This window comes from Nipponia nippon, unplaced genomic scaffold (assembly GCF_047370975.1).
Source record: "Nipponia nippon isolate SJK-2023a ecotype South Korea unplaced genomic scaffold, ASM4737097v1 scaffold_4, whole genome shotgun sequence".
Taxonomy (NCBI): Eukaryota; Metazoa; Chordata; class Aves; order Pelecaniformes; family Threskiornithidae; genus Nipponia; species Nipponia nippon.
Window position 1 is genome coordinate 60,843,477 of NW_028262358.1, and position 72,089 is coordinate 60,915,565.

Below are 72,089 nucleotides of genomic sequence, written 5' to 3' on the forward strand. Positions count from 1 at the left end.
CTATTAAAAGAAATATTGTTGGCTTTCTGACATTTTTTTTTTCAATAGTGTTCCCAAAATAATACAATTTTGTGGTTGGGTGTCATAGTAATATCTCAAAACCAAAAACCAAAAATGGTATTCATCTTACTGAGCAAAAAATATCATATTTGGTTGGGCTCTTAGTTTATTATGACCAACTATCAAATAAAGGATTTCAGCCTCTATATATTTGCATACTTACAGTTCAGAATGACTACTAAATTTTAGCATTTATGATTCTGGAAAATACAAATCTCTGTTTTCAAACTTAGGTAGATTATTTAGTCAAAATCCTTTTGCTTAAATAAAATGTCATCTGGGACAAGGGCTTAAATTATGGTTTGGATAACTAAGTATCCTACACCCCCATAGAGAAAATGATCCAAAAATGTTTCATTGTTAAAAAAAAAATATATATATACACAATATAATATGATACGGTGGATGTTTGAAAGCTCAAAAGAAGGTAAATTCATGTTTAGATGCATGTTACCCACAGCTCAGATTTTCTGATGTTCTAGTGTTTGTGTCTAGCCCCAAAATCTTTGGAAAATGAGTCTTTTGCAGATGAAGTAGTATTAAATTAATACAATCCTACGAATCCTTAGAAGTCTTATTACCACTGTAATTTGCTTTGCATAGGTTTACAAACTACAAAATAATTTTAAAGTAAAATGCAAATGCTAATACTTTTTACTCTTTACTACTCTGTTGCTTATTGATTAGATTTACAGGCAAATACCGATACCTGCAAATCTCTAAAGGGAAATTCACTCATCTTCAATGTTCTTCCTTTAAAAATACTGTCCACAGAGCTTGTGAGAGATTATAAAGTTAGTAAAGTAGGCAAACTGTATCTTTTCTCAACGCAACATACTCAAGTGAGTGCTGTGCTATGCAAAAGGAAAAGATTTCTATATTGTCCTGGACCCCTTGTGTTGGAAGCAACGAAGCTGTTCTGAGGAACAGGAAGTTAAGGAGATAATAGATTATTAAATAGCAGCTTTATAATAAATATCTTTTAAATACTTTTTCTCATTTTCTAGTTTACATTAATACTCTGTTAGCAGAGTGTTTTTACAGAAGAAAATCAGGAGTGTTTGTTAGTAAATTGGTAAATCTACACTCACCCACTGTTCCCTTTCATTACTTTATCATCTTCTTTCTTTATTCCTGCTATCTATGTTCCTCTCCTGAATAAAACAATAACAACAAAAATATCTGTACAGATGAAATAGAAAAGATGAAAGCTATGGTGATCTTTGTCCCTGAAACTGTGTGGCTACAGATGCACGCAATTACACCTACAAGGATTTCTCCCAGCTTGGCTTATCATAGTGGTTGCTTGCATTCTAGGTCCACTTCAGTCCTAGGAATAACTTCTTAATTGCATAATGGCTATTTCCAGAGGCTATTTTGCTCCTCTGAAGTCCTGTAGAAATTCTGACTTAGGGAAGAAATTATTTATATTTAAATTTTACAAAATATCTCAATTACCCCAAAACAATTAAGTGCAATCAAACATGCCCCTGTAACAACCTTAGGTACTTCTAAGCACGATTTAGCCTTGTGTTCTGCTTTGTATTTACAAATGATAAAGGAGTAGAGTTGATACATGATGCAGCAAGTAAAGGACCACATAGGTATCAATATCTCTCTTTTAAAACCATAATTAAAGGAGTAAGAGGAAACAATCCCAGGCTAGTCTTAATGTGGTACAGTTTAAAAGAAATAGATCTTAACTATGATGTTTTCTCCGGGTAGTGAAATCAGTTTGAGATGAGGAATGTGCAATACATATGTGGTCCTGTTTATGTTAGAATTGAAAGCACTGGGACGCACTTTCACGCATGATCATGTGTTCAGTGTTTATTTTCTGTACTGAATGTGTTTAATATGTACCACTACAAAAGTTAACATGTAAATTTTTTATGCGTTTTAGTTTGAAATATTATTACACTATTCAGGAGAGGAGTGCAAGAATGTATAGATGGATGGCATACATATTCTTAATAAGGGTTTTTTGCTTATTCCCAACAGATATTTTGCTGTTTTAGTTAGTATCAAGGTTGGGCAAAACAGTTTTGAATAACGGAAGAAATAAGTAAAACATTTTCTCTTGAGGTTTATCTGAATAAAAACATCGAAATTATTTTTACATGTCATGTGTCTCTACTCTTTCTAGATGAAAAGGAGTTGAAGATTGAAATGAAGACCATAATAGTAAGTGTTTAAGAGGGAACATCGTTTGCAGTGGTATCCTATATGACTTCAACATCTTTCTTCCTTCCACCACTGGACTTAGAATTAAGCTTGCTTGTATTCCTAAAGAACTGTTTGAGTTATGACATCCTTTAACCTTCAGAAAACCCACTATCATGGTTCTCCTTTAATTCTCCAAATTATTCTCTTTTAATGTACAACATACAAAGTATACAAATGAAATAAGTGAAGTATGCCTCTTCATAGCCTACAGACTTAGAATTAAGCTTGCTTGTATTCCTAAAGAACTGTTCGAGTTATGACATCCTTTAACCTTCAGAAAACCCACTATCATGGTTCTCCCTTAATTCTCCAAATTATTCTCTTTTAATGTACAACATACAAAGTATACAAATGAAATAAGTGAAGTATGCCTCTTCATAGCCTACAGAGCCTTGTCATGGTCTGTGCAAATGTTGTAAACAGTGCTGTAGTTGCTGATGCTTTTGGATATTCAACTCTGGTAATCTTAGTCTAAAGCACACTTCCAAAATGCATAGAGAGCAAAACGGATCTCCTCCAGACCTTGACCAGGACAGCAAATTTCCTAGTCCAGCCAAACTGAAAAGCAATTTTAATCTAATAGCATATTATCTTAGTGACAGCTTTTTTCCCCATGCAAAGTTTCAGGCTTTTGCGATCAGCTGGGTCAGTGCCCATATTGTGAAAGAACTGGTTACAAAAGTGATTTTAATAGTGACTGTATATCCCTGCCCTTGACAGCAAACCCAAGAAACTGTTTCCTCACAGGATTTCTAATACAGTTTCTTTGTGGACAGAGACAAAGCTTGGGAATTTTAAGACAGCAGAAAAAACAGAACTGGATTTAAAATGGGAAACTGTATTCAGAATAGAAACACTTGGAAGTACAAGTTTAGAGCCATCTCTAGTGTTCTAGCTACAATTTTTATTTTACTTGAATACAAAAATGCACTCTTTATGTTTACAGTGCATGCACATACATTTCTATGCTACAAATATTTGACTCAAATAGCATGCGAGTTACAGGAATATGAGTCATTTACCATACAGTATCATTTTGGAGTTTAGAGTCAATTATTTGGGAAGACTAGATAAAGCCAGCACTGTAAAGCCAGCAGTCAGTAGATTACTTTGAAGCATGCACCATTATATCGATAGCTTGTCACGGATGTTAAATAATCAAATGTGGAGATATATTAAGTAGTTTGGGAAATAGTAGATATCTTTAAACTAGCAGACCTATGCTGCTTCACAGAGACTGAGATTTTATTTAAAGAAAAGCACCTTAAATGAAACAGTGTTTGAGGTGTTGAACTTAAAAGCATCATGGGAACTGAAATATTCTATTCTATTCTAAATATGTGTTAGACAAAGCAGCTCAGAGGTTTCATGAACCCTGCACACCAAAAGGCTTTATAAAGAGTTTGCATTTTCTTTTTTTGTTCTGATGAAATTTGGAAGGAGACACCAGAATTTTAACACCTCCTATTTCAAGGATAAAGTCTTTCTGACTATAGGTATTTCCTAGATTGCAAAGAATAGAAGTAACAGGTGTTTTGAGTCAAGAAAATCACTGTGGCTCAATTTACTATGGTATCTTGACAAAGAATAATAGGACTTTATTCAGTTCACTAAGTATTATTTACTGTAGGAGGAACTACAGCTGAAAAGACGGAATCAAAGACTTTAAGACAGTGATCATCTTAAACTTTCTTTAGCTAAAAAAGAATACTAATCTTATATGAATGTGTGGGGGAAATATGCATTAAGAAGTCACTTTGTAGAGAAGTTAAAGCAATTGCAAAATATCAGTTCCAGGAATTGCTCAGAAAATTGTGCAAGAAATCCTCTATGCTGGTAAATCCAGTGGTGGGAGGATGACGGCTCAGGGATTATTTTTTTTAAAATGAAAAGCAGTTTTCTCTGCTAGGAAACTGCCCTAACCACAAAGAGAAAGATTCACTCTGAAAATATGAACTTGATTCTGTTACATGACTAGTTTCATGATGGAGGGAGTATCTCTTAAAGCCCTGGCTGCTGAAATCAGGAGATTAGAGAAACACCTCAGCTTTCATTTAAAAAATGAGTATACGTTGATCTCTCCTACTTGCAAGGGAAGCCAGAACAATGTTCAAGTTCAAAAATAAGAATGGAAGTTTAGCATTTACTATTTCAAACCTCATTAATTTAAAGATCAACGTCCTGGCTTCAAGAGGTCCAGGCTCAGGGTTTGGAAGTGTTAGGAATTGGTAACATTGTATGCTTCCACCCATGATAAACTCACAGGCAGTCAGGAAGATGCTTCAGCATGTTAAAATGTATATCAGATTGGGACAGTGAAATGGGGACAATTTCACTGGGCCAAGGAAATGTTGCTCTGTATCAAAAGTGAGGAAGCTAGTAACTTCTCTCCCACACACATGATCCAGCAAATGACTTCTGTGTCCCATCTAATGGTTCTCTTTCAAAGGGGCAGGAGAGCATCAGATTTCAAACACCAGGCAAGGGAAGAAACGGGCCATTAAATATCATGGCAGAAACCTGAAGTCAGTTCAGTGGAAACAGGGTTTTATTATGCCAAGAAATCCTAGAAGAAGGACCTACCTTAGGACTTGTCCATGTAAACATGCAGACTCAAACTCATCACAAAACAGTTTATTGATACAGGTAAAGTAGAGCACAAATGTGGCTTATACAGCTTTCAGTTCTGATGTCCCTCTGCTATGGCAGTTTAAAATAGTATTATGTTAAACAAAATTCCTTCTGTTTAGTAAAGGGAACAGCTGATATGGGGAGAAGTAATAATATTCTGTATCTTGGCCTTACTGTGGTGTGCTTTTTAATAGAGAATGCAAATGCGGTTGATGAACTATGCAGAGAGAAGTTAGAATCATTAGCAAAATGTAAAGGTGTGTTGAATACAATTCAGCAGAGATCTAGCCTTGGTCTTGTCCTATGCAAATTCCATAAATAATCTTTATGATGGAACAGAAGATATAGTTCTTCATATTAAGTCAGTACGAAAACTGAAAGGATTAGATTAGATACATGTATTCTTGGCAAATAAGACAAATGGCCCAGAAAAACAAACAAACAAACAACAACAATAAAACTCAGAAAAATTGGGACAAATGCAAAGGATTTGAGGAGGAAAAAACTAAAGACTGTTTAAGTACAGAATGAGAAACAAACTAAAATCTGATCATAAAAGAGGAGTCAATAAACGTGCCAGTCTGACAAAAGGCTATATGGCAGGAATTAAGCCTGCAAGACACATGACACAGTTCTTTGTCTTATGCAGTACTGGCAGTACCCCAACAAGTGTATTTCATACAGATTTGAACATCACACCTCTGGAAAAAGTAAGATCACTTGAAGAGCTGCTGGAGGAGAGCAGTGAGAATGATCTGAGGTCTCTAATAAGGTTGTTCTAGGATGAGAGAACAGAAGACTCTGAACAATGTGGTCTGAACAAGGGAACAGAGGAGAGGGGGGCACAAAAGCAGGCTTTGAGAATGTAAAAGACTGATACAAAGAGTAAAGAAAAGAACCAAACCTGATTTGCATATCCTCCTGAATGACATAAGGATAACTGATCCTGCTATGGTTTATATGACCCAGATCCCTGAAGCCATGCTTTTTCAAGACAATGTTTTTTTTATCTTCCAAGGTGTGCTCCTACTATCAAGTTGATCAGGGAGGAAAGTGATGAAAGTGGCAAGCATCCATTCAGATGGAATTTTGCAAAAAAGAAAGGAAAAAGGAAAACGTTTAACATGCTAAAGAAAAAACACAAAACTCTTCACAAAATTTGCTGAGAATGATTAACAATTTCGGTTGAATGAATAAAAAACCTACATATAAGACCTTAACACAATTTTGCTCCATGTTTTCTTCATCCTAAAGTGAAATAGTGGCAAGAGGATTCATTTCTATTCTGATACACTTCTCTATATCAGAGTGATTTAAAGGGAAATGGTATAGTACCCAGACATTTCAAAGTCCAGAATATTTATAATCAAGCATCTTTCATTGCTAACCATAAATAATTTATCACACTGATTCTGTGAGGTAGTTTTTAAATGTTTCAGTATTTCAAAATGTGAATCATACGTATTACATAATTAAAATAATTAGGTCCTATCCAGTAAACAATTGAAGAAAATTTGTTTCAAGTCTCTTTCCACTCTCTTCCCCTAACAAGTATGATAGGTGGGCTTTGGCTCATGGTTTCTTTCTATGTTGATTTAATTAAGGCTTTTTAATGATCAGAAGCTAGAAAGAGTTTTAAACTTAGTAGTAATGCTTTCTGTTTGTTATGCTATAAGAAATCATATTAGGTGGAATCACTTCTTTATATATGCTCCAAAATAATTCAAGTAGTAATTTGTAACTTGTAGAGGAGAAGGGAAAACTGCTTAGTGAGGAAGAAATTCCTTAGGAAAAAACTTCTGATTTTTAGATGGATTTTCATTCATATGAGTTGAGAGATACCTTCTCCTTGTATGAGAAGTAGGTTTCCCTTTCAGTCCTCTGATTTTGTTTGAACCATGTGGTCCTAGACATTCATATGGACAGCGTGGTAATTACAAGAGAGAAGTGAGGAATGACTGGTGTACCATGGTTCAAATATGACAAACTTCTCTGAGGAGTACAGACAGCTAAATGTTACTATAGATGGTGGTTGGTTGGGAAGATTATCATCTCCATGTATGATGCTCACCTTAAGGTAATTATACAATGTATAAAGATTAAGGAATGCAACTAGAAATCAAGCAAGGGACCTTACTGTAAGCCATATTCAGGAATTGTGCATATAGTCTGTGCATAAAGAAGTAATATCTTTCTAAAACTGGAACTTCTTCCCGGAATGTGTGTGCATGAAAACCCTTTGGGGCAAGGAGGGCCCATGGTTAGAGCTCTTCCCCTAGGGGAAACTGGCAGAACTGAGTTTACACAACTGAGTATTTATGTGTCCAAAGTGGACCAGCCTGAAAAGAAAATAAGAGAAAAATACTAAAATAACCTATGCCCAGTGGTCTGAGAACTTTCTGCACTTAGAACAGGTACACATCTATGCCTTACTCTTCAAGTCAATCTCAGAAGAGATAACTGAGTTACATTCTTCAAACACCAACACAATACAGAGGAAAAAAATGTACCAAAAGTTTTCTTTTTTTTCCCCTAAATGTAAAGTATACTCCATAAAAGCTTTATTAAGCTTTATAAGTGAGCTAGCCAGAGAATATGCACTTTATGAATCCCACTAGATTTTGAGTAAGTATGTGTCAAGCTGGCAGGTGACATCAGGAACTAGGCAGCAATGGAACAGGAATGCTGGGACTTCCTTACCCATTTCTGACTCCTACTTACTCAGATAAGTGAGATTTTTATGGGTGCTCTGGCAGTCAAGACCAGGGTCCTCCAAATACTGGAGTGAAACCCTCTGAGTCTAACCAGTGAATCTAACCCAGGTGCCTCGGTAAGAATGTGCAAGCACCCCATGACTGAACATGGAAGAGAAACTGGGCTTCCCCAGCCCAGCTTAAATATTTTGTTGCACTTCTTCGGTTGAGGTTAAAAGCTGCAATGCTAGGGAAGAGAGTTAAATGGCAAATTCCACCATTCTCTCATTCCTTGTGTGACCACCTTGTCAGCCTAAGGTGGTTGAGATGCTTTGGCTGACACTCACAGAATGGTATTATTTCAATGCCAGGGGCAATGCTTTTTCTCAGTTAGCAATAAATCTCTGCCTTTGGAATTCAAAGAAAGTTGTCTATTTCCAAGGGGAGTTATGATGGAGATCGTGATTTTAGTATATTCCTATTTCACTAATTTGGATTAGTTTATGGTCAGTATATGGCACAAATATATGAGGAAGATAGTAGTGATAGTATAAGTTAGAATGCCATGGTTTGTGAGCGGCATATTTAATACATGTAGTCTCTTTTTTTCTGCATTTAAGCATCTACCCACAAACACAGTTGATAACAAACACACACAGCTACTCCTGTCTTCATGTGTGAATCAACAACTTGGCTAAATGCACACTTGGATTAATTTTTACCTGTACTTATACATACTGTAGTACACGTGAGGTCTGTTTAATAGCTACAATTGAAAATCTGTTTGTCCTATCATTTACAGGTTTTATTTCAACGCAGTTTATTTATTCAACAGCATATTTAAAATTCAAACTACTCATCTAGGAATGATTCTTAGGATTTTAATTATTGTATATTGGTATAATTAAGGTAATTGATTCATTGAATGTTCAGATAAGCAAAGTGGCTTAACAAGAAAGGATCCCATTTAAAGGAAACAGAAAGTTTGAGACAATGAATATAAGAGAATATAGCTATATTATCAGGATGCTATGAAATATATTTATTTATATGATTAAGTTTTGGATCTTGATAAAGAATTTTTCAACTCTATTTCCTCTTAATGAAGTATTCATTAAACACGGCTTGCATTTGTCTCTCTCTGTACATGAATATAGACAAAAGAATGGATAGAAATGAGAAAAGCATGTATATACCAAATATAAGGCAAACCAGTTGTCTCTCACAGGAACCCAGACAGTCACTATGGTGCTTCCTGACAGAGCAAAGCAGCAGGAGACAGCTAATGAGGCAAGTCATCCGTTATCATTGCAGTGCTTAGCCTGATTTAGTTATCTGAATCAAAATGACAGATTCAGGAGGAAGGCTCCTGGGAACTTGACTGAAAATGTTATGTTGATGTTACCATGCATTGATCAATCTAGTGGAGTGCCTCTTTGTCTCCATGCCAACAACGAATAGAAACAAAAAAGCAGGGGTTAAGGGGCATGCTTTTGGAAAACTGATATTGGGGAAGATATTTTCTTTATAAACAGGTTTTGTTAAACACTGAAATAAGCTTCATGCCTAGGACGACTCTTGGCTCTTCAAAATATAGGAGGTTTTATAATGTAATTTCAGCTTGTCAGGAACAATTTTCTTCCTTCCTTTTAGGATTACTTAGAAGTTTAGCTTTAGCAGCTACAGTCCATGTCACTGGTTTCTTATTAACTTTATTCTAACATGAAGAGGAAGAAATAGACTTTAACCATTCCAATACCAACAAAATGCCACTCAGTAATTAAAAAAAAAAAAGTGTGGTTATATTTTTATAGAATATTCATCTTATTAGATGGGCAAAGTTAATCTTCATAGCATTAAACATTTTTAGGAAAGATGTAATCTAGAAGAGAAAAGGTAGATATTGTCTGAAAAATGTAGAAGCAAATGGTGACTAATTTTGACCAGGAGTTGAAGGTAGAGCTTGGGTTTTTGAATGAGAGGTCTAGACTGTGCTTTTTTGCAAAATGAGTAAATGATCATTAAAAAAGAAAACACAGAAGAAAAAAAACAGTCCTTGAGAAGAAAACTGAGTTGTTAAAAAATACAGCAGTTCATTGTTGAAGTTTTCAGTATTTTTTTATACAAGTCTGGAAAACACGTTAGAAAAAAAAGAGACAATTTTAGCTCATTTAACCGTGAGCACTGCTTACATCAAGTCACAAGGGCTGGATACCTCTTTAATGTAAGTAAACCTCTTCTCAAACTGGTGAAGAGTTCTGTGTTCAATATCTAAATGTTCTCTTTCAGAGGAAATGTTAATGGCTTGGGGTGTTTAGCTGGGACTTACCAGCTGTTTTAGAAATAGATTTTAAGGTTTTTGCTGTTTCCCAGGAACTGTACCCACTCACTCATCTCTGAGGCCCAGAGTGTCCCAGGCTAAAACAAGTTCGCTGAGACAAAATGAAAAGTCCATGTGTTCTGAAATGGATATCTATATCCATTCCACCCTGTTCCTGAATCTCTGGAAATCCATGGTTTTGCTGAAAACTGGCTGAAACCTAGAATTCATATTCCAGGGGAAAATAATAACATGGCAAATTCTGAAATGGGATGGAAAAAATATGCCCTGGCCCATTGCTGAGTGGGAAACCCAAGCTTCTACTTTGGGAGGGGCCAAGGCAATGTCTTTAGTAGACTCAAAGTGGTTACTGATCTCCAAAGGATCCATCGTTCCCATTTTCTAACCATTCAACAAGTAGATGGTGCTGAAATTGGAACCTGAAAATTCCAGTACCCCAGGCAATGAGAAATCACAAATCAGGAAGACTATATGGTAATTTTGCTCCTTATATTTGAAATAAGAATTTATAATAATAGCAACAATGACCATGAAACTTAAGCAACTACAGCCAAAAGGCACAGACACTGTGACATAAGGTGGGGGTATTTAATAAAGGCAGTATTGGACACCTCTAAGTAGGGATGCAGAGAGAAAAGAATTGGGAGAAGGTAAGACTTTTGTCCCAATTTTAGAAGACTCAAGGTTGCTGGGTCATCATGCAAACTTTCATGCAGATCACTTTCCTGTTGGAAGGAAAAGACACTTTATATTTAATATTGCTGTATGCAAAGTTGACTCTCTTACAGTACCACATCTTAAAGCCTTTGTTCCTCTTGTCAGCAGAGTATGCACATTCTTCAGTAACATAGTCTGACAACAGGAGATGGTCAGCATTCTGAAATTTGTGTATGGATGTTTCCAAGAGTGGATTTTTGAATGAAAAGATTTGCTATTAGATTTTAAACAGATCATCATCTTGTTTTGCAGCCCCTGTAGGATGACTTAACATAGTATTCTTGCTTTAGAAATATGGGAGCTAAGAGATTTTGGTAGAAGACAGAAGATTGGGCTTCATTGCCACTTGCTCTATAGTTTTTTTGTCTGACTTTGGACAAACCGTGTAATTTCTTTGTGCCTCTATTCTCCATCTCCTTCATAGTACTACTATTCCTCATCCTCTGTCTGTCTTTAAAATTTAGACTATAAACTATCTCAGTTCATAGCAATCTAATCTGATGAGACTATTTAAAATACTGCATATACCTCATAATATGGACATACGCTGCTTTGTATGGGAGCTCATAACAATTTTCCTCATGTGACAGCAAACTAATATAGACTAATCTTGTACCTGGAAAAAAAAAAAGACAAAAAAAGAGATTAATTGGTATATAACTCAAGGTCTCTTCAGACTTCCAGCTTTATGTTCAAAGTCAGTGAAGTAGATCTAACACCCTTTCTCAGTATTTAAATGTACTGACCTTTCCAGAAATCTGGAATTCTCCCCTCTACCAGAAATCACAAAACAAATAAGATTTTAAATATTCTTTTACAGAATAAAACAAAAAGATTAATTTTACAAATGGTGTTTATGACTGACTGTCCCATGGTCTCAACTGAAAAATATGTGCAGAAGTAGGTTATGCCATCCTGGTATGTCATATTTGCATTAGTTTTTTTGTTCTTCTCATAACTCAACTACAGAACCCGTGTGGAGCTTTTAGCAAGCTAACCTTGATGCATTTTCATATATTTCTTACAATTTGTAAGGTTCTGCCACTATCGTTGCAGGAGGCTGTAAGGATCTTATGATACTTGAAAAATGTAGGATTTTTATGAATATGTAACAATTAAACGAATATAAATTTATATATAAAATTCTGTTATTTGTTAATTTTTGTTAAACATCCTCATCTTCCCTGGGAGCACAATACATATTTCCATCAGTACTGCCATCCAAGTGCTCTGTCACAAATATGGAAAAGCTGTTTTCATGAATAAGCTAACAAAACCATTGTTTCCATTTTGGACTACTGGGAACCTTGCCCACATTGGCTGCTCTAGTAGGCATCTCTAATAGACATCCTTAAAAAAAATGCAGGAAAGAAGTAGCTCGAAGAACTCCTCAGGAGATCACTGCCTTGGGTTAGATTATAGAGGCTAAATAGTCACCCTTGTAAGATAAGATTTAAGAACAGTTAAGGATTAAAGACTAAATATAGTTGTAATTAAGAACTTAAATCTTTTTTGTGGTTTCCCCAACTTTACAGATGGATATTTGTTATTTCACCCTTAAATTAGTCTAATGATGAACCTGTGCCCAAGTAACCTTGTATCCCTTAGAAACACCATGCTTTTGGGCTCAACCAATACATTATAAAGGAGTGGCTTGAAAACTGTTATGGTATCTTCCACTCAAGCAGAATGTGTGTACCATATCAGTTTACCAAGCAATTCACTATGACCTACATGCAACCAGAGGCAAGTAATGTAAGTTTTAGTCTGTGTGAGACACTTCTATTAACATAATAAACTTCTTTACCAAGCATCTCTGTGACAGAGACAGAGCTGGATATCTGAGAATCACCATGCTCCTAACGGAGTGGCATTATGCATAATGCTCCAATGGAACACATAGTACAGGTTATGTTTGCATAAAAGGAAAAAACAAAAGCTAAAACTTCACAGAAACCCAAGGAGTTTGACCATGTAAAAAAGGCTCAAAACAGTGATCAAGGCTTATGGATTGGAAGAGACTTTTTCCCGTGAAAGAAGCAGCTTATCTTAACTTCTTTAAATCCTCTTGTTATTCAAGAGAACAGGATGCTGGGTTGGTTTTTTTTTAAGCAAAAATTACAATAATGAAATACCTGGCTCCACCATTAACTACTCCACCTAATTAAATCCATCTACATAACTAAACTTTGGCTAGCTGACTGGATCAAATGGCATGATTAATGTATATCTCATTCTGTGATGTGAAAACAGGTTTCAGAGATACAATAACCTGCCTGAAGATGGCAGAGCAAAAAATAAATTTGAATGTCTGAGTACTGATCCAGTACTATTCCCACTGGATCATGCTTTTGTACATAGTAAGACACTATTTTTAATAGAAAAATCTCTGTAACGGGTTAGTTAAGAAAAATAACACATTGAAGAATTATTTTGTCCACTTACCAGATAAAATAAACACATTTGTGTTTATAAAAAAGAGGAGTGTTATTTTTGAAGAGCACAAGAGGATTTAACTACTGTTTTAGCATGAGTTGGGTTATTGCTGGAATTAGTAATGCAGTCTACAGACGCAGATTACTCAGTCTTGCATAAGCTGATTAAAACTATTGTTTTAATAGTCTAAGCCATTGTAAACATCATGGATGGGATGGAGACCTGTCAAACGGACAGTTTATTACCAGGAGGAATGTGAGTGAAAATATATTACATGATCATATATGGCTGTAGAAATTGTTATATTTTAGTTTTTTGAATTAAACAGCAAATGAGATACAGAGAAGAATTTATTTCTGTCCATGAAGGTGATAACACAACTTTACTTCCTCTCTTGGTAAGACATTTCACTATATTTTATGCCAATGCTAATGCCAGCCTATCAAATCCTTAATACTTTAATGGAACAGTACCTATACCTATGACTAAAGAATTATAGAAACACCATTAAGGAAATTCAGTAATGATGTGAGTTTTACATAAAGTGGGCTGAGTGTATAAAAAGCAGAGTGAGAAACATGGTCCATAAAGAAAGCAAAGCGGATGTAACAGGAATTCTGATGAAACACAAGATTCAAGATTGCACATATTAAAACTACTTGTGGCCTAGTTTTCATACTCTTTAATTTCTTCTTTTGATTAGTTTTCTTGCTATACTATTTTGTTTCTTCAGAGATCTCACTTAAGTTATGCAAATGGAGTGACCTAAAGTCCCTTAAGAAACAAGCCTAATCCCATTTACAGTAATATCACAAAGGAAAATAGTCTGTTCAATGGTGAACTTGAAATCAGCATTAGTCCTTAAAACCAGTTACTTTTTTTGTTCCCGTGTAAAAGGTGTAAGATACGCTTTATAACTTGCATTTAAATTAGGGATCATATACATACGCTAAGCTTCCTGTTGCATTCAAAAATGAAAGACAGAGCAGTTTGAGTATTATCAAAGGAGATAGCTTCTGCTGCAAACCGATCCCAGAGAAAAGCTGAATCTAAAATGAATTGTATCAGAGCCAACACTTTATTTTATAATTCCTGAAAGTACATAACCACTTACTTCTTATCTCCTCACTGGGGAAAAAACAGTTAACTATATCCCTTCCTCGTCTAAAGATATTTCCAGATTGTCTGCTAAATTGATTGTTATTGCATTCCACTTATCTCTGTTGCTGAGTCAGCAGTTTATTGACAATTCCAGCCACCTGCAATGCAAAGAGAGTTTGGTTCATATTGCTTAGTACATTGTAGTCAAATTTGGCTTTGGAAGTCTTGTTTTCGTGTTAGGCAGTACTATATATTAAAAATGGCCTGAAATTAATCAGTTTGTTTCCTTCTAGGAATTTCCATGTAATATGGATTAAATATAAGTATTTAGACAGAAAAGCACGCTGGATTAATGACAGCTGAAAAGTGAAAGACATTTCTTCTTCAAGTCTCTTAGTATGGGAAACGGCAGTGTTCTGTGTGCATTACATACTCTCCCTGAAACTCGAGAGGAGTTCAGAGACTCCAGAAACACTCTGTAATGGTCTTACAGAGCAAATCACAAGGAGTTTTCTTCTCTGTGTTTCTCTGTGATTTGATGTAGTTCAGGTGTGTCTATGGCAGTGGAATAGAGAGCAGACTTTCAAATTGCACTTATTGTTAGCTAGTACAAAGCAGGACAGAGGACCAGATTCCAGTAGTAAAAAGCTTTGCAGTGTCTTGCGCAAAACAACCAGTACAACAAAAGCATCAGGACATTGCCCTTCTGCTTCTTTGTGGTAAAAAAAAAAAAAAAAAAAAAAAAAAAATTGTTTAGGACACTTTAAGCTTTGGTAACATTTTCGTTCTTATCTCCAAATAGTCCAGTCAACCTCCTCTACTGCAATTTGGTTCTTTAGTATTGCAGGAATTGTTTTTCTTCCTGGTTTTCTTCATATTCTTACATTCAATTTACAGAATTCACTCATTCCCAGATAATTAATGAAGCATAAAAGAAGTCCTAGAAACTGAACACTACATGAGGCGTTGGAACGGTCAAGCAGTAGCAGTTTAGAAAATCTGTTGGTTCATGATACAGCCCTCAAAAGGAAAGTATCCCATCTATAAGAACAGCAAATTTACTTCAAGATACATCAAGTCAAAGTTGGCTGTGCTTCCAAATGCACAGAGTATTATTTATATACAGTCACCTCTGTATCATTTTCTTTGAGTTCATCTTTTTGGTGTTGCTTCACTATGTCCAGGACATCAGTTAAAGGTAGGCATGGGTGATCTGGTGAGTAGGTACTGGAGAAAATTTGGAGATTGTTTTGCCTATTTTATTTTATCCTATTCGATTTTAAGTTATTTTATTTTATCCTATTCTATTTTAAGTTATTTTATTTTTATCTTATTTTTATTTTGTTTTATTTTATTTTATTTTTCTAAAAAAATCTACAACAGCTTCAGGAATACCTAAATCATTTGTGAATTTAATGCAACTTCAGCCAATAGTTTTAACAAAAGGAAGCTGGAAAAAAATTCAAAAAATATTATCATTTTATGCTATATGCTTTCTGTGCAACCAATGTTTCTTATTTCTGACTCGGAACCGTCAACATCTATTTTGTAAGTATTCCATGCCCTCAAATTTTAATTTTTCATTAAAAAACCAATATAACAACGAAAACAATGCAATTTTTTTTCCCCAGGGATAATTTTTTTTAGGTTAATACAGCTTATATTTTTTCAAGTTCTTTTTCTAGTTCCGTCAACAAACAGAAATCCATCCACTCTTTGCACAGTTTTGGCTTCGTGTTCACCTGTTATCCTTGGAACTTGCTTGTTTCCTTTGTCTATATTAATACAGTGATAAAGATTCAGCAGTGCAAAATATTCACTGATTACAATTTGTGTGATGTCATAGTTTTCAAATTAAGGTAGCATTTTTTCACATTTATAATTGAGGGTAGTGTTTGTCCTGCAGATCTTTATTACCCTAATATGAGAGAAGGCAAGAACATAGTTTGCCTCAGAATGCAGTCAGCACGAGCACAAATAGCAATTACAGAAATAAATCTTTTTATTTGTAAACTAAAAAAGTAAAGGCTGAAATCATGAGAATTTAAACTATTTTTAAGTCATTTTACACACTGTCTTTTCTACATATCTTCACTTCTTCCTTTTAGCCAAAGGCAAAGAAGAAAAAGGGAATGAGTAAACAGCCTGAATCTGTTTTGTAAGAGATCATGTCAGTTGTTATTAACTGTTATATTATGTTTCATTGGGCTGGTTGAAGGCAAACAGAAGGTCAAAATATTTGTTTTTCTTATTTGGCTTCCTTACCTTTGAAAGAAGACTCAGTTAAAATATGACTTCAGTAATTTTAAATGCCTTTTATTAGAATCACTCACCATTTCATGCAATATTTTTAGAAAGTGGAAAGCTTTTGAGAGGATCATATGGATGCAATACCTTTGAGGGGCGTAAATGCCTATACAGTGGTATGAAAATGTCATGCCTGTAAGAACTAACATGAAGAACATGAGCTCATTGTAACTTCACCCTGTAAGCATAAGAAGATGGTTATGAATTGAATCAGTAAACATTAGGAAGATATCTCATTCATAGGTGTTATTTTCCATTAGCGGACCTAAAAAAACTTTTCTTTTTTTTTTTTTTCTTTTTACGGATGGAACACAAGTTATCCAAGGTAAAGGGTAGGTAATGTCAGAGCCAGTAAAAGAAACTGACTTGCCTGACAACCAGCTCAAGGCTCTTTCCACCACGCAATGTATTCCTTAAGTTATTTTGCAATCTTACTTTTAACTGTACTGACAAATGCAGCTCATCCCCTCTAATTTTTCAGGTACAGTCACAGACTTCTGCATTTTTTCCCATGCTGAAGACCAATCTGATATTTATGTATGTTACCACACATAATAATTCTGAAAACTGTTTTCAGTAGTTTCAGGAGTTCAGTCTATTCAATCCTACACTAGCAAGTACCTCACACGGATGGAGTTTTTGCCCCATTGTTGTACCCAAGAATGCTATTGCATTAAGTAAATGCTTGTCTTCATCCATTTGGTGATGTATGATATTATGGGCCCTGGCAACAGACATGATTTCCTACAGCAGTTATGGCACAAATACAGAAGCTCAGCACTACATAGATTTGAAGAAAACTGCCCTTCCCCACTGTTGAATAAGAAGATGCATGAAAACAGCTTGATGATGTAGAGTATTCAATAAAATATAAGCTTTCACAGTATGGCATGATAGACAAGCAAAAGACCCTGCTAAAAGTGAGGGCTCTGAAATTCCATGTTCCAAAATAACCTGGATTTGCTAACATACAGGTAAGACCCTTTCATCCCACCTTGTTTTGAGGAAGGACAGATCAGTGCTTTGCTCTTACCCATGTGTGAGTAGGTTCTTTGAAAATGCTGTTTGGTGAAGAGAAGTGGCTGACTGGGTGAATCTATTATTTGAAGTGATTTTTTAAGAACTCAGAACTTGTTTGTAGACACTTTTCTCAATTTCAATAAAAACAAAAGTTAATCACAGCAATATTTTTGACAGGGTTCCTGTCAAATAAAATATGAAATATTACATCAAGAAAACCATGCTCACTTGGAAGATCCTACACAGAGATCTCTGAGTCATCACCTTCCAAGTGCCCCTAATAGTTCAACTGCTGAAAGAAACTTCTCCGGTAATCGCTTTCAGAAAATCAGCAATTGCTTGTAGTTCCCACACAGTAATATTTCAGATTACTACTGAGATAGATGAATAAAGTGGGGCAGTCCATTACTAAATAATGCATGAGTCATACTTAGTATACAGCAGATCAGGTGCTGAGAATTGCGTTAATCTTAAAAGCTATTCAACACTGGAAAATCTGTGCCACATTTACACATGTTGTAGAACTCCCCCTGGGATTCCAAATTTCTTTCTAGAATTTTAAAAACAGATCTTTAAGATGTCATTAATTAATCTCCAAGGCCTGGGAACACAGGAAAAGAAAACTTCTAATTTTTTGAGGCAGTCTACATTTATTAAGTACTACTAGTCATAACTATGTGCTAGATACTTTCACCTGGTACAAATAGCTGTTGGAAGGCAAAGGGGCATATATGAGTCAATAAATTGTTATAATTATGGCAGTTTTTCTTGGAATTATCCATCTGTACAATTATTGTATGAATGGCCCTTCAAATAGTTGGGAGTTGAATAGGTATTCCAGTAAGTTATTCTGACAGCGAAGTGGCACAAGACACTAGTAATGAAAAAACAGATAGCAGAGACTCTAGAAAACACCACTTGAGTTGTAAGATGTTTCTGATATGCCAGTAATGAGACAAATCAAAGAAGCCAGACATATATAAAAAAACTTTCAGGTAGATAAGGAGGAAAAGGTACAAAATACAATAACTGGTAGTGAGGACTGTCTCTCTGACAGGGCAGGGCCTGTTCAAAAAAGCATGGTTTGGGTTGGGAGGAATGTGGAGGTTTTATTCTGCAGGAAATTTTAAAATATTCAGACCTGTTTTCTTCCAACCTGGACAAAAAGGCACATGTTTTTACTGAAGACAATCTCCAAAAATGATGATTTGGAGACATGGAAACCATTTGCAGGATAAAAGATAAAATGGTTTCACTGCAGTATTATGAAAGAATGTCTAAAATATCTGGTTTATTGTAGTAGAACTATTATGAAAATGAACCGCCAAAACCATATTAAATATTGGTAAATGCATTATATCAGGTATTCTATAATTCAGCAACTAACATTTTAGTATCTTAGACCAATCAAAGCAATATAAATAATGACATGGCAATATTTCATTTACACTGTTTCCACTTAGCCCTGCTAAACCTATTCCATGGTTTTGTGCTTCTTGAATTAGAGAGGATTCATGGCAGGCTAATTTTGTGTAGCAGAGGAAGTTTATGTATGTTTAAGGTACTTTGTACAGGATGCAAAGCTTGTTCATCATGCAAGAAAGATCAGACTGTTTAAGAGGAAGCTTGTTTTGCGTATGATGTTTTATTTGCTGAGTAAAATGAGATTAGGATGGAGGACTGGTTGAGGAAAGGGAACAAAAGGGATGGCTCCATGGTTAAAGGGATTGAATATCATCCTGCAAAATTATTCTTATCTTTGATAAAGAATTCCTGCATGAATTTAAGCGACCTCTCATGAGTAGTCATTAACTGTGCATTCATCATATTCTGGGTTTGACGTGAGACTATGGGGTCTGGTCTGCAGAAGTGGTCGGCTTTCATGGATCTGACATAAAAGTGCTTTGAACCTTTAAAATGCTCTGTGGTGCATGCTGGAAAATCAGATTCTATGACCTCAACTTGGACTTTTAAAATCCATGAGTGCACTTGACCTCTTTGTCTCTCTCTAGTATCTATAAAATAGGGAATTACACCATCTCTTCATGTCACTAGAGTGTTATGAAGATTAAATAATTTTTGTGAAGCACTCTGGTACTACTATTTGGGCATCATAGAGAAGCCCATGAGAAAATTAATCATCCTGTCTTCAGAATAAGTATGCACTACATAAATCCTAAGGCTACACATCATGACAATGAGAATAAAATTTACTGAACAGCTAGTTTTCTAATTTCTCTGTTCTTGTTCTTTCTTCAGTCATTCTGCTTTTTTTCTTTCCCACAACCCCTCCTCTCTTACACTTGCCAGAGTCTTCTCGTAATAACTATCTTTCTCGAGCTCTCCAAAATTCAGCCCTCTATTCCCTCCCTGATACACTGTTGCATTCTCTTCTTCCCTTATTGCCTGTGTCAAGCACCCTCCCAAAAGTAAACAACAAAAAACTTCTGAATATTGATTCATTGATGTCTTATTCTACCTTTTACATTTAATTTCTTTTGCATAGGCTACCATTTCTTTAATTGGCTGCAGAGGAGAAGAAATCATTATTTTTCATGTGTGTGTAACCTGGTGCGATGAATTCTGATCTTGATCACAGCTTTTTGGCGCTGTTATAAAATAAATATAAAATACTATTACTGACATAGCTGCCTCATATTTTAGTATTGGAATCTTACAGCACATGCAGCTTAGTTTAACTGTGGCCTCACTGATTTCCTGGCATATGAGAATTAAGAGAAAAAAAGAGTGAGAACTCTGTTGTGTATTTTTTTATTTTCCAGTAAGTTTAATAAATTCACTTTTTAACAGATGTCTAGAAGACCAATTTGTAGATTTTCTTGTTAATTTACATAATTTGTTTACAAATATATAACACACTAAATATTTCAGGAACCATCTGCCTGTATTGTTCCTCTTTATAAATTCTGTACAAGTACTTTCCTTGCCATTTTTATTGAGAGACAGTCCTGCAGCCCAAAATGCATCCTGAAATATCAATCTGACACACTAGCTTTGGTTAATGACTTGTCTTAGATAGAAAACGTTAGCTACTCCATACTAAAATGGATTTTTAAGCTTGTAGGGTTAGAAATACAGATTACGTAGCTCTCTGAATTTAACAGAGTTAGCAAAGTACATGAACTGAGAATCAGGTTTGTAAAAAAGGTTTACAATAGCTTTGATGAGTGGTTTTTATATTTCCCAAGGAAATAATTATTTTATAACACAGCTACAACTTTCTATCTTTCATCAACACAGATTTGAACGTTCCAGAAAACTTCAGAAATAAAATTAACTGGAAGATAAAACAGGGAGGAAAGACCATCAAAACTAGGATTGATGATTTATGCATGTTTAACCTTTGACAATTCAGTATGCCCTGATTTTAAAAGTGAAACAACATCTTTAATGGAAATATATTTTATTAGATTAGCTGATTTGTAAAAGTTTTTAATACAAAATCCGACAAGAATGTTAAAAGCAAAAAAAGCTTTTTACCTGTGTTGGAACTAACTATAAGGAAACCTATATATATATCAGTTCGGGAATTGGATTTTAGTGTGATGGGAGTGTTTAAAAGACTGATAAATCAGACCAGTTTCAAATTTCAAGACAACTCTTTACTGGATTGATACTTGCTAACAATGCATGTTGTGTTGTCAATGGCTACTTCTTAATCACTAGCAATCATTATCACTACATATGCAAAACAACAAGTCCTTAACAAGATTAACCTAAACCAGCTATGAGTGTGCAGTATCCAGGAATTGATGTGGCTTTAGTTGGCACTGAAGGCTGTGCTCTGTCACTGATGTCAAGGTCAGTCAAGGCTATTCCCAAGGAAAGACAGATGCAGGGTGGGCTCTCTTGTTTCTTCCCCATCTTTCTTCTTGCTGGTATTTCATGCTCTTCTGTCCCTTTCCCCAAAAGAAAAGAGGAATTCCCATCTGTTCTTGACACCTTATTTTTGGGATCAGGACTCAGGCTCACTTAGCTTATTTTGCAGAATTCTGGTTTTAACAGACACCCTTTCTGTCTGTTTTACATCCTTAGCTCTCCTCTGGCAGATTGTACTGCTTGCATATGTTTTCCTCCTCCCTGCTTGTGCAACTATACTAGAGACCTCTGTTTGCCCCTTGGGGGCTATGGCTATTATTTTAATATTTAAGCTTAGCTGTCTTACAAAATGTTATTAGTCATGTTACAATGTTACAAAATGCTTGGACATTTTGCCAGTCATAGTATTTTAAATTTCCTTTTGTTTGGGTTCAAAGCAAGTGAATATTAATCATGTCTTCCTTAGTGTGTATGGACCTTTATGGGTCCAATTGACCTCTGCTTTGTTTACACCTAAGGAGTGAATGTGTCTTTCATTAAACCAGCTAGTCATTTTTCATGCTTTGTCCACTAATTTTATTATTACTTCATATTTTCATGGCCAAAATGTAGTATATTCAAGCAAGCATGACCACATGAGCACACTAAAATATTTCTTGGCCTTACTTATAGCGGGATTCCCACCCATTTGGCTTCTGACCCTAACACTTCCACTGAAAACATGTACCTCAGGGCTGTCAGGAAATTCCTGAGCCACTGCTCGTTCCCTTACTATGATAAAGAACTATGTTCAGAAATCTTCAGTACTTGATCTTAAACATAATTAGATTTCTGGAAGGTCCTGCAGGAAGATTGTTCCAAAACTTCAGTCTTCTGAAAGCCTCTAATATTCAGACTAAATATATCCATTGACAATCTACATACGTATGTTCTTGTGGAGTAATAACTTTGCACAGCTTTTCTAGCTTTGCATCATTTATGTTAGTTTCCTAGCTGTTGTAACCCCGTGTAGTAGAAGTTTCCTCTTTTCTGACCACACCCATATTATACATTGGGTGGGAAATATATCTTGCAGTGGTTCTCAGGAGAGCCATGCAGTTGTCCTGTTCTACAGGACCTGACATCAACAGCGTGCTGGTGAGGCACTGGATGTAGCAGAGCCACCTCAGACCTGTTGGTTCTGAGTCATTTATGAACAGTGGCACTAGCAGTCTCCAGTCCTTGTTAGAAATGTCTCACCTAGTATAACCTAGAGGTAGAGCTGTGACAGGAAATTGCCACTAGAATGGTTTTCTGATGGGAAATGCCTTTTTCTCAAAATCAAATTTTTCCACAGAAAATTATATACTTTACTGTGATGGTTATAAAAAAAGCTGCAACTGTTCATTTCTCAATCTGTCTTGCACAGTAATCAGGAGGCACTCTGATTGTCTAAGGATGCCAAGAGGATTGTTCTGCCAATCCCTCTATTGCATTTGTTCAGATACAATTTTCTTTTCCAGTAGATGACTACTGAAACTCTCTTAATCCTGACATATCTAGAAGGACTCCTTAACAGTAAATGACATCCTCCTGACTACACATTTTCACTGAAGTCAAACCTACATGCCTTTTAAGCCAAGAGGGCTGGAATGTAATTGCTACTTCCTCTCCCACCCCCAATTCAGTGAAAATGTTAAAAATTATTTCAATGGTGGTTATGTGAGTTTAGTTAAAATGCGAATTTGTGTCCAAAAATAAGATTGCAGCTTCATAATATGACAAATGATTGAGCCTGCCATCTGAGTCAGAAATTTTATGAACAAAAAAAGAATCTTTTGGGATGGTTCTTCCTGCTTCCACATGCACTAAAAATACTTTTAGGGAAGAACCTATCATTATATTTTAGTTCCTTCAGTTTGATGCCTACCAGAACCTATGCAGTATTTCTATTAATGAAAACTAAAAAGAAAAAAAAAAGTAGGAATTATTAAAAGCAGAGGAGAAGAAAAAAAAAAGCTTAGTTTAGATCCAGTGATTTTTAAGCAAACAAATATATTTTTTTGTTAACTGATTTAACAAGTCACAGCATCAGATTTGAGGACTGGTGGGGTTTTTATAACTATTTAAACCCATGAGTAAATCCCTCAGTGTTCGTTCCCATCCAAAAGGAACCTAAAAACTTCAGAAAATCTGAAGCTAAACCTTATTCAATTTATGACTGAAATGAAGGTCCATTCCAATAGCTAGGAAATGTTTTATTTATTTGAATTTCAATCTTTAAAGTATTTTGCTGTAAATTAGCTCAATTTCCAAATAAAATCATCCAAACAATACAACAAAAAAAGAAATATTACCTTTTGAAAAATGCCAAATGGACACTTCAATAACTGTAAAAAGTCATGATTTTTTTATGCAAAATACATTTGTCAGAAATGACCTTTACTCAGTTACAGTCTCAGTTTCAACAAATCATACTTTCCCAGTATGAGAGTTTGTATACTGCTAGAAATCCCTTGGCCTTCTTTATGCTACAGTGATATTTGGAAGATAACTACCACTCCCTACTTCTGTGATCCTGGGTAAGTCACAATAATGAACAGTCCCTGGAGAACCATGTTTTATGTATTGTTTCAGTGTCTTCCTTCCACCATATCATGGCCTTGGCTAGTCCGTGCAAATTAATGAACATTAGAATCCATGACGCAGTTCTCTGATAAAACTGGAGCAATAATAGTTCCTTGATTCCATATTTTTCTGTCTACCTGGGCAGGTCATTTCTTGGGGCCACACCTGGCACTTTGTGTTTCTACTTCCTCATATGGTAGTAGCCTGGTTACTACTAAACAATATTAATTATGACTATTCTTTCAAGGAAAGAAAAACAGAAAAAAATGTTATACAATTTAGCTATTTGAAAAGCAGTTATGGAAATCACAGATAAACTTTTATCAAAATAAAGAGTAGCAGGAGTTCAACTCAGCTGCCATTACTCTTTTATTGAAAAAAAGTATGTTAGGTATAGGGAAATTTTCCTTCTCCATGGAGATATCATTACTTTTCTTGGCTATAAACAGGTTACCACAGCAAACAGTGCACATTTGTCTAACATTCTAGAGGATAACTTTGTCTATTGGAAAATATATCATTTTGCTCAGTAGCCTTGAGTCAAACGAATGCTTCAATTGATCCAAAATCTTTTATTCTCTGGCTCTCTGAACAACATAACCTAAAAGCAGGAACACAAAAGACACTCCATTTTAAGTTGTTGGTTTTTTTTTTTTTTTCCTATATAATAGTCAAGGATGTTATACCTACAGTTAGATATGGTTAATTTCCAGTGTCCTAAAAAGCAGAGTTATAACTAAAGAGCACAAGCAGCGCCAATGACATTTTTTTCTTTCATGATCTCTGAGCTGCAGTATGAAACACGGATTAATAAACACAGCAGCTTTCCAGTAAACGGTGTTTTTTAGCTTTCTGCAATGTGCAGCACGGCAAGCTGGAACATCAATATGTCTTCAAAATCACTTAAGTGCTTGTCAACAAACCAAGGATTAATTGCTTCACAGTAAACTTGCACACAATGTATAGGTTCCAATTCTCTGAAAAACATAATGATCCTAGAGCTTTGGAAGGTGCCAAGTTTGACGTCTCAGGAGACTGAAAAACTGTACTTAGCCATAAAACATAGAGATCACAGAGAGAGCCAGCTCAAGCATGACTCATATCCTTCCATCAAGTCACCTCTCCTCCAAACGGCAAGTACCACTTCTAAAGTTGAGGGGTCCTTTTGCCTGCCTTAGACATGCACTCTTTATCCCTGGCTGCAGGAAACTGGCAACTAATATCTGTGGCGTTGTGGAAAAAAATGTCAATGCCTGATAAATAGTGGCAATTGCTAGGATTTCCTAGCAATCTGTTTGTTCGTTCGTTCGTTGGTTTTTAATTACTTTGATAAAGCTGTTTGATAGATGGGTGATGAAGATAACTTCTCCTGCTTCAACCACTACCAATGTCCACACCTCTCCAGTTAAATTTGGTGTTTTTTCTCCAGAATCAGCATATTGATATCTTTGTTTCCACAGCTGCTTCCTTCACATAGTCGTCTTCTGCCATTTCGTAACTTCCAACTGTCCATTGCAACTTCACTGTGGTTCTTCTTTTGCTCCATTTCCATTTCTGATGAAATGAGTAAGATGATCTGATAATAAATATGTTTGTGTAAGGAACACAAGAAAAGAAGTAAGAAGACAATTCTGATACACACCAGAAGAGAAAAAGTTGTTGCTTTTGCTCTACACCTCCTTTTTCAGATACAAGCCCAACCACAGCAATCAAAGACCACTTACTGAAGTGATATGCATGCTTTTACAATTCTAGAATATGGCCATCAATTATCTAACCTTTTAGCTTTTCTCTTTTTTCTTTTTTCTTTTTTTTTTTTTTTCTCTCTTTGAATTCACTGAAATTACAAGTTTGTTAAACATGGGAACATGTTTATCCTGCAAAGGATTGTCATGAACCCCCCACCGCTCCCTGCAAATTTCATGAAATCCAGGATTTCATTTAAAAATTCTTATATGTAACAAATGTGGGCTGATGAGAAACTGATCTTCTTTGTACAACTTCATTGTGTCTTTATCACCTGCATATAAATAAAGTAAAACACTTTTTGTAAATTGGTAAAAAATACTTGAAAAGCATTCCACCTCAGGACTGGAACATGACAGGCAATACTTCAGATTCCCCAGTCATGTCTTGTCCTGTATGAGTGAGAAATGTAATGACTTTTTCAAGCTTATCAAGATTTACCAGTGTAATACTTGAAATATGTATACAATCTGCACATGATCTTTCAGGCAAAAAATCCCCCTCCAACTCATTTTAGTAAGTATATCTAACCTTTAAATATGAGAGTTTCTCTAGACGGTTTACTGTCCCCAGTCCTGCAGGAACTGCTTGCGCTAAACCTCCAACTGCCTTGTCACCACACCAGATCACTGAACCCTGTGTGTGGCTGATGAAGTATTTCAATCTGCTTTAGGATTAACCTGTTCTTCTTGTAGCACAACACCTACTGTATGTCAACTGGAAAAGGTGATTAACTAATTTTCAATTTGTTTGTAGACAGACTCCCATTTATAAAACAAACAGGCAAATCACTTCAAACAGAAAGAACACTCAAAGCTAAGTGGTATATTTCTTCAGCCGATACCCAATGACCTTTCAAGATGAAAGGATAATAGACGACACAGAAAAGGAAGAAAAAAAGCCCTGTGTGCTGTTTGCAAGGTTTAGAGGTCACTTGGCTACAGAGAGAGAAGGATACAATGGAGGCTGCAGAGAACACTGCAGAGGCAAACATGGCTGTTCGTTTAGATTTTTTTCTTCTGAGCCTTACCATTCACCAGTGGCCTTCTTCGTTTGACAAGAGCCTCTGTTCCCCTAACTAAGGATATGTTCTGTTTATTGTGTGGCTGAGGCTCCATTTATGCATCAGCTGTCTATCTGCGCTCCTCTTTGGAGAGCGAGTAATTGGTCAAACCCAAAAGCAAAATGGCATGCTTATCCCATTTGGCTGTCTGGTGATCATATGACAGGGCTGAGAGAATATGATGGGGGTCTCACAAGACAAAGTAAGATATTATTCCCAGTGAAATCCTGTGGCTACATGCACCTCTGTCTACAAGCACAATCAGGGTCCTTGTTCTGCTGTGGATCCTGGGAGTCAGCTTGCTTCTCCCATTGAGAAAACTCAAAGTAATTTCCCACACTTGCAGCAAGGCATCCCTCGGCCATAAAGATTGTTCTGTCCTCTGAGCACACAACAATGTTTAGACAGAAATAGAAAATTAAAAACAAATTCCCTTTTCATGTTACTGACCTTCAGAAGCTATACTCTTAAAAGTGGACACAGCAAAATGCATTTGCACCAACAGAACCTGAGTCTTGACTACACAGAATATGCTTTCAGAAAATCTTTTTCCCATGCCCAGTTTTGTTTAAAACATTCTATACCACTTCTCTTGAAAGAAACCAGTGTTTGTCAGCAAAAGTGCCAGAGATACCAGTTACCTCCTACACACTTTACCTCCCCATACTTTCACTCTTGCCCATACACACATCCACTCTCACACAGCCACCAAATTAACTACTCTTGTCCCACATGTAGACTGAGAGACAACCCTGATAACTGCTGAGATATGTTAACCTTTTTTAATGGTAGTTGCTATACAGATAAATAGTAAACTGACCACCATTTTAAAAGGCAGAGGTCAGCATTCCAAAATCACCTTGAACACTATCATCAGAAATTAACTTTTACCCCTAGACTATTCTGTGTGCATTTAAAACTAAATAGTTGAAAGAAGCAAAAAGCTGATCAAACATGGTTCAGTCTTAACATTAGCTTCTACATAGGACTAGCATGTTTCCTTCTACATCTTACTACTCACTTAAAACATTACTTTTTATTGTAACTACTTTTTTACTTTTTATTGCACTACTTCTGAAAAACTTAGAGATTAATTAAATTCTACTCTCTGAAAGTTGTCTCCAGATTTGAGTTTTGTTTTGCTATGAAGCTAAAGACTTTAGGTAAAGAAACAATACTGGGATGATATAAAGGCTAGGTTGCCTATTTAACAGGAGATTAGAAAAACTCTGTTTGTTTAGCCTAGTGAAACAAAGGCTGAGAAGAAATAAAAACTAGTCTATAAATATATCAGCAGGGTAAACATCAGGAGAGAAAAGAACCATTTAAGTGAAACACCAGTGTTGTCACAGGAACAAATGGAGGTGAACAGCTGGAAATAAATTTAGCAGGAAATTAGAAGAAACATCCCAACTCTTAGAGCAGTCACGTTCTGGAACAGAGTCTTCCAATAGGAAAAGATACGACAAAAAACCCAACTAATAGTTTTGATGATAGAGGTTATTAATGAATAAGTTTTCTGAAAGGTGAGAAAGTATATTAAAGAATTTCAAAGACTTTCTCCAGCCTTGGGTTCTTGGGATTTTTTAAACTGTTTTATTTATTTATTTTGATTTGCCATAGCTGAAAAACCTGAATGGAATTTCAAAAGCAGGTTAAAGGAACTAAGTGTGAAGAAGAAGTTAATTAGGTCTCTAATTTCTGCCTTGTCTCCTTTGAAAATCCCAGTGTTGAAATGGATCTCTTTAGATACTCGTGAGGATTATATTACCTTGCTCTTGAAAAATTCAGTGCTTCTCTGGGGGACTGAAGCTCTCAAATGATTCAGGAAGATACTAGCATAGTGACTAAACGGTGAGTCAAGTGTGTTTGAGCATCCCTCCCTCCCCATGATCAGCTTTCAGACACCCACAGTTATAAATGTCTACCTGCTGTAATCCACAGCCCAGGGATCCAGCTATCTGCAGTCCAAGACCCAGCTCTGTGAAACACAGCTATATGACCTTGGCTTGGTTTTACTGTAAAAATTGTTGCTGAGCTGTGAGAGAGTTCCTACACTGAAGATGTACATGATAAGAAAAGGAAAGGAAAAACAAAGACAGAGGAGAATTTTTTGAGACAGTACTAGTTACCAGCTCAGGGAATAAAGAGAAAAATAGCAATGTGAAACAATATGAAATGCTGAGGAAAAAAAGTAGAGAACTGAAAGCTAGAACTCAGCAAGAGCCTTTTTCGAAGACTGACACTCCCCATGCTGCCTGGAGGTTGTCTGGGCAGCAGAGGCTCGTCAAGCTCCTGCATGTTAATGATTGATCTAGTAACATATTAGTCTCAGGTGTTCGCCAACATACCTATCTAATAAGCATATTAACCAACAAATAATTGCTGTATACTCGTTAGCTCTGCATGGGTTGGTAAAAGGCCCAAACCCAAAGGTAATTCAGCAGTGGAAGGGTTACATTATATGATCAGGAACTCAGAATACCATATTAGGATTCAGAGGGCCAAGACATCCATCGACAAACTCAGTTTGGCTTTTTTAGACACATTAACTTTTTAAAATGCTATCCTCGTGAACAGTCTGGCCCAAATTCTTACCACCACTAAGGAGCTGACAGGTCCTATGGGTAAGATTTAAAGCTTTGTGTCCACCGTCACCTTGACTTTGGGCTGGAAGGATTCTGTGGCCTGTGACTGTAAAGAGGACTTAAAGGATTTCTGCTTCCACCACAGGCCATGTCATGGCCTTCCACCATACCCATACATGTCAGAACTTTTTCCTGTTGGATCAAATTGGCTCCTTATACCTTTGTATCATTTGCATTGATGAGACAGATGAGCACATTTATATCTAACTGGTGTTAAAGCTGTGCTGCAAACTTCTCCTTTTTCATGGTAATGCTGTAAAGAAGCATCTGTAATAACTAACAAGATGGTACAACATAGAGAAATTTGCCTGGAGACTGTAACTTACGCAGTTGCTAAGAGAAGTAGCTAATAAATATGATTTGAATAGAAATGCTAATGAAATAGAGCTGGACGCTTGTTATGTCATTTAACACTACTGCATATACAGCAGTTAATCCTTTTCAGGATCCTCTTTATTGTCACTGAGGTCTATACCTGTTTTTACTGCAAATCAGATAAATGCTGGCACATGGCAGGAAACAGTGAACAAATGTAGTGGTGTAAGGTTACATTCAGGTGGACACCATCTACCTTAATGATTAATTGAAGGTGTATGCAAAAAGCCTCTGAAACTCAGCAGTTCTGTCAAACAGCAAAAAATCAATAAGAACACCACTGTCTTGGTCTGTTGTACTTTTCTGAGAAACACAAAGACAAATCAAGGATATATTTTCAAACCTGCCAGGAAGTCGCTGTGAGATGAAAGCCTTTTATTTTTTTCCCACTGAATTATAGCTTCTATTAATACAATGGTATCTGCAGTAAGGACAGAATCTAATATGCAACACTCTTCCCATGCCTTTCATCATCCCTGAGGTTTTCAGTGTATTCTTGTTCAACCTTTAGTTAAAGATCATTACTACCATGCAATCAATTTTTGCTGGTCTCCTGGGTAAATGCTTAAGAAAGGTTTAACCGCAGTTATGACAAAGAGAGGGGCATTTTGGCACAAGGTATTTACATGTATGTGACACGTGCCATGTTCAGTTAGCTTAGCCCATTGGGATATCCTGATGAAGGAACACTTATTTCTATTGACCAGATGCAAGACCAGCTTGTTTATAGTGCATGCCTAGCCACGTGGGACTTCTTTGCTGGGATAATAGTGGAGAAGCAGCTTTTGTCTTGAGTCTCTGAACCAAAACCAATTGACACTTCAGGAGACGTAGAGAAGTGTCTAAATCACCCAGCCACTATGCCCAATCTATTTTCAGCAAACAAACAAATCAAGAGACTGAGTGTTTCAAGCCAAGGAGCTCAAACCATATTGGGAAGTACCAAAGATAGCTAGCTTCTAATGCTGAGAGTAAATGTCAACAGCTTCAGTACTGGCTTTATCAGAGAATGAAGAAAACATTATTTGTGATTTTTTTCCCCAAATAAAAGCTTCCAGTCCAATATGTTGTGAGATTTGTAAGATCAAATGAATGTTCTCTGAGAACTCTTGAAAACATTCACAATGCAAGAAGCTTCCCGAGTGCCATATGAACTCATTCTGAGGCCAATGCATTTACCAGAAAGACATAATGGATTTGTTCTTTAATCTTCTCTTTGAAATATTACAGTCACACAATTAGTGGAAACAGTATAATGTCTCTTTGCTGACTAGCAGTATATGAATAAGCAAAGCTTACAATCTGAATTCCTGTTCAGCAGTTTTTAATGTTATTCAGAAGTAAATAAGGGTCAAATCCAGAATGATTCACTAATTCACAGACATAATGAATGCCTGAATAGTTCAATGAACTCAAATGAGTGCAGGTTCTAGTGACATCTTTTACTAAGATAATGTGCTCAACATAAAATAAATGATATTGAGAGTAATATGTCAATATAAATGCCAGAAGACTTTGTATCCCTATTCTGAAGCTACATTTGAAATACAGATTACTACTTCTGAACACTTTCAGGCATACAGTGTAGGTCCTGGAAACTGAAGAGGACAAAAGCTCTTTGAAGAACTCTGTATGAATGCTCCTGACCTAGAAACAAATAATAGGTGAGGAGAAAACAAGCTTCGGCAGCATCATGATTTGATTCAAGAAGTAGAAATTAGATGTAAATTGTGCTTACTGTACTTGAAACAGACTATACCTGCACTGGTCTGTTGCCAGTGTTAACTGACTGCTAATGACTTTTCCAGAAGCCTTGTTGACAAAAGTGGCCGCAGGGTAGAATTAAAAACTAATGAGACATATGCGGTAAGCCCAGTGGCTTCTGTGTATGAAATTCTCAATCTCCTTAGCAGATTGTTGAAATTTCAGTATAAGATGGAGTTCACATCACTTCACAGAATTTATCTAGTAAGACTAGATAACTTTTCTAAGCTGATATAATCAGTAAAGAGAATATAGTCTTAATTGCAAGTGGAGAGAGATGGAAATCTCCAAGGGGTGATATATCCTATCCTAAAATATTAATTCTTAGGTGGAATAAAATGTTGTCTGGAGATCTCCACTTCTCTCCATCATTCAGTCCCAGCTAAGGTAATGTTTCTGGGAGATCTCTTCCACATCTCATATGTTAATTACATGCATAAGGCCTCTAGATGAAGACAGAGGATCATTGCATTGCAGTGATGTCATAACTATATATCATTGTAGAGCTTATAAACCCTGTTTTGCTTTCATTTCTAGGAGAATGCTTAAGATGACTCACAGATGGGATGGAAATACCGTGACACTAGTAAATAATCAAGTAGTTAATAACTTCAATAACCTTTATGACTATTCAGGAAAATGGGTATGGTTTTTGATCCAAGATAAGAAGCTAACAGCCTAGTTTAAGGCTTACTCTTGCTTGCAAAAAAGCAAGGGGAAAATTAAGAAAAAAAAAAAAAGAATTTTGGTATTGCTTTTGATTATGCAAACAGGTATGTTTGGCTAAATATGGAAAGAAGGAAAAAGACCTTTTGTTAGTCAAACTCTTCATCAGAGAAGAACATTGTATGTCTCCTTAGGAAGGACTTTTTTTTTTTAATCACCTATGTTAGCAGAATGTTTGCATACGAATTAATGAAACAGTGATCAGATCACAGAATCCCAGAGTTGCTGAGCTTGAAATACCCCATCAGGTATTTTTAAACACTGATAAGATCCCTCTGAGCCTTTTCTTCTCCAGGCTGAACAGTCCCAGCTCTCTTAGCCTCTCCTTGTCTGACAGATGATCCAAGCCCTCCAAGCTGGACACCAGGTGCCCACCAAAGCCACTCTATCACTCCCCCTCCTCAACTGGACAGGGGAGAAGAAATATAGCAAAAGGCTTGTGGGTCGAGATAAGGAGAGTTTAATGAAAGCAGAAGCAAAGGCTGTGCACAAAAAAGCAGAAAGAAAACAAAAAGATTTTATTCGCTACTTCCCATCAGCAGCAATGTCCAGCCACCCCCTGGAAGCAGGGCCCCAGCACGTGCTGCAGTTGAGGTCAAATGCCGTAAAACAACGAATTCCCCCCCATCCTCCTCCTTTCTCCTAGCTTTTATTATTGAGCAGACATCATACGGTATGAAATATCCCTTTGGTCAGTCTGGGTCAGCTGTCCTGGCTATGTCCCCTCCCAAGAGACAGCCTTGATGCTGCGCGAGCACCGCTCAGCAGCAGCTGAAACACTGATGTGCTATCAACACCCTTCCAGCTATCAATACAAACCACAGCACTAATATGGCTGCTATTGGGAAAAGGAACTTCATCTCAACCAGACCTAATACACCTTGATAATCTTTGTGGCTCATCAGTGGACTTGCTCCAGTATGTCCAGCTTGCTCTGATACTGGGAAACCTAGAATTAGACTAAGCACTCCTGGTGTGTCTCACCAGGGCTGAGCAGAGGGGAAGGATCACCTTTCTTGACCTGTTTTACTCTGATAGTCCCAATTTTTCTTATGAAAAAAAAAAAAAAAAAGTGAAAAAAAAAATATATATTGCAGGAAATGATTGGGTTTTACAGATATGGCATTTTGAATAGTGTGAGAAAAAGGATGTTCTGAAGCTTTCAAATGTACTATTTGGAAATTTTAAAAAAGTTCATAATTAATCTGAAAATTATTTTTCATGTAGAAACTTTATACATACTAAAAAATAAAAAATAAAAACAGAAAAATTGAAATAAAATATATTGATTTACCTTACCAGAATACTTTGAATATTTTTATTTTTCTCCTTATTCAACATGTGAAACTTATTTGGAATTCTGTAAATTATAACAAGATAAAAAAGGCATTTTCCTGACAGACTCTGTAAAATATTGTTAGTAAATAATCTCTGCCAGGTTTAATTACATAATAGAAACCACCTGGCTACTCAGGAACCATACATTGTGTACCTACGGGTCATCAGGGCAAATGAGAATGCTAATACCAGTAGGAACTATATCCAGGGGACCTCCTCTAGTCTCACAAAGCCACAAAAGCTCAGGATTTTTCCGTAGCTAAAGGCAATGAACTAAGTATACTTATTTTGACCTTAGCTTTCCACCCAGATTCATGTATGATCGAGCTCTGTGAGTCAGTACTGTTTGCTGGAGATTGTTTATTGACATAATGCAGAAGGCTGCTCTATCTGATGTTAAAAGGTTATAATGAAAAAAACAAGAAATACCGATTGTTCACCAGTATAGAAAGAAAAAAAAAAAAGCAAAATATTACATCTCTCAATCCATACTGTAAGGAAAACACCTGCTACTTTCACACAACAGTCTGGTCTTCAGAGAATGATCATTACAAATAGATTGTCAGTTCGGTACTTCTTGTTTCACCACAAAATATTCAAGCTTTATAAAATGGTGCATAAGTTCAAACACAGCTGTCTAATTTTCTTTTTTTTTTTTAAATAAATCCTACTTTTAATAGAGGTTCTTTTATTCAGTAAGTGAAATTTCTGATCTACAATAAAACTACTGAAATGACAATAAAAATATTGTTACAAGTTCTGGCATTGTGGTATAATAAAGGGAGAAGAACTTGCCATTTAATAGATCCGCTGTATTGCCTAGCATTGGATAACAATGTAACTGATTTACTCTTTTAGAGAGATTGTTCATTAGTTCTGAAGTCAAGACATTGAAAAGGTTGTCAGCAACATGATTTTATGAAACTTGCGTTGTGTGCTACTATTCTCTGAGGTGGTCTGTATTCAAGAAAATTATCATCTATTCACAAAAATTTCACAATGATTTCCCCCTTTGCTCATTCCTTTTGTAGTTTATCAGAACTGATTTTACTATGACATACTTCAGGGTTCTCACATCTTTCACGACAAACCTGTCATTTCTTTTACACTCCTAAAGAGTTTACTGCAATGCTTACATTTTAGAGGATACTTTTTCAACTTTCCTTCAACTCTTTGGACTTTGTCTGATAAAAGCTCATTTATAAACATTTCTGACATTAGCTGAATTCAGTGAGAGTCTTTTTCTTACCAGAGTGAAATACGGGGTAATCATTGATGGAACACCAGTGACCTCACAACTGGGAAGGATTGTACAAGTAATCCTGTATTGAAAACAGAAGTCTTTCTGAAGGTCTGTTGTAGTCCTAGGAGTAAGACTCATTTATTTTTCTTGTTATTACACTTCCAACTGCCAGCTCATTTCTCAAATAAGAAGTCTTAATAGATGTCAGTGTTGGGGGATTTAAAATTCATTGTAAGATTTATGAATCTCACTTACAGGGTGAAGGATGGTCACAAAAACCAAAATGACAGGCACCCTTCACCCCCATTCAGGGAAGAAGCAAAATCTGACAGAAAGCAAATGTTAGCTTCCTTTTAACGGTAATACCATAGAAAGGTTAGAGATGTTAATACAATACATATATCTCATGTTGTTTAAAGTTCGCCTATGTTGTTGAAACTCCAGTCTACGTTTGCATTTTTTTTAGTCTGAGTAACATTGTAAATACATGGATTTCTTTCATTGCTTTGGTTATGGGCTCTGCATACTACAGCCAAAATTTTGTTCAGTGCATTATTTTCCATGTAGTTCTTAATAGGAAAATAGGAAGTAGTGGAGTTCTTTTTTATACATAGAATGAGCATTAGATTAGGGGAAGGAAGAAAGTCTCCTATAATTTATTTCAACATGATTAAATGAGTACAGCAATTCATTTAAACAACACTCAAGGAGATGTGAAAATGTTCATGCCCTTAAGAAAAGGAGAATTTTCTTCATATGACTGGCTCTCCAAATAACTAAGACTGCTACTGAAGTGTGTGTTATTGCAAGGTAGGATGCAAGCAATGAAGAAGGAAGCAAAAGATGGAGCCATCAGCTCTGACCTCATTGAAACAAAGCTGTTAAGTGAAAAATGCACTCCATGCCTCTGGTCACAGAATTCTGTTATAAATGAAGACAAACACAGTGTGCAGGTTGCAGATTTTTTTTCTTTTAAATTGAAATCTATGCATAGCATGCAAATGCATTTCCTGTGTTGCAATAGGTAAGACTTTCTTTCCCAAAATTACTTTGATTTTACAGGTATTTGATGAAGGAGTGGAGGGGGCTCCTTAGGGGGGCTGCAAGGCAGGGATTGTTGGCTGGGACCTGTCCCGCCACCCTTGGACCCCAGCCCCCAGGCAGGGAGCAGGGCAGGCCGGGGGTCAGTTAAAACCCCTATATTTTACATACCAAAGTTAAAGAACCATTTTTATTTGAAGAGCGCTTGAACTGAATGCCATTAAAGAATGCCTTACACAAGGATTTGAACATAGATTGTCTCCTTGTGACCTTAATTGCTAACTGAGGGGATTATATAGTAAATAAGAGCTGTTGCCTTTTATCAAGTAGATAATAGCCTATTTAAAATAGAATATATAAATTAACAACAGCAATTCTTATATACTGTAGGCAAAGGAAAGACAAAAGTGAAATGAAAAATACAGAACTGTTTGTTCTTATTAAGCTCAGTATATATAAAAATTGTTTTGATTGATATTTAATTAAAAGGTGACTCTCTATAGAACATATGGGTAAGAAGCTGCCAGTAGCTTACTTTTAATAACTGACTTTAATTCCAGTCATAGACTGTAATTTGTCTTAATTCAAGATTGTTGATTTATCTCCAGGGCCCAAAAATATCTCTGTTGAAAGGCAACGTGCTGGTAAAGACCCTACTCTCTGTCCTCTTTTTCCACCTGAGTTCCGTCTTTGGCCATGATCATCGTATTGGACCCACCATCATTAGCTGTCTACCATCATCGGGGCAGCCAGCCTTTGCATAGGAAAGTTTGGGAGAGCAACAGAGAGGAAAAGTCACTGGCAGCAGCTGGACAAGAGACAGAGGAGAAAGAGGAAGAGCTGTTGCATTGACAAGACATTCTTTTGAGGAGATGTAAGTCCTGTAGCAACTCAGCTCCCAGGGCACTTTATTCATTTAGATTCCTCAGAGGAACAGAGAGAACCATGCATATTCTAAAAGAATGGGTAAAGATTGGACTACCCAAATTATTGGAATAAGACTGATGAAGGCAGGGAAGATTGCTTTCACATTTGCTAACTTGTACCTCGTGAGCAGATGGTCATTCCCAAGTAGTAAACATGTAAGGCTAACTTTTTGCTGTACTGTTAAATCTGAGGAGAAGCAGCAAGCTAAGTGGAACAGGGCTTTCTACAGTCAACACAGCAGATCTTTGTCAATGAAAATCCCAAATCAGGCTGGCTAATTGACAAGAACTAGGCCTACTCCAGTCTATGAGGGCAGAGCGAGGCTCTGCATTCTGACCAAACTGAGGCTGAGATTCAGTTCCTGAAGTAGTGGCTCCCAGGAGAATGTCATGTAAAGCAGAAAGACTCTCAGCCATCCACTTGGTTATTCCTCTCATCTAGGCTTGTCACTTCCACAACGTCCCAAGTGACCCAACTTCCCAATGCTCCAACGTTACCAACTGACGCAGCTGGTAAGCCAGCCAACAAGGGGAGGTGGCCCGCTGGACCTGCTGTTTACGAACAGAGAAGGCCTGGTGGGTGATGTGGTTGTTGGAGGCTGTCTTGGGCTCAGCAACCATGAAATGCTAGAGTTTTCGATTCTTGGAGAAGTAAGGAAGGGGGTCAGCAAAACCGGTACCCTGAACTTTAGAAGGGCAGACTTTGGATTGTTTAGGAGTCTGGTTAACAGAGTCCCTTGGGAGGCAGTCCTGAAGGGCAAAGGAGTCCAGGAAGGCTGGATGTTATTCAAGAAGGAAGTCTTAGAGATGCAGGAGCAGGCCGTCCCCATGTGCCATAAGTTGAGCAACCGGGGGAGAAGACCGGCCTGGCTAAATAGAGAGCTTTGCCTGGAACTCAGGAAAAAAAGGAGAGCCAGGAGGACTGCAAGGTTGTTGTGAGGTTATGCAGGGAGAAGATTAGAAAGGCGAAGGCCCAGCTACAACTTGAACTGGCCACCGCCATTGAAGATAACAAAAAATGTCTTTACAAATATATCAGCGACAAAAGGAGGGCCAGGGAGAATCTCCCTCCTTTGTTGGATGCGGAGGGAAACATTGCCGTGAAGGATGAGGAGAAGGCTGAGGTACTTAATGCCTTCTTTGCCTCAGTCTTTAATAGTCAGACTGGTCGTCCTTGGGGTTCTCAGGCCCCTGAGCTGGGAGATGGAGATAGGATGCAGAATGAAGACGCAGTTATCAAAGAGGTGGCAGTCACTGACCTGCTCCTCTACCTGGATGCTCACAAGTCCATGGGGCCAGACGAGATCCACCCGAGGATACTGAGGGAGCTGGCAGAGGAGCTTGCCAAGCCACTCTCCACTGTTTATCATCAGTCCTGGTCAACCGGGGAGGTCCCAGATGACTGGAAGTTAGCAAATGTGATGCCCCTCTACAAGAAGGGTCAGAAGGAGGATCCAGGGAACTACAGGCCTGTCAGCCTGACCTTGGTGCCAGGAAAGGTCATGGAGCAGATCATCCTGAGTGCCATTATACGGCATGTGCGGGACAGCCAAGGGATCAGGCTCAGCCAGCATGGGTTTATGAAAGGGAGATCCTGCTTCACTAACCTGGTCTCCTTCTATGACAAAGTGACCCACTTGGTGGATGAGGGGAAGGCTGTGGATGTTGTCTACTTGGACTTTAGTAAGGCCTTTGACACTGTTTCCCACAGCATTCTCCTGGAGAAGCTGGCTGCTCACAGCTTGGATAAGTGCACTCTGCGCTGCGTTAAAAACTGGCTAGACGGCCAAGCCCAGAGAGTGGTGGTGAATGGAGTCAAATCCAGTTGGTGGCCAGTCACAAGTGGTGTTCCTCAGGGCTCAGTGTTGGAGCTGGTCCTCTTCAATATCTTCACTGATGATCTGGATGAGGGGATTGAGTGCACCCTCAGTAAGTTTGCAGATGACACCAAGTTGGGTGGAAGTGTCGACCTGCTGGAGGGTAGGAAGGCCCTACAGAGGGACCTGGACAGGCTGGATCGTTGGGCCGGGGCCAACTGTATGAGATTCAACAAGGCCAAGTGCTGGGTCCTGCACTTGGGTCACAACAACCCCAGGCAACGCTACAGGCTTGGGGAGGAGTGGCTGGAGAGCTGTCTGGCAGAAAAGGACCTGGGGGTGTTGGTTGACAGCCACCTGAACATAAGCCAGCAGTGTGCTCAGGTGGCCAAGAAGGCCAAGGGCATCCTGGCCTGTATCAGGAATAGTGTGGCCAGCAGGACCAGGGAGGTGATAGTGTCCCTGTACTCGGCACTGGTGAGGCCGCACCTTGAATACTGCGTTCAGTTTTGGGCCCCTCACTACACGAAGGACATCGAGGTTCTGGACCATGTCCAAAGAAGGGCAATGAAGTTAGTGAAGGGTCTAGAGCACAAGTCTTATGAGGAGCGGCTGAGGGAGCTGGAGTTGTTTAGTCTGGAGAAGAGGAGGCTGAGGGGAGACCTTATTGCTCTCTACAACTACCTGAAAGGAGGTTGTAGCGAGGTGGAGATCGGTCTCTTCTCCCTAGTAACAAGTGATAGGATGAGAGGAAATGGCCTCAAGCTGTGCCAGGGGAAGTTTAGGTTGGATATTAGGAAAAACTTCTTCACCGAAAGGGTAGTCAGGCACTGGAACAAGTTGCCCAGGGAAGTGGCTGAGTCTCCATCCCTGGAGGTATTTAAAAGATGGGTAGATGTGTTGCCTGAGGACATGGTTTAGTGGTGGAATTGGCAGTGATAGGTTTACGATTGGACTGGATGATCTTAAGGGTCTTTTCCAGCCTTAACCATTCTATGATTCTATGATTCTATGATTCTATGATTCTATGATTCTATGAACTAGCTCCCCATTTATGCAAAGAACTTCTAAGACATCAAGTTCCCAACTTAGCTGGAAGTTCCCTTGAAGTACTTTATATTTATAGTAGTAAACACAAAAACCCAAACCCTAAACCCAATGTTTCAGGCTGTAATTATACATAGAACTAATAAAAATAACTCCTGACATGTCTTCTTTATGCAATACACTGACTGTGCCAGTGTACAAATCACCTCTGAACTGGTGCAGAGATCTTTGGCCAGTACCAGATGTCAGAGGGATGCCTGATTCATTCCTCCTTTTTACAAGGTTTAACTTCTGAATTGGTAATTCTCTGAGAGGACTATGTCTTTTTCCACTTTCAGTGAAGTTAAAAATAGGGCCGTTAATGTGAATTTCTTCTTTGAAAGAAGAGGAAAAAATATAGAAAATACTATTAGAAGCTTACGGGTTTAGTAACAGGCTAAAACTGCTGCTTAACATTTACCGTATGGCATTTTATATCACATTAGTCATACACAGGAGTCTTAGAGTGCACAGAAGTTTAACATCCTGTGGGAATGGAATCACAGCAACTTTTCTTTATCTATCCATTACTTATACTATTATTTACACTTTACGTAAAAATATTTTTGAAAATTATGCTGCCCTTATTCTTATCCACACAGTCTCACATCTGACATATGTATTTTCCCTTGTTTAGTTATTTTTATTTTATATGGGATATTCATCATTATTTTAAAGTGGAATGCTACATGAATGGATTTAACCCACATTTCCCCAAATAGGTCCTAATTTGACATGGAGGAAAATAATTTAAAACCAAAATTACCAACAGGATAGTATTCTGTTTTATTACAAAGACTACCGTATTGTCATTAGAGTTGAACAGAATATAGCTTTTCCATTCTATGAATGTTCTGAGAGTAAGAAAAAAATCTCACACACACTCAATAAAACCCAAAGTCTTGCCCTCATCAGCAACAAAATTGTCCATTGCTCAAAAGCACAATGATCTGTGAGAGTTAGATTCAGTATGGATCCTGTTATAATAATTACTTAGTTACACATAGAAAAAGTTCCAATGGAAAATATTCAGAATGGTTTACCTCTCTACAGTCAAATCAGGAACAAGTGATTGGTACTGCAATTTATATTTCCAGGCAGAATCAGAGACTTGAATTTTGCCTTTCTGTATCCTATACAAGCACACAGACCCCTAGGCTTTTAACAATTCTGTGCTGAGTCTTTCAGTTTAGTGAGAAATTTAATTCATACTGAAGTTAGTCTACCTCTTAAAAGTTTTCAATTTAAGTAGAATTTTGGAAAAAAAATAAAATAGAATAGAATACATTGGAAACTCTCCAGCTTTAGCTGTCATATAATTTTCTCTATAACAGTTTGTAAGTCTACATGTATCAGAGATGTCAGAAAATATACAAGATACATAAACTTATAGATTTCTGAATCTGACTTTCCACAAACAGGAAATATCCACAGTTTTCCTCCAAGACGTTTCAAATTACTGTTCCACATTCAGCCAGCTGAGGAAGGGTAGTTTGCATAAACTTATCCAAACAATTTGTTGAACCAGAAATTTGAGCTTTCTATTTTTGCTTTTTATTTCCTAGAAGTAAAGTCTATTTTAGGATTAAAGAGGGAAAAGGAAACAAAGTTTACATTGAAAACATGTACACATTCAAATAAATTAAAATATTTACAAACAACCTGGATACAGTAAAAGACTCCTAGATTTCTAGCAGGCTTCATTAATAAGACTATTGCAACAAAGAGTCAATTTACTCCCTCAAGCATAGCATAATGCTCCCAAGTCACTTAATCAGAGCCATAAAAAGCTTATGGAGAAGATCAGACAATTTTAATGATCTTCTTCATTACCTCTGAAAAGCTGATCTAAGTAAGACAGATATCTGTATAGATCAAATGATACCAACAGTTTCCAAATTTACTTTCTTCTGATGACTGAGACCCTGAAATGATTCTCTGCCTTACACTAAAAAAAATAGGGTTTAAAGCATAAATTCATTTGTGATTTCAATTCTAGTCCAAGCTCAATTCCACTTTAGAAAGTGAGAGCACAAAAAGGTCACATGGCTTCCTCAATAAATTAATTCCATATCTGCATTTGGAATCATGGTCAGAATTTTTCACGCTAGTCACAGGTATATACTAAATTATTTTTTAAACTTGTTTACACTTTAAAAAGAATATAGCTGAGACCAATAGAGTGATTAATGCACTTTGTTCTCTTTCTTGTGTACTGTTGAGGAAATTGAGCTGAATTATAGAACAAAGCAACTAATGATTAAGTACTTCCACTTTGGGTGACTAACTTGAAACATCTCTTAAAGTCCTGATTTTCAAAGTCAGAAAATCAACATTTTTACTAAATACAAGTGCTTTCAAGAAAAGATGAAGTTGAAATCATAGGCTTTTATTTTCCTTTTTTATACAAGAGGATTTGTTTGCTAGATTTTGACAAGATTCTAACTGCACGAGTATATCTAAAACAATGAGGTTGAAAAGGTGACCTGAGATCAAGATCTGGAGTGGCAGAGATTTGAAGACATAAGTGAGGATCTAATTTATCAGTATGCATGTTAAATAAACTCATGAAGAAATTGAGCTTGGTGAGCCACTGGTGATAAATGATCCATATGACTGTATGCCTAGAAAGATATCAGTTCATGCTCTGAAGTGCTGTTGATTGAAAGAAGATAGAAAAAGCATGAGAAAGAGAGAGAGCAGTCCAGATAACAGCATATTAAAGGTCATACAGGATGTTTAAGACAGACCTGGGAAGTAAATCACTTATCTTTGCTCTTTGGTAGAGAAGGTATCTGTCCATGCTTCCAGGCCAGGAGTGGGTACCAGCATAGTGATACCAGGAGGCTCAATCCACTTGCTTGGGTGATCTCCTTCTAGCCAGGGAAACCACCACTACCCTAGTCACCCTGACTGTTAAAGCAGGTTTGACTCTTGTGATATTGTCAGAACAGGACGGTTTATTGTCCTGATTAGGCTGTGGTGATCAAGCTTGAGGCTGCCCACAGGTACCCTTACAGCATTGATCATGTTATTCACATACCTTGTTACCCCTCCTCCTGTTTCTTGACCCAGCTCTTTGCTGTCTTTTCTTCACCCCAGTCTCCTTCTAAATAAACAATACCTTTTCCCATTGATCCCATTTTTTGCTGCATCCATATCCAAGTTTGGTTTTTCTGATACCGTTATCTAGGTAATCTCAGCCTTATATGGTACAACAGATTCTGTTACACAGGTGCTGTTGGCCTCGCAAGACTCTACTCCCCCAAAGTGTCTCTTCAGGTACCTTTGAAGTTTTGCCTTTTCTTATTTGTTATCTGTCCTGTTCACCAGTTTCACATGTCACATCCATATCCTGCTCTGTTAGCTTTACCGTGGGCTAGGGCCTCGCTGGAGACCCAGTCACTCACCGGCAGCTGTAACATCAGCCACCTGCTCACAGTGTCCCTCTTCACTTTATTCCTACACATGATGATGGAAGGAAAAGGAGAGAGCTCAGCGCAATTGAGTCCAGCCTGATCTTCTCTGTCAGCTGATTACACCTTGTCTAACTTCACAGAGATACAGTGAGCACAGAATCTTACCCTGTAAATTTTACGTTTCCTTTTCAGAGTACAGCTCTACTGCTGAGGCCAAAATCCGCCTTTGGAATTAGCCTTTTGGCTGTCATTGCTATCAAATAGCAGCCAGGCAGAAGTATCTAAAAGGGAATAAAACTTCTGATGAACCATCTAAGCCAATTGTTTCTCAGGACCCTATGATACAGCAGTTTTTAATTACCCTCCGGAGTTGATTGTCATATTCTTACTATAGGATTTGGAAGGGAGAGAAAAGAGGCAGTAAAATAGCCGAAACAGCTTCCAAAGCACATACAATGGAGAAAAGAGTGAGCAACATAAAACAATGGAAGGAGGTGCTTATTTTTCAAAGCAAGAGGCTTATAGGAAAAATAAGAAAGATGTAACAGAAAGAAAAAACAGAGATAAATAGCATAAGATGGATAGTATTGCTGAGATTGTTTGTTCATGAGCAGGCTGTCTGGACTTGCCAACCAGACAGTCCATTTTACTTCTATGTTCCTAAGTCACATAAACAGAAAGTGGTAGAAGGAGTAAAAGGAAACTGAAATCCAAGACTTGATAAACAGAAGATTTCAACAGCACTTCATCCTCCACTCTACCAGAAGAACTGTTTCTTGAGAAGATTCTCATAGGGCAGCAACTATGAACTGACCTTCCATTTCTCCAATAGGAAGAAAAGAGGAAGGAAGGAAGGAAGGAAGGAAGGAAGGAAGGAAGGAAGGAAGGAAGGAAGGAAGGAAGGAAGGAAGGAAGGAAGGAAGGAAGGAAGGAAGGAAGGAAGGAAGGAAGAAAAGAAGGGAGATGATAGCAAAATTTTTTACTAATACTGTCAGCTGGAAAGAAAATTTAGTATCTTTCAAAATGATACTTCCTTGGGTCTGCCAGATAATCCCAGGATTTCTCTCATTTTTGCAGGCATGTAGACTGAGAGAGAGAGGAGAGAAATAATATAAATCTATACATTTTGTCTGACCATAGTGTTATGCTATGTGTATGTCCAAAACAGGGAGATAATTTTTGCTGTTAATAATGCATTTACATATACATTTACAAACTTAAAGGGCTATGTAGGTGCTGGACGTAGCAAGCATAGAGCTGAAGCTTTTGTATTTAACACAATCTAGTACTCATTGGAATAACATCACAACGCAAATTCAATATGCAGTAGGTTAAACATCATAGCACAAATCTTCAATACTCTTAGGCATGACAACAGCACCTAGGTATTATGGTGATTGGCATTCTGTGTGTCCAAAACAGATTAAATACTCTGTTCAATGTGTCAAGTCAGTTTGCAATGCAAAGCAGATGTATATTTGCTTTGGCTTCTGCAACCAATATTTAAAATAGAAACTGGGAAGCTGATGCAGAGAAATAACATTTTAACATTCAATTACATTTTACTGCTTTTTCCCTATTTAAGCCTTCATTTCAGCAGTAATGAATGCACATAGTTGGGTTTTTTTAGTATCTCCTTTCTTTAGCATAGAATTAAAATGTGCTCCTGTTGGAGCAGAACAAATATAAATTAAAAAATTAGGGAACAAAGAGTTCTTTTGCATCTCACATCTCTAAATCCATAACACTTTATTAGAAGCCTCATTTACTTTAATGAAAGGTGTTCTGTAGAATTTAGATCTTCCAATGTTAGAAATCACAAGGATCTTGAAAAAAGTCAGTATTATAATACTGTACATAATGGCTATAGGCTAAATCACAGAGTTTTTGGCAAGTCATAAAACAAATTAAGATGGACAAATGTTTTACAGATTCATTCTCAAAACACTTCAAATTGACAACTACTGTCCCTCCGTGTTTCAAATCCAACTTTAACGTATGCAAAAGTTGTTGAGTCACACAAATGGGCAAATTTAAAAAATAACCCATCTTGGTAAAACATTTAGTCCTCAAGATGGCTCATTTTTACTCTTATGTGTTCTCTGGCTTGATCAGATCCTAATCTTGTTTCTATCAAATTCCACAGTAAAAACTCCTTCTCTTGACCTCAGTGGATTTTAGTTTTCTAACATGTAATATTAATAAATGCGGGCCAGAAATTGTCTGTGAAATACTTGCACATACAGTAGTTGCAGTTCCTTCCAGTCATATTATAATAGGAATCAGGAAGTTATTTCCTTGACTTTTTTCTCCTGTTTGTACTGAAACCAGTGAAGCAGCTGCAGGGATTATTCTGACTGCATTACAAAACAAGATCATAAAAATATTAAAAATACAAGTTTTGATCAAGAACATATATTTACAGGCACTCTGAAGCCTCTGAGAAATCATTTTCAAACATTTCATGTTAAACATTTTGTGACCAAATATTATTTTTTAATTCAGTCAGTTCTTGCTGAGAAGAATACTGGCAGAGAAGCAATATCTTCCCTATCATTCAGAACTTGTTCTTTATTCCTGATCAAAAGTCAAAAAGTCCTGATCCTCCTTTCTCTGACTGAAGTAAACTGGATGTAAATTAGAGAAAAAAATACGTTATTCTATCTAGATGCAACACAATAATAATTTACCAAACTAGCAACCACTCAAAGATAAGATTGCTGGAGTAGAAGTAGCTAAAAATTCATTTACAGAAAATAGTCATTCTATATTTTTTGTTATGTAAAGAGCAAATAGTTATACTCTATTTCAAAGAACATCAGCTTGTGTTTTGAATATTGCTTATTGTACGTCATACTAGTTACAGTGTTAAAGCCAGTTCTTCCTAGCCTCTAGATAGGACATTTTAGAATCTCAGTGTCAAAACTGATAGCTGTAAGGAAAAAAAAAAAAAGATATTTTCCAATTCTGCCTATTGAAGCTGAGGTCTGGAAGTTACACTTTTTCTGTGTGATTTATTAATGGTCACAAAGGGTAATGATTATTTCATGTCAAATTTTATCCTCTGGTGTTGTGCTAAGACGCAGACCTAAGCAGATTTTTCTCATGTGGTCTTAGGAGTGCCAATGTTAACTTCAATGTCCACTCCACCAATATGTATTGATCAGCATTTTCTGTGTCCTATAGCTATAGTGGTCACATACAATTGTCTGTGTAACAGAATTTCTCCAAATGATTTTGAAGTCCTCTGAAGAAGCAAAGTGCTATTCAGGTGAAAGTTTAACCTCTTATTTTTACAGTTTTTTTCTTTTTTTTTTTCTTGGACTGTAAAAGCTAGTTTAAAAGCTGCCCCAATTTTACCTTCTACTGCTGTACTTATTCAATATAGACAATTCTGTATTATTCAATGCAGACTTATAAGATCCCTTGTAATGTTGTTCACGTATCTCTTGGCTTCTTTAGAAAAGATGCTGTACATAGGCTAACTCAAGCAACTATCAACAAGCTTTAAAAAACCTACAGTGGAATGGGAACTTCAGTTTTCTAGGTCTAGTCCAAAACTTCAGAACTTAAGTCAACTTAAAGAAAGAAGCATTAAATTAAAAGCAATCAGTGGAAGGCAACAGGTTAGAACTGCTGTGGTACATGCAGGTGATATTGGCATCATATGGTAACAACTGAACAAGGAACAACAGACTGCAAAGGATGGAAGGAAGTCCTTGATATGTAAGGAAGAGGAATATGTGAAAGATTAACAAAGTTAATGACATTTGCAGGTGTGTTGAATAGAACTGAGTAATTAGCATGAAATGAGAATGTTTAAGTCCATGGCTGGTTCAGGGTAGGGTTAAACTGACCACGTTATTATTACCACTTTATGCTTTACACAAAAAGGAATTCATGATTTCTGCATTATGCTTCACTGCTGATGTAGCCAAAGTGATGCTGTATTAAAAAGGAAGGTGCTATGCCAAACTGTGAATTCGTATCATTGTGTAACTAGGATGAAACAGCATTCACCGAGGAGCACTTACGACTGAAAATTAGGAGTTTTCCAGAGAAGCCCTGGGAGTACAATGCACATCTTTCACTAAATGTTAATGGGATTTGGGTACCTAACTGCATTAGCGACCTTTGAAAATCCCTATCAAAGTGACTGAACTGCAAACAAAAAAATACAGAATTTCTCATTAATTTCCACTATTGTGCTAGTAGACTGGAAGGTAGCCAGTATTGTAGCCATCTTTAAATGATGTGTTAGGGCTGAGCCTGAAAATTATAGACCAGTGAACATGACTTTAGTATTAGGTAAATTAGCTGAAAACAAATTTAAAGAGACTTATAAAACACACAAATGAACATAATACAATAGAAATCAGCAGAGCTTCTGTAAAAGGAAATTGTTCTGCTTAAACCTCATTTTGTTCAAAAGAATTGAAACAATAATGGATAAAGAATTGTTAAATGTAATTTAGCTGGACTTCTGAAAGGCCCTCTGGAAAAAGTCTGGCCTAAAGATGCTAGCAGGAGGAGCAGGTAGTCTTGGGGAAAAGTGCAATGCTTAATAACTGTGCTGACATGAAAGCACAAATTTGAAAGGCATAGTGGCTATTAAAAGTAAATATTTTCAAATACAACAAAACTGGTAGAAATCAATATTGGAAATATTATTATGCTATTATCTAGGGAGGTGATGGGTCTCTATGGACCCCTATGGTCCTCAGCATTTATGGTTGGTTTTGGTCAACCAGCATTAAAATTGCATAGAAAAAGTCTGCAAACACAGAAACATGCAAACAAAATAACAGGCCTCATCATTGTCACTATTTTCATCATGCTGTAAGATAAACTTTAAAAGGCAATGACTCTAAAACTTCCAAAAAATAAATAACGATCAGTGGCAAAAGAGTAATTACACTGTATTTTTTAGCTATTTTTGCCAATTTCTGTACCAGCAAATTGCTTGAGACTATTTGCTGTCATTGAGGCCAGTATCTGTCAGGCATCTATGTCCTTCCTATTAAAGTTTCATAGACTCCAAAAAAGAATAGCATCTAACCTTTCTATTGAATATTCTTTGCTAAATCTCAAACCACACCTGGTAATTATTTCAGAGTTCTAGTTGTTATAGGCCAAAAAAAAGTCAAGGACTTTTCCAACAATTCAATAGTGCAAATACCCAAGTTCCAGTACCCAGGAATGTTCCTTAACACATCTTATTTGACCAGTATAGAAGTAGCCATTATGTATGACTGAGGTCCAGGTTCATTATTAGAAAAAATAAATTTACAAAAATAAAACAACAAAGAACCCGAAAAATCTACAAGCGTGAAGTACTTGATTTGCTATTTCTCCATGTCATTTGTGATGATTCAAGCAAACATCAGGTGGTTACAAAGTTGTTACCAAGTCAGAACAAAATGCCAAGCTTGCATTCTCCTAGAACTGGTGTAAATGAATATAAAATACCTATATCTAAGACAAGGCAAGATTTACACTTACAGTAAAAATTTCATCTACCACTATGCCAGTCGGAATACAATTATAAGGCTACCAGCCACACCTCTCATTGGATAACAACTGATCATTCATTACATGTATTTAGAAATAAGTTTGTCTGTTACGAATTATATAAGCCCCAACTTGTGTATACAAGGATTGCAGCTCCTTCTAGCCATGCTGATTCAGAAATGGCACAGTCACTTGAAGAGTCAATTTATCTAGGCCTAATTCTGAGGCCAGACTGGCTCCTGTGAAGTACAGCGTAGGCCTGCATTTGGAAATCGCTGTTCAGCTGAAATCCATGAAGTTTGCAAGTTTTGTAACGAAGCACATTTCTGAACCAGAAATGCCGGTCAAGACAGACCATAACTGTTTTCCTGTATAGAGAGACCATTATCTATGTGCATCTTGAGTACCACACACATCTGGATCTGAGGGTCTACAGATAGTTTAAGCTCTAGGAGGGCCCATTACACAGGACTGAATCTCAGTCCCTGGAAGAGCCCAAAGAGACACAGAGCTTAGTTCAGTTGCCTAAAGATTGCTTTCCAGAGGCTTTAATGTGACTAAGACATTTAGCAAGGGAAGCAGATATGACACTGAAGTGAGCAGAGACCTGCATTTTTCTGAAGCAAGTAGGGTACTCTACTAAATTTTGTCTGGCACTAGATGGAATAAACAACAAAGCCAGGTCTACACATTTGAACTGAGCCCTAGAAATCAATACATAAGCAGTAGCAGGACTGTGACCACAAACACTTTCAGTACACTTTCTCAGCAGACTAAGTACACTTGCACAAATGATATAAAAAGCTTTTGTGAGTTGGACCCTCCATTTTCAAAGCTAAGCACTTTTTTCCATTTACAAATCCCATTCATTTATTGTCAAGAGAAAAAGACACACATGCTCTTACATAATTTAGCATCTTCATTTGCTTGAGTGAATTATTTAAAAAACAAATTTAATTTAACTTTTTATTTTGCCCCAAAATAAATTTTTGAGCACAGTATATCATACATAGCTAAGTTCTTTTTGTCAGTGAGGAAACACATCATCATATTAAATGCCAAAATCTTTCAAAGCACATCTTTCTTGCAACAGAAGAACTTTTAATTAATTCAGACATAATGATACATCACCTTACAGATGTAAAATATCCCATCTGTAAGCCTCTTTTTCTCCTTCTCCTGATGTTGAAACCTATGAGGCCAAGAACCCCCGCATTGCCAGCTGACAAATTGCTTAAGTTTCAGCAGAGCAGTTTCTATGAACGTGTTATTCTACCCTTGTACTTCAAATTCAATATCTGTATTTCCTGTACAGTAATGTTTTTACTGTTCTTCTCTACAAATTTCTGACTTTCAGTGCATCTGAAGAATACATATTGTAATTAGGCCAGAAAAAAGGCACTTTATTTATAAATTGTGTGTCAACACACTTTGCAGTCCTATAGACTTTCTGTTCTTCGCTTACACAAAATATACCCACTTGCTTTCATGAGAACATCTTCAGCTCCCTACTCCTTTTGTGCTGAGAAACTTGTAATTTCTGTTTGTTACATGCCAATAAGAACCTGCGGAGATACTAGCTTATGAAATGAAATAGTATTAACATCCCTATTAATTTATCACTTATCATTAAACACAGATATTCAGACATTCACATACCTTTCCAATAAACTCTCTTATTGCACACAGCAGACTTCCATGACATATGTACTCACAATGTTCATTCGCGTGCTTTTATTAGAAAATTATTCTCCAACTACTGTAGACCATTTGCTGCAGTTGGATGTTGAAATTTATATGTTTTTAAGTTGGGTGTAAAAGGAATTTGTTGTTTCAGTGAAGAATTCAGGGTTGCATTTCAGCAGTATAACCTCTAGGTAAGCTGGCCTGTGGGAGCAAGTTTATCCATGCTAACTTCCAGTTAGGAATCTTTGTAGTGTTTATAAGGAAGACAGAGACACTTGTTCAGTCTTTAACTTAATTTCACATATCGAGAAATTACCTTACAAAAAAGAAACTAAATTTCAAGGGGTTTTGATTCTATTGAGCTCTAAGAGCTTATCTCTGTTAAAAGCTTGACAACCCACTGTTACTCATTCTTGCTCAGGTATATAGCAGTTAGAGATAAATAAGGGATCAATTTCCAAGTAAGTCTGGAATTTTTCAGCACTAGCTTAGTATTTTGTTTAGTAGAAGATTTAAATAACATGATTTATGCCATTCCTGTTGGCCAATACCATTGTTCATTGTCCTGCACAGCTCCTTAATCAGGAAGTTTTCCCAAACATTCATTCAATCACAGTCCCCAGAAGTATTCAAAAAACATGTGGATGTGGTGCTTAGGGACATGGTTTAGAGGTGGACCAGGCAGTTAGGTTAACAGGTTGGACTCGATGATCTCAGAGGTCCTTTCCAACCTTAATGATTCTATGATTCTGTGATTTTTTCTGTTGTCTTTGTTGTTTTCCACGGCTTTCCCAAATAGTTGGTTTTGTTCTAGGACATATGATGTTGCTGCAAGTTATAGAACTAGTGAAAACAGGTAAGATTCAGCTAACCTAAGACTTCTGTTCACTCTTTAGGTTCCCTTTATATTCGGTGAAGAGATATAGACACTATCGGTGTGTGTGATTGATTGAATGACCTGGTTTAGATATATACGTTGGTGAGATACATTACTGTAGTGACCCCTTAAATACATTGGCTATATCTCCATGGAAGACATGGAAGACAAGGATGACTTGTTCGAATGAAAATCTGCCTTTAGTCAGATGAATCCTATGCAAAGTGTATGCACTGTGCTACATCAGCATATTTTTCATAGTTTAAAGCAGTATCAATATATGAACAGAGATAATGCAGGGAAGTTATATAGGTGGAATATCAGCAGATATCAGGTGTACCCTTACAACATTTCAAATACTGTTTTGTATGTGGTATATTGTACTGAGTTTATAATTCTTTATGACATACATCCTTTGTGCTTGTTAAAAATACTATGGGTTTATTTTTTTTCACAGGAGGAGGTACATTATTCCTAATGTCCTCTCTATAGAAAGGAATTATACCTTACATTTTTCCTCCTGCAGCATTGTAAGTCCTATGATGGAAGATACTTCCTTTCCTTTATTAGAAAACTGTAGGAAAAAGAAAGTAAAAAATAAATACACTTCGCATTAAATTTCTAAACTTTTACTTAATCTGTCCATCCAAAAAAAATGTCATTCATGGAGATAATCCAACATAAACGTCATGTTATTGTTTTACTGGTATTGTTTCTCTTCTAGACAGTTATCATCATTTGGAAGTTGCTCTGGAATTTGCTGCTTAAAATGGAAAAGAAAGTACATATTCTGGAGAAAACATCAAAAAGTTAACTCACTGTGTGCTTAACTTCTAGCAGAGGCCATAACCATCTTCTCAGAATGAAAAAGTAAATTATTTTAGTCCATAATGTCAAATAATTGGAAGCAAAATATGCTCAGAACCTTCTGTTTGTATTTTGTCTGACATTTTGGGAATTAAAAGCATCCCTAAAGCGTCATCAAAATGAATATATACAAGCTTAATGATTGCTAAAAGGATGATACTCAGGCACTGGAAAAATATAAAAGATTTATCTGCAGTAAGAATTTTTGGCAGACCTTGTAAGAACAGCCTTATATGGAAAAGGTTACTTTGTGGCTGGAAGATAAACTAAATGATTTTTAAACAGCGTGGGAAGAGTCTACAGAGTGTCTACATAGTTGTTTTGCAAAGGTGACAACATACGGCATACTAGTATAATATCAACATTACCTACACTAATAAAAATACAAAAAAACCAAGTAAAGGTATATTTTTACTCTTCCATAGGTATAATTTTATCAGCAGCTGTTAGTGTGCTATTGCTCAAGAGAACCCCCATACTCAAAGTAGATACTTAAGAGGAAATACATTGTTTGAGGAGGGCTGAGGTGATATGCTTTATCTCATGTATGAACAGAACTTTAGAGAGCAGTGGAAAAAGATTCTTCAGCAGCAGCATAAAAAGGTGTCTGTTTAGTTTGTCAATACATGTAACTAGAGGACAAAACCTACATTATGTGGAAAATACAACATGTGGAATTTCCTAGAAAGCAGTCTAACAACTTGGAGAATACATCTGCATGAAATAGAAACTTACTTTATTTCAGTTTGGAGTTGAAAATTTTTGAACATAATCTGTTCAAGTTTATGACTGCCATATGGCTTTCCTGTGATAAACTACTAGAGTGCGTAAGTAAATAAGAATACACAAAACAAATCTTACAAATTAAATAATGCAATTCCTAACAAAATATTTAAGAGCTAGACTACTGCTCGCAGATCAATGGTCAAGCATGTTTAGTTTTCAAACTAGTGGAGGATGTTTATATGGATCATTCTGATTGTTAATCAATTTACAATATGTTTAGTATGCAGCCTTCCTAGCATTAGAATGAGGCACTCTGCAAGCAATCCTTTTCCACTTCTATTTAGTACTTCTCTTTTGCATGAACTGGATGCTTTATGAACTACTAGAGATGGAATGTAATTTTTTCACCAAGAGGCTAAGGGATTAAGGGATCCAAATCTTACTGAATTTTTTAAGGGGAGAAAGAGGAAAAATGTGGTACCTACCTTCTGTCAGCTCTTTCGGAAAACCCTTCTGTCGTGGTTTAACCCCAGCCAGCAACTAAGCACCACACAGCCGCTCGCTCACTCCCCCCCGGTGGGATGGGGGAGAGAATCAGAAGAGTAAAAGTGAGAAAACTCACAGGTTGAGATAAAGACAGTTTAATGGGTAAAGCAAAAGCCGCACGCACAAGCAAAGCAAAGCAAGGAATTCATTCACTACTTCCCATCAGCAGGCAGGTGCTCAGCCATCCTCAGGAAAGCAGGGCTCCATCACGCGTAACGGTTACTTGGGAAGACAAACGCCATCACGCCCAATGTCCCCCCCTTCCTCCTTCTTCCCCCAGCTTTATATGCTGAGCATGATGTCACATGGTATGGAATAGCCCTTTGGCCAGTCTGGGTCAGCTGTCCTAGCTATGCTCCCTCCCAGCTTCTTATGCACCTGGCAGAGCACAAGAAGCTGAAAAGTCCTTGACTGGTGTAAACTCTGTTCAGCAAGAACCAAAACAACAGTGTGTTATCAACATTATTCTCATCCTAAATCCAAAACACAGCGCTCTACCAGCTACTAAGAAGAAAACTAACTCTACCCCAGCTGAAACCAGGACAGTATCCACCCCTTATTCCATACCATTTACGTCATGCTCAGGTCCCACATTATCCAATACATCCTCATTAACCACCACCCCACTTATTCTATGGACCACCCCTGTGAAATGTCTGTAAAATGTCCATAAACATCCACAAATGTCCACAAAATGTCCATTGAGTTCATTTAGTCCGTGACTTTGGGCTCCATCTTTGATGGTGGTCGCTCAGGACAGGAGAGGTGGTGTGTTGTGTGGAGTTCCTGGGCACCAAAGCCAGCTCAGGTCAGGTCACTGCTGCACTTGCACTGCTTCTTGTAAGGCTTGTCCTCCATTGGTTCAGGTGGTTCTTGCTATGGTAATTCCTATAACATGCAACTCAGATCATGGGTTACAACAATTTAAAGGTATTTCCATTACAATCTCCACCCCTGGCCCCTTTGGGTCAGGATTAACATTGCAAGGAACTCCTCCCCTTGCTCCTAGCCTGGCTAGCAATAAGGGGTTCCTGCTATAGTAATTCCCATAACATGCATCTCAAATCCCGGGTTACAACAATTTAAAGGTATTTCCATTACAATCTCCACCCCTGGCCCATTTGGACCAGGCCATTGGGTTTAACACTGCAATGGACTCCTCCCCTTGCCCCTGCTCCGGCTTGGACTTATCCACAGACTGCAGTCCCTTAGGTGTTTACCTGCTCCAAGTGGAGCCTTGTCTATGAGCCACAGTCTCTCCAGGGGTATTCCTGCTGCGGCCTGGATTTATCCACAGCCACAGTCACTTAGAGGTGCACCTGTTCCCACATGGTCTTCTCCATGGGCCACAATGCTTTCAGAGATATACCTACTCCAGCGTGGCCTTGCCCGCAGCCACAGTCTCTTCAGAAGTAAACTTGCTCCACCATGGCCTTACCCATGGCCACATACTTTGAGGTGCTCCAGCATGACCTCATGCACAGCCACTGATGCTTTCAAGGTGTACCTGCTGCAGCATGGACTTATCCACAGCCACAGATGCTTCAAGGTGTACCTTCTCCAGCGTGGACTTATCCTTGGGCCACAATCCCTTCAAGAGGTATACTTGCTGCGGCACAGACATAACCATGGCCACAGACACTTCGAGACATACCTGCTCTGGCATGGGCTTATCCACATCCACAGACGCTTCGGGGTGTCCTGCTCCCGCATGGACTCATCCACAGGTCACAGTCCCTTCGACTCGAGTTCACACTGGAGTTCCAGCCTGTCCAGTACAGCAGCACAGAAACAGCAGCGATGCCCTGGCCGTCTGCCAGCCCAGGCGCATGGCTGTTGTTGTTATCAAAATGTTCCCAGGCACAGCAGAGTAAGATAAGCAGTTCAGCAAGCAGCAAAAGCAAAAAGCAGCCACTAACGAGCACTAGACACTAATATACAGTAAGGCAAGCAAGCCCCGTGGCAAGTACAGAAGCCTGCTGATTAATACCTAAACAGCACTAACAGCTATAAATTCGATCTAGCACATTCCAATTAAATCTGTGATTATCTTGAACCCTTCAAGCCCCACGTTGGGCGCCAAAAAGGACTGTCGTGGTTTAACCCCAGCCAGCAACTAAGCACCACACAGCCGCTCGCTCACTCCCCCCCGGTGGGATGGGGGAGAGAATCAGAAGAGTAAAAGTGAGAAAACTCACAGGTTGAGATAAAGACAGTTTAATGGGTAAAGCAAAAGCCGCACGCACAAGCAAAGCAAAGCAAGGAATTCATTCACTACTTCCCATCAGCAGGCAGGTGCTCAGCCATCCTCAGGAAAGCAGGGCTCCATCACGCGTAACGGTTACTTGGGAAGACAAACGCCATCACGCCCAATGTCCCCCCCTTCCTCCTTCTTCCCCCAGCTTTATATGCTGAGCATGATGTCACATGGTATGGAATAGCCCTTTGGCCAGTCTGGGTCAGCTGTCCTAGCTATGCTCCCTCCCAGCTTCTTATGCACCTGGCAGAGCACAAGAAGCTGAAAAGTCCTTGACTGGTGTAAACTCTGTTCAGCAAGAACCAAAACAACAGTGTGTTATCAACATTATTCTCATCCTAAATCCAAAACACAGCGCTCTACCAGCTACTAAGAAGAAAACTAACTCTACCCCAGCTGAAACCAGGACACCTTCTTTGGTGACCCATAGCAAAGATTTAAAATTAGTTGTCTTTCCCAACTTTGTCTTATTCCTTTGCTGTGAAAGATATTTGGAAAAAAGTGAGGTCGAGACCAGCGGTGGCATGGAGTTGGAATGTGGAAACGTGGGCAGATCTTAAAAGTACCACGCAGCTCTACAAGCACAGGCATGACCAGGAGTTAATCACAGCAATCTCTAGGTGTTTTGATAAATGACAAATACTCAGACAGATCATGTGTTAGAGTCATTTAATATAATATTTTGGAGAATGATGCCTAGAAAGATTATCATCTGTAGTGTGTGGAGGAATACAGTGGAGGGAATGGCACATTTCTTTCCCCCAAAATATACTTGAATGATGCAGGAATGCATGGCTCTGGTGCCAGTATAAAGGAATAAGGCAGAAAGGAGAAAAGCAGCAAATAATCACGTTCACTTTGTACAGTTATGCAGTTTTGCTGGTAACTCTGTTAGAAATAGTTGGATTCCTTGCTTCTGGCAGACTTTTTAAATAGTTCCTGTTAAAATGACTCAGATGTTTCTGAAAATTAGATTAGGGTAAGAATTGTGTTGTCAATATACAAGCGATTATGTTTTTAAATAAAACCTTGTGCCTATACTTTGGAAAACGAACATGAAATTTGGAGATGATGTTAGATTAGAATCAGGGAAGTTCCTCTGTTTCTGTGAATGCTGGTTTGAATTTCCACTTAATTAGTGGATTTATGACATTCGTTTTCAAGCTATTTCTTATATTCCAAAACTCATGTAAAATGAGATATTCCTATGTAACAATATCACTATGACTGCAATATCAAAGTGCTAATTTTTCAGGATTTCAGGAAGTGTCCAAATTTACTGGCCTCCATAAGTTTAATTTAACTGCTTGTATTCAAATTACAAAATTATCTTTACAATGTACTAATTTGTTCCCATGAAAGTCTTCCTGCAGAGTAGTGTAATCTCAAAGCCCTATGGGAAGTGTTGTTATTCTCCTGTCCTTTTTCATTTGATAATTTATTTACTGCTCAATAGAAAACAAAACTCTCTTTCCAAATGAAAATTATGATATACATTTCAAAATGTCTATTTATTATGAATTATAATTAAAATCCAAAGATTTGACATCAAACCATAAGGAAGAATTGACATTATGTAACAAAACCAATCATCTAAGAAGCTACAGAATGTATTGTTTAATAATGGTCAGTCTAGCATACATCGATACAGATAAGTCTTTACTCAATACTGAACACAAATAATGATTTATATCAGACTAAGCAAAGTCAATATAATTTGAAGCAAAAGTCAAAGTCAAAATGAAATGTTTCAATATGATCGATACCAAGGAGACAAGCAAAGGAGTCCAGGAACTTGTTTAATAGGAAAAAACCCCTCTCCATTGCAATACATTTACCGCTGCCATGGTACACCGTCCAAATGTACATGAAATACAGAATTACTAATTTTCTCACTGGCTTTTCAATACTAGCTCAAATTGAATTACCATTGTATGTTTACGCTTATCTATGTACTTTTTGTTTTCAGTTATTTCTAATGCCTATTCATTACTGGGGGCACTTCAGAAGTATTGCAATATCTTCCACTGTCGCTTTTGTGTTTGTATTTTACTTTTATCACAGCATAGTAATCAGTTTTGTAAAGCTGAAGGCTTTTCAAACACCATTATTAAACTTTTATCAATGAAATGCACATTATAAACATTGGTATAAATATAATAAAAAGGAAAGTATAAAATCTAGGATAAAATAGAAATATAGGTCACTGTTTCTGACATAACAGCTAGAAAGTGCTTGAAAATGGAGTAATACTAACTCAGAGACACAACCTAGAATAGATCCTGTTTGAAGAGTAACAGTAGATCAATAACTTTGCTTCCCTGTCTAAACTTTCATACAGTACATCCTCCCACTAGGTCTGAGATAATCAAAAGAATATTTAAAAATTATTAATTTTTATTAACCTATAGTATCCCTGTACTATAAAGACAACAGAAACACTACCCTGCTAGTAAGCAGCTTCATCATTTGGATCAGTTAAACTTAGAAATAAGGCATGCTCCTTTAACAGTGGCAGCAATTAAACTAAGGAGCAGCCAAGCAAGAGAAGAGCTTGATTTTCCCATTTTCTTCTTCAAGACAAGACCTGGATACATGACAGTGTCCTTCTATGCTGTATTTTTTGTAGAAGAAACCTTTCTTCATCTCCCCTCCTGTTTTCTTCTTGTCTTTCATCCGTCAACAGCTTTTCACCATCCCTGTGCTGCAGCTTGCTGCCACTTCCAATATAACCAGCTGATGGACCAGGTTCTTCACTAAAGAATCACAAAAATTATGCAGGTTAGGAAAAAGAGGAAAAATAATATCGATATTTCCTGCCCAGTCCCTGCCAGCAGTTGTGTGGGCCCTACAGAGGGACAAATGATCTCCAGCATGGGAACAGGAAGGATTGGCCAAGGTCAACAAGAGCTGCCTACTGTGCGTTCACCCAAATACAAAATTTACCTGTTCTCAACAGGTATACTGTAGTCAAACACAAGTTATTGGCAGTTGTGTCGGTTATGAGGTCAGACCAAAAGACATATTACACTACCTGACTTTAAAGCCTATCAATCCATAAAAGCCTTATGGGAACAGAGTGCTTGATTGACAATGCAAGGAGAGAAGGAATTTGTTACCCACTTGTCAAAGCTCAAATAATTAAGTATTATTAACTGTATTTCAGCATGTCCCATTAGAATTAAAACTAATATTTTATCTTTGACAAAGTAAATCTATAGTCCCTATATTGAATATTCAGGTCATGGGTGCTATATATCTCTCTTTCCAGTAAAATATCCATCACCAGTATCATTTAACCTCGGCAGAGAAATTTGAGTTCGTTTTCTCATTAATATTATACTCCTGGAGCAGGTATGAAATATACAGGCTTTCAGAGTTAAACATGTGAAACCAAAGCATTTTCTTTGTTAATTTTCAAAACTGGCAGTTATCAGAGGGAGGTAAATTCAAATAAACACAGAGATATTGAATCTTACTGCCTTCCAGTACTGTATAAGCTCTCCTCTCTTCACTGAGGGCTGAATACAAACTGGATGTTGTCTATTTATAGCATTTACAAGCCTAACTGTATCAGTACCTCCTGTGAGTTTTCACTGGAAGAGTTACGCATCTGTGTAGGTGCAGTTTGACACCAATATAGCTGATGTCATTGCAATGAACTTGACTCAGCTGTATCAGTCTGAGCATTTTTATAGCATTACCTCTGTGATTACATTAAGGAGGGCAGGGAGTGTGTTGATTTTACCAGCAACATTGACGACTGTAAAGACAGCCCTAATTTCTCAGTGAGACCATTTTGATCAGAATGCAGCTAACTGCTGATTTCACGTGCTATAAAAACCAAAATTCTGTTAAAGAAACTATTCAAAGGTGGAAAAAAGGGAAAAGGCACAAAAAGAAAAGAAAAAAGAAAAAAAGAAAAAGAACATGGTATTGTAAAAGGCCAAGCAAAATGTGGCAGATAGAAAGGAAATAACGCATATTTACAATAGTTTTTAATCGATAGCACCATTCAAATCAAGGAAGTTGGCTAACAGAGATATTTAAGCAGCTAATGGAGAGTTTTAAAGCCCAAGTCCGGAGAGGCGCTAAAGTGATAAGACCTCTTCTCTTATCTCAGAAAAATCCCTGCTCAGTAGTGCCTACTTTCTGTTTTAGGTGTTTGCCACAGCTCAAACATATGTCCATTCCCAGAATGGCCTTGACACTTGACAGGACAGTTCTCCTCGGAGATACAATCATCTCCTGTTTTGGGGCCAGGACACGCAAATTCTGCTGCCTGAGCGGTCAGGAGGCATCATCCAGTGGAGGGTAGGGTCAGCCAGCCCACCCAAACCTGTGGTTATCATTTCATTTTAAAACACTGTGTTTCACAGGTAAAGGAGAATATTTAACTTCTATAGCAATCAAACAACTAACAAGCATGTGCACAGGACTCCCAGCTACAGGAAGGCCCTGTTAGGATGAGGTTGAGCACAAGTCAGAGCTGTAGTGGATGGGAGGAGAGGAAGGCACTCAAGCTTTTGTGTCTGTAAGTCTAGCAACACCTTACCTCTACCCATCCTTCCCCCAGTATTTAATGGCCCATAATCAGCATGTTCATTCAGGAAGAGAGACATCCAATAGGGAGAGCACTCTCTTTTCCAGTTCAGACTGTGCCATCGCCTCAGAGATGTGGTGTTTTCCTATAACATGGGGAAGATTGGTTTGTGCTCTCCATGGCTGAGCAGGCCTTCTGCATCCTGGGAGACTGTTGTAACATCTGAATGATTATCTGATAGCAACATTGCCCTAATCCCTGAATGCAGCACCAAGGTTGCGGCTTTGGGTGGGATTTCAACCAGAGGCCCTGCATTGCTGAGTTCTAGGCTAGGTCTGAAATCAGCATTGCAACTCCTTGCATTTCACCCTGAGGCACCTGACTCATCCTATATAGCTGAAAAATCTTACATACTGTTCTGCAGTCCTCACCTGAGGGTAGATCTCTGCAGATATTAGGAGTATAAGACCTTTACTGACCCAGCCCTATCTAACCCTAGACAACAGAATTATTTGAAAATGTGGTAGTTGTAAAATATTCTGTAATGTGAAATGCTCCATTTATGATTTGATTCACATCTTTCAAATACATGCCTTTGAGCAGGACTTCTTCAGCATTCAGAGAAGATAACGAGGTAATGATAAATTACTGGTTTTGATGTCTGTTTGGCTAGCAGCCACTAGCAGTGGTTAGGATCAAGAGAACGACAGATGTCCTTTATAATATATCAGTTACTGAGGGGAAGATCTCAGATCTGAAGCACCATAAGTCCATTCAAGAGAAGGACATAAGGGTGGAAAATATCACAGAGTTAGAATTAGATTATACAAAATATATATTTCAGAGGAGTACCTTAGGCATCTCTCTGCTTTTTTGGGTCACTCTGCTAAGTTTAGTTATAAAAGATGAAATCAAGTAGTTAGACTGGTGGAATAGATTGAAATAGAATAAGTAGTCTGTTCAGGACAATAAGTTAAGGAGGTTTATCAGTTTTATAGTGTATGTCTAGATTTACAAATGATTTGCTAGAAACAGTGTTGCTATGTGTCCCAGAGATAACCTTTCTCTCTTCAGCTTTTTCTGGGTGATACAGATGCCTTCAGCTGGCAGATATTAAACTAGAAGCAGCTGTATCCTCTCCACAAAATATTTTATTACTGACAACCCATATGTCTGTTGGTTGTCCTTCTTTCTTAAACAGACATCTGCATGCCACACAGCATGCAGGGGCTTTGGGTATGCCATAGAGACAAAAAAGAAGAAAAACTGGCAGTCAAGACTGGTGTGGATTATGTTGTTGTTTTTCTCTGTACCATAACTAGTTGTTTACACAGACAGGCACAGAAACAAAAGACATTTAGCATTTAACTTTGTTAAGGTAGGACATATCCCACACAGTATTTTCTTGTGCCCTGCCCACACTGCGGCTCTGGCCCCCAGAAGGGACTGCGCCTTGTCCTTCCTGTCCATTGTCAGACACCAGGGTTGTCCTCTCTTCTTGGACATTTTCCATAAGCCTTTGCTTTCTCAGACTCGAGTTTAAATTTACAACAAATTTCATGGTGCTTTTTCCAAAGGTCATTTTAAGCTGTTCTCTCTTGGCAGCCAGAGTATGTGCAAATCTCAGAATTTCCCATGAAGATGAAAAAAGATTTTTTTTTTTTTTTCTCAAGCAGAAGACTAGTTACAGAAAGTATTTGAATGGTAAAATAGGGCAAGAAAAAAAAAGCAACTTGTAATTTGCCATAACTGACACACTCACAATTTTACTTTGGGCTTAGACTGAAGTGCCATTCAACAAGCTGATGAAAACTTTTCTTTTGAAACACTTCAACCTCACTACAGAGAGTGTCACAGCCCACTTAACACTGTGTAAGAGAGATCTGTGGGTACTGATATGACTCTCCACGTGGAACAACAGTCTGCAGCATTGTGCAAAATTACTAACTTGGCTCCTGAACATCATACAGATATGTTTGCTTATTTTCAATGGTGTGCGATTCTTTCAGCAAGACTAACACTCTGTACATAAACAGCAAATTTTATCTTCAATATAATGGCCAAGTTATGCCATCAGTAATTTAACCTAGTGTAAAGTAACACATTAATCTTGCAGTAATGTCCAAAATTCCAGAGGCACTACAGTTTTTATATATGTATATATGTACAGTTCGTATATGTATATGTATATGTATATGTATATGTATATGTATATGTATATGTATATGTATATGTATATGTATATGTATATGTATACACACACACACACAAAAATCTGACCAATCATTGGGTTCAAGTCCTGAGTAGAAAAGTACAACATGCCTCCACTGTGTTGGAGATGATACTTCTTTGGTACACTGTCAGATATCTTTTCCTGTTTTATGTAGCACATGACTAGGGATGGACAATTTCTCTCATGCAGATTTCTGTTGGTGTAAACCACAGTGATTGCAAGCTACACTCAATTGGAGTCCACCTAAACCGTTCAAAGAAGTCAACATCTCACTCCTTCATGTTTCTTTTTTGTCATTTCTGTGGAGACTAAATTTAACATTCTTTAACGGTCTGATGAATTTACTGGAAAGACAGATTTTGCCATTCTTTCCCACAGTGGTCTATAGGAAGACTGAAAATTGAACACATTTTGGCTCCTAAGTTCCAAACAATTCCCACCCTAACCAATTATAGATGCAGTTCACCATGCCTAATTTTCAGTTGTCCAAAAAGGTAGATGTCTTAGTATTAGCCATCTGACACAGCCTTTATATTCAGTGTGCAGAAATGTGTGAACTTCAGAAGAATGATTAATCTCATCCTAAAATAGGTATAAAAAAATTGAACAAATGATTCAGCTGAAAAGGTTCCTGTTCCTTTCCATTAACTCTGATGATTAGCTGAGATTTAAACATTTAAGAACTTTGGAATGTTTGAGTTCACCTGGATGAATTCCAGCTATGGTGTTCGTTGTGTTTTGGGATTTTTTTTCCCCACACCCAGTCTCCAAACATAAGCATGAGCTTTTCAGCATAAGCAAAGATATCAGAATCTGGATATCACTTTGATCACTGAGAAACAGAAATACTGAAAAATAAGAGGTGTATTATGAGAGATTTCACAGTAAAAATGTGAACACTGAAAATTGTCAATAGAGACTTGTGAACTGGAATTTCAAAATGATTTTCTCCTTTGCTGTTAAAGAGAGGTACAGTCCTGTCCTATTTTTCATATAAACCTCTGCCTCTATAGATAATCTGTAAAAGTGCGTATTTGTATTCCTCGTTGTTCAGAAATAAAAAGTTCAGGCCTTCCTGAGAAAAAGACATTAGGCATATTGTTTAACTATAATTATAATTGTACAAAGTATTGTACAATTTGACTCACAACTGAAAAAGCTGTAAGTGGAGAAGTTAGAAGGCCACGTGTCAAATATGCTGAGTGACAGAAATGCCGACAAGAGGAAATCTATGGACATTAGTAGTACTATACTTGAGAATTTAGATGCGTACTAATAAGCATACAAGAAAAATCAGTTATTTATACTCCTACTATATTATAAAAGTAAATGCATTGGAAACACTCAACAAAGAAGAGACTATCTCACATTTCCTCCATTATATTATAGCATTTAATAAAAACACATTTGCCAAAAATATCAAGACTCAAGTGTTAAAGTACCTGCAGCATCCTGATGCATGATTGTTCAGTTTGTCAACTCTTCCAACATCTTTGCAAAAATAATGATCTCCACATTTTTTCCTGTCATCCTCACTTAACAAGTTTGTTGCACAGAATCCCTGACCCACTGGCAGAGCCCAGAGACAAAGCTCTCATTGAGGATCTCACTTTAGCCTCCTGTTACATACCACAGAGAAAGGTGATCCCCTACTTGAGTCAAAATTATAAAAGGATCTTTATGTAATTATAATGTGAGCAGTAATGTTAAACAGACAATACCCATACAAGAGGTAATGGGAATTTGATGAATTCCCACACTGCAGCGATGAGATTGAAGTAATAAAATTATTTCTTTCCTCTTGCCTTTCTACTTTGCCCCACCAGGTCACAGAAGGGAAAGTGAAATCACCAGTGGCAAATAAAAACTTCTGCTCTGCAAACAAAAATAAAAAAGAAATTATTGCTTAATGGAAATACTAGGGAGTTTGGTTTGGTTTTAAGTTTTTTATAATATCTCTGTATATTGACAATAATACAAGATATCAAATTTAGAATTACAGATTTAGAAATTTGCTTGCAATTCTCAGGACTTAAGTCTTCCTGCCATAGGTAGCTTGAGTCACTATTAGAGAGTCAGGGAATTTCATTTATGCAAGTTTCATTAACTTTTTTTCAAAATATAGCAAGATTCTTTGTTCCACGACAGTAATTTAAATGACTGAAAAATGGAAAGCAAGAGCTCTGAGAGCTCTTTCTCTTCGAAATGTCAGAAAGACATTTTTCTTTTTTCCTTTTTTTTTCTTTTCTGGATGGGAACTGGAGTTAAATGTCATTGATGGATGCTCAATAACAACTGGAGCCAATACTTCTTGGCACTGATTTCCAGTATGGTTTTATAGTCTACCTGAATTACCTTAATAGAAATCAAAAGAATTTGTGTAAAAAATGAAAAGAGGCCACAATCACAGGCAGAAACAAAGGCAAAACAATGCAAGACAAGTTTCTGTGCTATGTCTGTATCACAAGGATTTATTTGCATATCATTCTTTTTTGCAGATTGTAGTTCATTCTCCTGCTGTCACCATGAACATGACATTTCCACCATTGTTTCATTATCAAATTTGAAAACCACTCTCTGCAACTATTAGCGTCATGAAAACCTTTTTGAATCATGCCACAGAAAGGAATAGTTGCACACTACCTGTGAAGCTGGATAAATCTATCAAATGCAAGCATCGATGTAGTTATACCAAGGAAAAAGTTTAAAGAACCTTCATGAAAAAATCCGTGAGTCTGTTTTACACTAATTTGGTTTAAGTCAAAGAGTTAAGTTTGTCTTGAAGCAAATAAGTACTTACTCTTAACCAAAACACGAGTATCTTTACTAGGTTATATATATGTGTGAAAAAAAACAAGTTATAATCCAAATGAGCAATAGTTTATACATGTCTTTTGGACTAGGATCCATTTGTTTTTTATACAAGGACCAGGATCCTTCTTTGCTTTAGAGCAACAGTGCTCTTAGCAGAGACCAGATCTCACATACACAACTGCAATGAAAACAGAGACTAATAGGTTAAAAACTGTAAGACCAGTCATAAACATCAGTAGATCTTTTGTTGGAAAATATGGAGGAGTTGCTGTATTTGAGTTACAAAAAGATACTGGTATGAACCTATCTAATCCTTAAAACTATGTGAAGATTAACAGGCACTGGAAATAAATGGACAAAACGAGTTGTAGCAGCAAGTCAATTTGATCTTTAATGTCTATTTCTGTATAATCCTCCTGCAGAAATGTTTGCTCCTTTGAAGTTGGCATGCTTTTCAAAGGACAATTAATAAAGTTGTTATGCAACCCTCACCCTTCTCTGGAGAACAAAACAGCTCATCCAGTTTCACAGATGTGCTACCGTATTCCTGGACTGAAATGTCAGATCTTTTGGGACAGCACACCCCATGGTTTGAGCACGCAGCAATTTAAATTTAGATCAAGTCAACAGGAAAAGCTTCCTGTCACAGAGCACTCTGCTAGTTGAAGGGAAGTGATAGAAGACTCATTGTTAAATAGATAAAAAATTCAACTTTAAAACATTTGATGAGTGCAAATGGCTCAGTAGGAAAAAAAACTTTGTAATTAATAAATTCCCTCTTTCCATCTCTAGATTGTCTGAAGCCCTTCCTTGAATACATTTGTAATAACTGATTACAGGAAAGATTCAAACCCAAGCCTTTTGGCAACCTGTGTTACATCAGTTAAGACACTACAGTTCTTGAGACGGAAATCCCATTGGAAATTCAATTTAACCCAATGTTTGCTTTTAATATTTGGTTTGCACAATGCTAGAATTTAGTCAAAATTATTTTTCTGTATCTGAGGTTGCAATAAAGCAAACACAAAATATTCTCCTACTGTCCTACCAAAATTACAGAAAGTAGTTTCAAAATAGAGTTGGAAGAGGCATTGAAGGATCATTTACTCTAATTACTTAAAAACTCTTACTTCTACTTTAGCATTTAAATCGAGACATCTACAAGTTACCATGTTTGGATAAGGACCAGAAATTTTCCTATGTTCAAGAAGAGACCTTTGAATATGAGCCTCTCTCTTTTATCCATTGCTTTTAGCTGACACTTAGGTGGAAATGCAAAGACTATTCCTTCGACTAAGTGGTTATGTTATGGTCCATTTAAAGAAGTCCAACCATGAAAATCACTCTGGATACCAAGTAAAATTCACATGAATCTGACTTTTAAGAAGCAGTAATGTGCAAACTAAATTGTTTTCTGATGGGATTGAAGTATCTTTAATGCTTCTCCTTCCCCGCCCACCCCCCCATAAGTCTTCATGCTTCTCCTGGAAAAAAAGGGCCTTTCTATTAATAAGAATATAACTAGTTCCTTGGCCATGTGAAATGTAACTATCATAGCAAAATTATAGATAATATTTGTAACTTTCCATAAACTTCTATTCCCTAGGAACTAAATTTATGCTTTAAAATTGACTTTACTTTAAACCAGACAAAGATGACAAGCCAGAAGTTGAGACATGAAACTGATTGTCCCAACAATAAAATGCCCTACTTTAACTGCTAGGATCTCAAATTAGTATGTCTTTTTATTAGAGGAAAAATGATTACTTTCCTGTTCCACAACATTTTTAAAACAAGTGAAAAAGAGAACACTAGACTGAAACTCTTTCAGGTAGGGTATTATTGTAGGAAACCTCCATTAAAAAAAAAAAAAAAGGAGGCTATCAAAGTTATCTTAATTTTATATAATGAAAGCTGTGGACACTCACAGCCAGATTATTGCTTTCCTCGAACACGGATTCATTCCTCAGCACTTCTGCTCTCTGTCATCAGCATTCCAATCTGCAGGCCTCCGGCTGCAGCCACACACACAGGCACACACTCTGGTGTGGAGGAGCTGATTGTATAGCCTGAAGTGTATGAATAAAGGCTTATTACAAAGCAAATGCGTAAGGGTCTCCTACAGTGTCACTCCCCTCAAGGAAGCAAGGCGGGAAGTTGATCATGATTCTGAAAAGTAATTAAGTTTGAAAAGAAAAGTAAATCCTATTTATCTAAAGCAAGCTCTAGTTTAACAAAAGACAGCATCTCAAGCCCTAAAAACACCTTCCTGAAGAAAAATTATAAAATGAAGTTATGACGGGTGAGACAAAATAGATGTAAATAGGAGGCATGTAAATTCGTGTTATGCAAACAAAGCTTTAAGTTAAATACACCAGGCATCCTCACTTTTGTACAATAAGAACATGAAAAGTCTACAGCATTGGCAGAAATATTTTATGACATATATTTGATGACTGTGAAAAAGCAGTAGCTCGCTTACCATAGTAAAATCTGGGAACAAGGCCAGCAACCTTTAAAAAACACAATTAAAAAACTTTAGTTAGTTGTTTTATAGCTTAAAAGGATAGCATGCTCTAAATACCGGACTTTCCAATTGCAGATGCTTTAGTGGTAGACATTCAGAACATTTAACTTCTGCTCTTGTGAATACCACTGGTTTTTTTCTGTTTTTAAAAAATACCACCTTTTTTACCCTAATTTTTACCCTAATAGGGAACATACTGTCTAGGGGAAGGCTTGATTCCACTTATCCTAACATGTCTAAAAATTTGCACTAATTTCATGTAACGTAGCTGAAATTCGATCTCCACCTAATTCAATGGTTGCAGTTCCTTACAGCAAGGTTTTTGTTTGTAGCATGGCTTGGTTTGTGAGTTGTCTCATATTAGATCCTCTAATACCTTTCGTACAGCTCACAGTTTTCAAGTATTAAAGTATAAGCTTATCAAGTTGTGAAATACAAAACTTTTAGACAGTTTTAGAAGCCACTCAAAAGAGAAATCAAGAAACTATTGTCTGTAGGCAGTTATCTCTTTATGAGTTCATTCAATATGTAAAAAAAGACAACCAAAGGGAGTGTTTTACCAAATTGAAATTTGTTCAGCAGGTTTGCTACTCTGTCTAGAACAGAGCAATACCTGAAGTAGCCAATACCAACCACTGGAGAAAGCAGAAGTGAGAACAGCTCTGATCAGGGCGTCCAGCCAATGTCATGAGGCACAGCTCTCCCACTCTGCAGTGATCATCTTGCCCTATGACTCATCCAGCTCTGAAGTAATCTAATAAAGATATGATTCAGGGCAGTGTGATAGGAATCATGATTGATTTCGCATGCACAGGTTTCTGACATGTACAAATGGAGAGGACTATTTTGTAGATAATGATTTGATGCCTACAGAAAGCCAAAGACATAATTCATAACACAAGCCACTTTTCTTTGTGGGAGAAAATATTTTACATTATATAAAGGCTGTGCAGAAAACAGTATTTAACTTGCAATAAACTTTAATTAAATAAAATGTTGACTATGAACTAGAGAAATAACAAACGTATAAATGTTTTCTGTAAGTTGTTCTCTCAACTATTGCAATGAATTATTTTCACCCATATCTTTTATGACTATTGACTTGCTTGGATTTAATTAGCAGTTTTACCAGGAAAAACATGAACTTTCAGCTTATGACTTGAAATATTCCAATACTGAATTATCAGATAGGTTTTCTGAGTTCCAGCAATCTCGCTATTTGAAAAAGGTCCATCAAATCACAGTAAAGAAACCATATCACTTTGCCTCATAGCATGCTTGAAAGTTAAGTAATGCAATTGAACTGCCACATTGCAAACTGAAAAAAATAAAGATCTAAAATTTTTTAGTTTGTTTCTTCATTTGTCTTTTAACAACCATCTGTTTAGAAATTACTGATATGTTTATGGAAGTCATGAACTTTTGATAGACAATTCACAACCATAAAAATCGATGGATATATTTGACAGACATTACAAAATGCATGTTCAAAACTGTCACAGAACAAAGCAAAACACAACTTTATCTTCTTCCATGCTTATGAATGAGCAGTCGTATTAGCAGTCCATGCTAGAAATCAGGAAGCTTTTTCATATGGAATCTCTTCCCTTCTTCCCAGACTTGCTCTTCTCTGTCCTCCACAGACAAACACAACAAAACACTAGAAAACTTCAGGTGAACAAGTTTTAAAAAATGTTCATGAATTCATGTCAACTTTATTACACTATTTCAAGAACAATTGAAATAATTGGACATTTGCCATTTTTTGTCAGACACTTTATTATATGACATATTATTTTGAAACTCAATTAAATTTTAGTTAGGTTTTGGATCAAATGAAGGTTTTATCCAACTTCAAATGTAATTTCATTGCATTTTATTAGCCTATAAGTACCATATATTATATATACTATAGGATACATATAATGTGTACATGTATGTGTATAAATGATAAAACAGAGGTATTTCACTGCTTTTTTTCCATTTTTTTCACAACAGTAGAAATAGCAAAGGAACCCAATACAGAGTTTGTCCTCTCCCCTCAATACTATAACTCAGTGTGACAATCTCCACCCCATTCCTGTGGCCCTCTGGGCATGTGTACATTTCTAACTAGAACGATCAGTACTGGGAACTGCTCTGGAATTTCTAGTTCTCTCTTCTTTCACCCAGCAGCTTCATTTTTGTCTTAATAGCTAATGTCAGTCAATCAGCATAAAGAAAATAGCTAGATTAACTTCAGTGAAGAAAAAAAAAGATACAATAAAGGTAGATTTTACAGATATCAGAAGTCACACAAGAGCACTGGCTTAAAATCTACAGAATGTGAAATCATAGCTTAGTTACTGCACATAGCCACCTTTCTAGCTTTTATTCCAAGCTGTCAGTATCCATTACAGCTTCAATTCATTTATTACCACACCTTTCTTTCTTTCTGCCTGTAATCATTTATAAAGAAAAGCAAGCTTCTGTTGCATTTACCACTGCTGCTGAGAACTTGAATGAAACTGTTTTTCACAGATATTCGCCAAGCTTATTCCCTTACTACATAGAGTTATACTGTGAACCACATCTACATTTAGACCACTGGCCAACACGTACGCTCATATATCTTGCTCTAAATTAATTAAATTGTTGTAAAACTACATAGACTAGCTGTGTTCTCATACACTTTAACCCAATTCTATACTTATTCCTCTCTGAAACTGTAATGTCAGATTAAGTTAAATCACCTTACATTCTAAGTAAATGTTTTGTAACCTACAGGGTAGTTTAAGAATTGTGTTCCACACTATTCATTTCCATTTATCTGTTCAACTACTCTACCTAAGTGATTTTATTTCCATGATTTCTCTTTAAATCTAATTTCATTAGGATTTAATGATTTCCAAAGGTTTTCTCTCTTTCTCTTTTTACTCAGAAAATCCAGTTGGTTTTCATTAGTTTGCCACTGGCTAAATTATAGGCCCTATCTACATCTGTCTTTATCACCAGCATCCATGTCTATAACATTGGCAGTTGTACATGTACAGAATTTTGCAATGCCCAACAGGAGGAACTTGTCTACTCTAATATCTTGAGGCTTCTTGGTGAGGGAGTGGAGACTTTCAGGAATGCATTGTTGCCTGTGCCAGCAATGGGCCATCTCAATGGACTCTGAACAATACCAGTGAAAGAATTACCATCAGCAAGACTTGATGAGATGAAACCCACAGACTGCACTGTTTCTGCATCTAAAACTGGCTACAGTGAAAGAAGTCTAAGGACTGCTAGATATCATACCCATCATTTTATTCATCACCTTTCTCAGAACTTTTGGGAAAGCTGAAGAGTTGACATTACCTCTCACGAGTGTCAGATTTTAGTCAAGGCACTGACATAGTTTCTACCTTAAACGAAGGCAACGCAAATTGTGAAGAGGAACAGTTATGCAACAGTGAAAGCTTACCAGATTCTTTTCTGTCTGTAACCACTGAAATCTTCACTTCCTGGCCACTAATATTTTTTTCTTATCCTCTCCCCTGAACATCCGCATATTTTAAAGGAGCTTTGGGGTTCTAGACTGCCAGCCCCTGAGCTCATCCAGGGGAATTTGCACAAGCCAGGATGCTCCACAGTTTTGAATGTCTTGATGTACATTGTGCTAGTGAGGATTTTAATTAAACTCAGTGGCAGATAGTCTGAAGCAGCTGAGCCCCATAGCTATTGTGTACGAAAGAAAAGCATTGAAGGAGCAGATAGATAATTATACTGAAATCAGGATGCATTTCAGGCTCCCATGTAATTATCTAGGTCATCAAAACAGTCCCTCAAAAACAGGAAATCCTGGTAATTCAGACACATTTATATATTTTTTAAGTTATAATATCAAGCTAGGACAATATTATATGTGCATAGTATAATTTTAAACCACATATTTATCCCACAAACCATTTCTTAAAATACAAACTCATGAAAAAATAACCTCATCTTCCTCTGCATTCAGAAGTATCTAAAAGCCTACCCCACCTCACATCTGCATAAAAAATGCTGTTTTTTTTAAAGCTGATCTTCCAGTTTCTGGAAAATTAAACAGAAAAGAAAGGTGAGAAGCCAAGACTTGCACAAATAACTCCTTACTGCTGTCAAAGAAGGAAATAATATTAGGAGGACCTTTGCCATCATTGTGTCATGAGCTCATAAAAAATCCAAGACAAGAGTAAAGAACCAGTTATGACACTGGATAGGTGTATAGAAATCTGTAAACATGTATATTAAAGAAGCTGATATGTTCTTCAATAGATGCAAATACTGATTGTTTTGGGAGTATTTTGCTTAGGCTGAGTTCAGTG

General features: G+C 37.1%; 1 long non-coding RNA gene across 1 annotated transcript; it reads right to left on the reverse strand.

The window, feature by feature from the left end:
* Window positions 1-23,975: 23,975 nt before the first annotated feature.
* Window positions 23,976-56,042, reverse strand: LOC148053324 (uncharacterized). Its single transcript, XR_015708374.1, has 3 exons — window positions 53,324-56,042; window positions 51,756-51,819; window positions 23,976-25,555 (listed from the first exon to the last, which is right to left on the reverse strand). It is a non-coding gene; the product is annotated as an uncharacterized LOC148053324 (long non-coding RNA).
* Between the last annotated feature and the right edge of the window lie 16,047 nt (window positions 56,043-72,089).